This window comes from Amblyraja radiata, chromosome 13 (genome assembly GCF_010909765.2).
Source record: "Amblyraja radiata isolate CabotCenter1 chromosome 13, sAmbRad1.1.pri, whole genome shotgun sequence".
In the NCBI taxonomy this organism is placed as follows: Eukaryota; Metazoa; Chordata; class Chondrichthyes; order Rajiformes; family Rajidae; genus Amblyraja; species Amblyraja radiata.
The window spans coordinates 25,729,050-25,801,138 of NC_045968.1; the positions used below are offsets into that span (position 1 = coordinate 25,729,050).

A 72,089-nucleotide genomic window follows, 5' to 3' on the forward strand; every position below is an offset into this window, starting at 1 on the left:
TAATCTTCTTGAATTTTTTGAAGAGGTTACTCGGGAAATTGATGAGCGTAAAGTGGATGTTGTATATATGGACTTCAGTAAGGCCATTGACAAGGTTCCTCATGGAAGGTTGGTTAAGAAGGTTCAATGGTTGGGTATTAATGGTGGAGTATCAAGATGGATTCAACAGTGGCTGAAGGGAGATGCCAAGAGTAATGGTGGATGGTTGTTTGTCAGGTTGGAGGCCAGTGACTAGTGGGGTGCCACAGGGATCTGTGTTGGGTCCACTGTTGTTTGTCATGTACATCAATGATCTGGATGATGGTGTGGTAAATTGGATGAGTAAGTATGCAGATGATACTAAGATAGGTGAGGTTGTGGATAATGAAGTAGATTTTCAAAGTCTACAGAGAGATTTATGCCAGTTGGAAGAGTGGGCTGAAAGATGGCAGATGGAGTTTAATGCTGATAAATGTGAGGTGCTACATCTTGGCAGGACAAATCAAAACAGGACGTACATGGTAAATGGTAGGGAATTGAAGAATGCAGGTGAACAGAGGGATCTGGGAATAACTGCACAGTTCCCTGAAAGTGGAATCTCATGTAGATAGGGTGGTAAAGAAAGCTTTTGGTGTGCTGGCCTTTATAAATCAGAGCATTGAGTATAGAAGTTGGGATGTAATGTTAAAATTGTACAAGGCATTGGTGAGGCCAATTCTGGAGTATGGTGTACAATTTTGGTCGCCTAATTATAGGAAGGATGTCAACAAAATAGAGAGAGTACAGAGGAGATTTACTAGAATGTTGCCTGGGTTTCAGCAACTACGTTACAGAGAAAGGTTGAACAAGTTAGGGCTTTATTCTTTGGAGCGCAGAAGGTTAAGGGGGGACTTGATAGAGGTCTTTAAAATGATGAGAGGGATAGACAGAGTTGACGTGGATAAGCTTTTCCCACTGAGAGTAGGGAAGATTCAAACAAGGGGACATGACTTGAGAATTAAGGGACTGAAGTTTAGGGGTAACATGAGGGGAAACTTCTTTACTCAGAGAGTGGTGGCTGTGTGGAATGAGCTTCCAGGAAAGGTGGTGGAGGCAGGTTCGTTTTTATCATTTAAAAATAAATTGGATAGTTATATGGACGGGAAAGGAATGGAGGGTTATGGTCTGAGCGCAGGTATATGGGACTAGGGGAGAATACGTGTTCGGCACGGACTAGAAGTGTCAAGATGGCCTGTTTCCGTGCTGTAATTGTTATATGGTTATATGGTTATATGATCAGATTAGCCAAATCCTAACCTGATTTGGCATGCTCCACGTTTCTGTAATCTTGAGAAATATCAGAAATATACCCCTCTTGTTCTTGGCCAGACTACTCATCCTCTGTGAGATGTCACTAATTCTACTTGGAACCACCGTTCCTCTATTGATCATACGGACAGAAATGTTTTGGCTTCTCTAGCCGCGGAAGATGCTAGTTATTCATACATTTCGCTGATAACATATAATAGTAAGATTAAACGAGAACTTACCAGTTCGAAGTTTGATCTGTATTTTATGAGGAGTTACGATGAGGGATTACGTGAAGAACCCGTCCAGAACGCATGAGCGACATACTTCAAAGCAGCGGTGTGGAATCACAGAAAGACACAATAATTGAAATAAACATAGTAAAGAAAAGGAGAACTTAAATACCAATTGATCTCTATAATTGAGGGTGGGAGCGGAGGGCACGTAATCCCTCATCGTAACTCCTCATTAAATACAGATCAAACTTCGAACTGGTAAGTTCTCGTTTAATCTTACTATTTTACTTCGGAGTCACGTGAGTGACTATGTGAAGACTTTAAAGCTCTGTGATTTCAAACCGTGTAACAGTTCATACTTCACTCACTGCCGAAGTCAATCGAGGGAGGAAGTATGTTATCGTAATCTACCATGAATCTGTTTGTAAAAACAATAATGGTGTTTATTAAACAATAACAAAAACAAATTGCTCCCCCGGGCTTAAATTATATATTTGCAGATTCTAATATTTTTTCTGCAAATGATGCAGGTTCTGCCAACAGCTTATTATAAAAAGTTTGAAATGTTTTTTCCCCAGACCACCCCGCTGTAGCCAGGATGTGGTCCATAGGCACGTCCATCCTCTTAGCCACCGACGTGGATGCTGCCCTGGTGGAGTGAGATTTATACACGTTAGTATTTACACCAGCGGCTTTCAGCACCTGCTTGAGCCATCTTGAAATAGTTTGGCTCGTCACCCGACCATGAGGTTTCTTGTGGCTGACCCATAAGGCTTTTTCTCTCCCTCGGGGAATTCTTGTTGTGTCAATATAGTTCAATAAGTGGGTCATGACACATAACCGTGGTTTAGGTGGGTAAGCCCGGAATTCCATGACTGGGCTTGATGTTCCTGGCTTGCTCTGTTTGACCAGTCCCTGGATGGTAAATGAGACACAGTCTGGTGTTACAACCATGTTGTCCAATCGTAATAGATGAAGGGACTGGACTCTTTGTGCTGAGACAAGTGCCATCAGCATGACCCGTCTTCAGGGTTAATAGTTCCAAGGTGAGGGACCTGGCTGGTGACCATCCCCTAAGGTATGTCAGGACCACACTGACATCCCAGATTTGGGTGTACCTAGTTCTGGGGGGATTAGAGTTAAATATGCCTCTCATGAGCTGGATCACCGGTGGTACCCCATGGCCTGTTGTCCTGGTGCCTGAATTAAATAGGCTGACAGAGCACTTCTGGCTGTATTAATGGCGCTGTAGCTGAGTCCTTCATTGTGGTGAAGGCCTGCCAGGAACTCCAGTATATTGGTTACAGTTGTAGTTGAGTATGTGGTTCCCGTGTTCGAACAGTATCTTTCCCACTTCTTGATGATTGACAAGTATTGTTTCCTTGTGGATATGCGGTGGGATGCTGTCATCGTGTTGATAGTGTTTTCTGACAATCCCAGGCCGAGCAGAGGTCTTCTCAAAATCTGCAACCCAGTAGTTTAATTTTATCGTGGCATGGGTGGCTTATGCCTGATACTGGGTGAGTTAACAAGTCTGGGCTACTGGGAAAAGTCATTGGGGTCTCGACGACCATGTCGAGGACCACTGGGAACCATTGCTGTGTAGGCCAGTCAGGTACTATCGAAATACTTGAAGCAGAGTCCATCTGTATTTTGCGTAGTACCCGACTGATGAGGCAGAAGGAAGGAAAAGCATAAAAGAAGAATTTTCCCCAGTCCAGCGCGAACGCATCTATCGCTGCTGCCTCAGGGTCTGGTTCCCAAGCGACATACATTGGAACCTGGTGATTTAGTCTGGATGCAAATAGATCGATATCTGGCATGCCATATTGCTTTGTAATTTTAGCAAATGCTTTGGGATTTAACATCCATTCGGTGTTATCATTGAATTTGTGTGACCTGGTGTCTGCCACTGTATTTAGCTTACCTGGTAGGTAATTTACTGATAGCCAAATATGTCTGTCGACACACCATTGCCAGATTGTGTTGACCAAATTGTCACATGATATCGATTTTATACCGCCCATATGGTTAATATAGGCCACCACCGTGGTATTATCTATTTGTAAACGAACATGCAAGTGATGCATATTTGTTGAATATGCTTTTAAGCCATAAAATGCACCCAACATTTCCAGATAATTTATGCCCAGTGTTTGTAGTAAAGATGACTAGATTAGTCCATCTACCACCTGTGCTGGATATAGTATTAGTTGCTCCCCAGCCTTGAGCACTGGCATCTGTTTGAACAATTAGCGTGATGATGATGATAGGGTTGGAACTATGCCAAATGTTCCCTACCCACCACTGTAACGCTTCAGTGGGTAATTTCATGACTCGATCAAAGTGACCTGCATGTCGTTTTAACGCCTGCACTTTTGCTCTTTGTAAGTTTTGATCGTGCAGAGGTCCAAATTGTGTAGCTGGAAATGCTGCTACCATTTTTCCAATTACTCTTGCCACTTGTCGAATGGTTGGTCGATCGTTGACCATTAAATTGTTACATGTTTGTGCCAATTCTGCTGCTTTGTCTTTTGGCAAGGTTACAGACATGTGGACTGAGTTAATTGTGAATCCCAGATAGTCCATGGTTGTGGATGGCATCAACTTAGATTTATCTGGATGTAAGACAAATCCCAAGGTTTCAAACAATTGTTTGGTAGCTGACACAGCTGATATAGCCAATTCCATGGTTTTGCCTACTATTAAGATATCATCAAGACATGCCATGACACTATGTTTCTGTTTTCTTAATATTGCCAAGGCTGGTTTTAATATCTTGGTGAATAATCTTGGGGCTGATGTTAATCCTACAGGCAACGCTTTAAACTGCCATTGTTGTCACATCCAGGTAAATTTCAGGTATCTGCGATGATCCTTTTGAATGGGTACTGAATAGTAAGCATCTTTAAGGTCGATGCTTGCCATGAAGTATCCTTTGGAAATCAGTTGTTTGGCAGTTACAAACGTTTCCATTTTGAAATGTATATACTTAACAAACATATTTAGTGAAGTTAAGTCAATGATGATGCGACGTCCACCATCTTTTTTATTTTTAGTGAATATATTTGAGACAAATTCCAAGGGTTCATGTTTGTTTTTTTCAATGATACCCTTTGTGAGTAGCTTCACCAGTTCTGCTTGGCCCTCTAGTTTTTCTTTAACTGAGAAGGAAAAGACCCTTTGGGGTGTATGCTGAACTGGTGGCATGTTTTCTTGAACAAATTCTATTTTGTATCCATGAATGCTGTTGAGTATATATTTATCATTCGTGATAGACCTCCATGCTTCCACAAACAGGGGTAATCTCCCCCTTGTTGGTATAGATCCCCCACTTTCTATATGCTGGTAGGAACCAGACCCACCTACCTCCATGGTTATGGGTGTTTCTTCTGTTTCTTCGTTGGACGATGTGTTGTCTGATGTGCTGCTGGTTGGGGGTGGCACATTTTCCATGGGGCCTGGCCTAAAAAAGGCTTTCGGGGGTAATGTGCGGACCCGGAGCTTTCACCAGTCCCATGAGGCTGACGTTGACTGGCGGACGCGGTGGGGTACTGCTGCTTGGATTTTGTGGGTCTGCTTGTCCCGGGGCCTGCCCTCATGAGGCCAAATGTTTTGGACTCTTCTTCCAGGTCTTTCACTTTTTTAGAGAGGTCCTTACCGAAGAGCAGGATTTGTGGCTCTGAGGCCGGTGTTTTGCACAACCCTGCGAATTTCGGGTTGAGGGCAGGTCTTATTATCTCCTTATGGAGGTTGTTGATCTCGAATTGGGTGTTACACAGCAGTTCTAATGTATCCTGCTGGTTTGTGGTCATTTCCACCCCATCCACGGAACGAGCATAGGAAGTGATGGCTGACGTCAGGAACCTGAGAATCCGCTGTAATTTTAGTTCTTGGTTTCGGATGTTTTGCCCAACGTGCCCCCAGATTTGGCTGTTGACGGCCGGCACATTGAGCGAGGTGCATTTTTCTTGGGCCGAATACAGCTCTAGTGCCTCATTGACTACCTGCTCTTGTAGGGGTTTGAAGGACAGGTAGTCTATACTGGCCGCCAGTTTTGGCTCTAATGGCCGTCCTGCTCGTAGCGGTTGACCACACCCAGCAGCTCTTCCTGGTCCTGTACCCCAAGCGTACTCCCGACATCTTCGGCCAGTGATCCCTCTTCTTGACCAGCCCAGCCCTGGTCGCCAACGCTGCCCTCGGCTGAGGGGGAAGCGATGGCCAGTGCCTTGTGAGGCACTGTGGCGGGAGTGCCTGACTCCCTTGGCAAGATTGCTCCAGCTCCCGAAGCAAGTCTCGCTGGAGCATTTGCTCCATGAGTCGCTCCATGCGACTCATGCGGCTGTCACTGCCGCGTTCGGGCGGTGAGACATCCCCGTCCGAGGAGTCGGATACCACCGGCCGGTTTGTCTTCCGCGGTGATTTACTTCCAGCCCGCTGCTCAGGCTGCGCTAGCGGGACTGGGCTCGGCTCGGTGTCAGGAATAGCGGACCGCAGGGTGTGCGGTCCTGCCGCCTCTTGCCCCCCACTGATGGAATGCTCCTCTGTTGGAGTCGAACGGGGGGCGGTCTTCTTTGCTTGCCTTGTTTTGCTCATGTTTCCAGTTGTCTCGACCTGGTGAGACAAAACAAAGCAACGACCTCAGAATAAACTTACCTGACGGTCCGTCTTTTTTCATCTGTAGCGGGAGTGCCCTGTACTCCCATTCGTCGCTGTTGCACTGCGTGAACGCTCATGTCGCGCATGCGTGCTAGACGGGTTCTTCACGTAGTCACTCACGTGACTCCGAAGTAAAATCAGAACCTTATGACTAGAGCTGAAAACACAGTATCCACTTGATGTGGGAATACGAGTTCCCTGTCAACTCTTGACTATTAGAGTCACCACGAATCCTCAGTGTTTTTCCTCATAATTGAATTTAAGATAATGCAAGCCTGACCCAAGAATTGCTTCACTGTCCTCTGACTGAAACCACCTGTCTGAGTCGCTAGTGTGCGCAACACAATCTCTTCGACCAGCCACTCAATCAGGAATACTGGTATTGAGAGCCTAATATAAGTGTAACTATCTGTAGGTAAAAACACTTTGCTTGACAATATTAAATTATTACATTGACAGAACTGAGCCATATGATTGGCAAATAATGCGTTCCTATAGTCCCACATAGGAGATTATTGGGCAAAATTATGGCACATGCTGTTGGGGGTAGAGTGCTGACATAGATAGAGAAGTGGTTGGCTGACATGAAACAAAGAGTAGGGATTAACAGGTCCCTTTCAGAATGGCAGGCAGTGACTAGTGGGGAACCGCAAGACTCGGTGCTGGGACCGCAGCTATTTACAATGTACATCAATGATTTGGATGAAGGGATTCAAAGTAACATTAGCAAATTTGCAGATGACACAAAGCTGGGTGGCAGTGTGATCTGTGAGGAGGATGCTATGAGAATGCAGGGTGACTTGGGCAGGTTGGGGGAGTGGACAGATGCATGGCAGATGAAGTTTAATGCGGATAAATGTGAGGTTATCCACTTTGGTAGCAAAAACAGGAAGGCAGATTACTAAACAATGGAGTCAAGTTGGGGAAAAAGGGAAGTACAACGGGATCTGGGGGTCCTTGTACATCAGTCTATGAAAGTAAGCATGCAGGTACAGCAGGCAGTGAAGAAAGCGAATGGCATGTTGGCCTTTTTATCAAGAGGAATCGAATATATGAGCAAAGAGGTCCTTCTGCAGTTGTACAGAGCCCTAGTGAGACCATACCTGGAGTATTGTGTGCAGCTTTGGTTCCTTAATTTGAGGAAGGACATTCTTGCGTAGGTGCAGCGTAGGTTTACAAGGTTAATGCCCGGGTTGTCATATGCTGAGAGAATGGAGAGGCTGGGCTTGTACACTCTGGTGTTTAGAAGGATGAGAGAGGATCTCATTGAAACATATAAGATTGTTAAGGGTTTGTACACACTAGAGGCAGGAAACCTGTTCCTGATATTGTGGGAGTCCAGAACCAGGGGCCACAGTTTAAGAGTAAGGAGGAAGCCATTTAGAATGGAGATAAGGAAACACTTTTACTCACAGAGCCTGGTGAGTCTGTGGAATTCTCCGCCTCAGAGGGCGGTGGAGGCGGGTTCTCTGGATACTCCAGCATTTTGTGTCTATCTTCGGTTTAAATCAACATCTGCATTTCCTTCCAACACTATAATTTTAATAACCAGTTTGTCTTCTGTCATTTATATATCTTGCACACCTGCAGCCTTCCCCCTTTTGATTTGTTTTGACCCCCTTGTGTCATTTGCAGTCCACACTCGACACTCGTGCTGTTACATAGAAACATAGAAAATACTCCAGATGAGGTCTCACCAGGGCCATGTACAACTGCAGTAGGACCTCTTTGCTCCTAAACTCAAATCCTCTCACAATAAAGGCCAATATTTCATTAATTATCTTCACTGCCTGTTGTACCTGCATGCTTACTTTCAGTGACTGGTGTACAAGCACACCCAGGTTTGCGTTGCTTCTCCTTTTCCGAATCTGACATAATTCATATAATAATCTGCCACCTGTTCAAGTTCAAGTTTGCATTTATTGTCACTTAACCAACTAAGATACAGTGAAATTTGTGTTACCATACAGCCCTACTAAGTGAAAAGAACACAATACACACAGAAAATAAAATTTAACATAAACATCCACCACAGTTGAATCAACATTCCTCACTGTGATGGAAGGCAATAAAGTCCAGTCATCTTCCTCTTTGTTCACCGTGGTCAGGGCCTTGAACCGTCCGCTATTGCCATTGTCGACAGTCCAGGTCCTCTCGTCAGGATGATCGAAACTCCGGCATCGGGACGGATTGGAACACTCCATGGCATGGAGCTCCCGAGTCGGCCACTTCTTACCGGAGACTGCGGACTTACTTTGAGTGACTGATGTGCAAGCACACCCAGGTTTCGTTGCACCTTCCCTTCTCCTAATGTGACAGCATTAAGATAATAATCTGCCTTATTGTTCTTGCCACCAGTGGATAACCTCACATTTATCCACATTGTACTGCATCTGCCATGCATCTGCCCACTCACCCAATGTTCCCGTCGGTACCCGGACGGGGTGCCGACAGACAAGAAGCCGAAGCAAAGAAGTCGATGCAAAAGAACGGAATGGAAACGAGACCGAAACGCCAATAAACCGAAAGAGTCCGGACGAAACGCCTACTAACGGAAATGAAGGGACGCCTAAATGCAAACTAACCGAAAGGGCGGGACGCCTAAAAGCCAAGGAACCGAAAAGCTGCATCGCCTAAAAGCAAACTTACCGAATGGCCGCTCTGTCGAAACGCCACCTACCCGAAAGGACCGACTGCCGCTCAACAGAAAAGTTCAATAACGGACATGACGTTCCCGGGGGCGGGACTTGTCAGTGATTGGTCCAGACCCCCGCGTCCATCACATCACTGTGAAGGCATGAACATTGTCCCAAACCTCCGCTCCACCGGACCCTCAGCCCATGGAGGGTGGCCGTGGGAGAGGGTGGCCGTGGGAAAGTGGGGGCTGTCCACCTTCGGCCACTTTCAACCTTGTGCTTGGGTTCAGGTTGCCCAGTCACCTATGGCTTGTGTGGGAAAATGAATCCCATGCTCCTGTCTCCCCCTTCTCTCTCCCCTCTTCTCTCTCTCTCCCTTCTGTCTCTCCCTTCTCTCTCCCTTCTCTCTCCCTTCTCTCTCCTCTTCTCTCACCTCTTCTCTCTCTCTCTCCCTTCTCTCACTCTCTCCCTCCTTTCTTAAAAAGTGCAGTTACATTGGCTACCCTCCAGTCCACAGGAACAGATCCAGAGTTGAGAGAACATTGGAAAATGATCACCAATGCTTCCACGTTTTCAAGGGACACGTCTTTGAGTACTCAGGGATGCCGACCATCAACCCCTGGTGATTTATCTGTCTTCAGTACCAACAGTTTACTTAACACCATTTCCTGACTAATGTGGATTCCCTTCGGTTCCTCCTACTAGATCCTCGGTACCCTCGTATTTCTGGGAGATTATTTGTGTCTTCCTTAGTGAAGACAGAACCAAAGTACTCATTTAACTGTTCTGCATTATCCTTGTTTCCCATTATAAATTCATAAGTCTCTGATTGTAAGGGTCCTACATTTGTCTTCACTAATCTTTGTTTTTACATATCTAAAGAAGATTTTAGAGTCCGTTTTTAGACACCCCGCAAGCTTTCTTTCATGCTCTTCCCCTGCCCTCTTAATTAATCCCTTTGTCCTCTTCTGTTGAGTTTTAAATTTCTCCCAGTCCTCTGGTTTGCTGCTTCCTCTGGCCAATTTATATGCCTTTTCCCTTGGATTTAACACTATCTTTGATTTCCCTCATTAGCCACGGTTGGGCCGCCTTCCCCGTTTTATTTTTTAGGGATGAACAAATTTTGAAGTTTAAATCTTTGCCATTCCATCTCCACCGTCAACCCTTTAAGTATAATTTGCCAGTCTATCCTAACCAATTCCTGTCTCATCCCTTCATAGCCACCTTTATTTAAGTTCAGGACCCTAGTCTCTGAATTAACCATCTCACTTTCCATCCTAGTGCAGAATTCCACCATATTATGGTCACTCTTGCCCAATGGGCTTTTCACAACAAGAACACTAACTAATCTTTCTTCATTACACAATACAATATTATAAGCTACTCATCTTTTTTTTAATTATTAAAATTGCCTACATTGCTGCATAATGGCAGGACAGTCATGAGAGAATGGAGCAGCTGGGCTTGTACACTCTGGAGTTTAGAAGGATGAGAGAGCATCTCATTGAAACATATAAGATTTTTAAGGGCTTGGACACGCTAGAGGCAGGAAACATGTTCCCAATGTTGGGGGAGTCCAGAACCAGGGGCCACAGTTTAAGAATAAGGAGTAAGCCATTTAGAACGGAGACGAGGAAATACTTTTTCTCACAGAGAGTGGTGAGTCTGTGGAATTCTCTGCCTCAGAGGGCAGTGGAGGCAGGTTCTCTGGATGCTTTCAAGACAGGGCTAGATAGGGCTCTTAAAAATAGCGGAGTCAGGGGATATGGGGAGAAGGCAGAATTGGGGATGATCAGCCATGATCACATTGAATGCCGGTGCTGGCTCGAAGGGCCGAATGGCCTACTCCTGCACCTATTGTGTATTGTCTATTGTCTAATTCATATCTCATTGACAGAAAATTCTCTCTCACTGTCACACTGATGGACAGTCATAAATGATGAAATCTCCCTTTTGGGCACTCCCATCATTCATAAATAAAATAAAGCAAACATAAACTCAAGATACCAGTTGCCAAATTAAACAACCGAGGACAGTCTCACGAAACATCTTCATTGACACTGCCAGTTTAAAACAGGTAAGTGGCAAAGCTCGTAAACATATTTACTTTGGAATTATACTGTATTTGGTTCTTCACTTGGAAAAAAGTGTTTTATTTCCCATGTTTTTGGGTTCTGTTGATATCTTCAAATGGAAAGTGATCTGTGGAAAAATATAAAAATGGAATGTCTAGAAATCCTCCAGATGCCAAACATTTAACTTCCCATTCCCATACTGAGCTTTCTGTCCTGGGCCCCCTCCACTGTCAGTGTGAGGTCACACACAAATTTGAGGAACAGCATCTCTGATTTCTCTGGGCAGCTTACAACCCAGCGGTATGAATATCAATGTTTTTTCTAATTTTAAGTGATCCTTGAATTTCCTCTCTCTCCATCCCTCTCCCACCCTAGTTGTCCTGCTAGTTTCACTGTTCGTATCCCTCTGTTATCTCCTCTTCCACAGCCAACACTGGACCATTGTGGTCTCCAATGTAACTGGGTTTTCTGTGCCGGCTCTGATTTATTCTGAACCTTTATATACCTCGTTTCCCTCTCCCCTGACTCTCAGTCTGAAGAAGGGTCTTGACCCGAAATATCACCTATTTCTTTTCTCGGAGTTGCTGCCTGACCCGCTGAGTTACTCCAGCATTTTGTGTCTCTCTTCAGCTCTCAACATGCCTTGGTAGTTTATGAATGTCTTATCCTGTATTCTTGATTTCACCAACTACCCGAGCTAATCAATCAACAAAATTTGTATCTGTGCTATCATATTCATTGAAGATAGACATAAAATGCTGGAGTAACTCAGTGCGACATGCAGCATCTCTGGAGGGAAGGAATGGGTGACATTTTGGCTCGAGACTCTGTTTCAGAGTCTGAAGAATGGTTCGTCTGAGGAAGGGTTTGGAGAAGCATCTCGACCCGAAACCTCACCCATTCCTTCTCTACAGAGATGCTGCCTATCCCGTTGCATTTTGTGTCTATCTTCGGTTTAAACCAACACCTGCATTTCCTTCCAACACTATAATTTTAATAACCAGTTTGTCTTCTGTCATTTATATATCTTGCACGCCTGCAGCCTTCCCCCTTTTGATTTGTTTTGACCCCCTTGTGTCATTTGCAGTACGCACTCGACACTCGTGCTGTTACATAGAAACATAGAAAATAGGTGCAGGAGGATAGAAAATAGGTGCCGCCAAAGTGGATAACCTCACATTTATCTATATTATACTGCATCTGCCCACTCACTCAACCTGTCCAGGTCACCCTGCAACCTCCTAACATCCTCTTCACAGTTCACACTGCCACCCAGCTTTGTGTCATCCGCAAACTTGCTAGTGTTGCTCCTAATTCCCTCTTCCAAATCATTAATATATATGGTAAACAGTTGCGGCCCCAACACCGAGCCTTGCGGCACTCCACTCGCCACTGCCTGCCATTCTGAAAAGGACCCGTTCACTCCTACTCTTTGCTTCCGGTCCGCCAACCAATTTTCTATCCATGCCAACAACCTACCCCCAATACCATGTGCTCTAATTTTAGTCACCAGTCTCCCGTGCGGGACCTTATCAAAGGCTTTCTGAAAGTCTAGATACACTACATCCACTGGCTACCCTTCATCCATTTTACTTGTCACATCCTCAAAAAATTCCAGAAGATTAGTCAAGCATGATTTCCCTTTCATAAATAAATACGTTGACTTGGACTCCAGTGTTATTCAAATTGTCCGCAAGAAAAGTATGATTACATCGAAGCAATTAGTCCAAAGGAACACTAAGTGTATTGTGAAGAAGGGTCCCCACCCGAAATGCCACTTAGCAATATTCTCCAGAAATGCTGCCTATCCTGCTGAGTGACTCCAACATTCTGCCTATCTGCCATTTAAGTCAATTTGGAACTACAGCAACACATTAGGCATCCAATATTATATCACTGTTTGTGTATAATATTCTGCATGAATTATTTCCTTTAAAAGTGACTTTTGCCTAATCGCGTTATAAATATGATTTCAATGGTTCAACATCTTTTGTTTTTGCTCAATAGACATTTATGGTAGCTGACTGGTTTTACTACCAAATATGAACTTGAATGTAACAAATACTGTTCTGCTGAAGCCAGGTTAAAAATGAGGCTTTTTAGATCTTTTGTTTTTCATCAGAATGATTATGGATATGAATGCTTTAATGACCTTGATGTCAAGCACAATTTTAACATTGGGTGTTGAAGAGAAATGACACTTCATTGGTTCCATGGGATCAGTACTAGGTTCCATGACAAAGGAGTGATAGAATGTTCTGTTTCATTTTCTCGTTCTCTTATAATTCCAAACCAAAGCTTTGGAGCTTGGAAGAATATGTGAGGCAGGACTAATGTAAATAAAGGCACGTCTTGGTGATTTAAAACTTCAGAAAGATTGCTCTGAGAATGTAGATTTGCAAAGCAAGTTTCTTTTATACGCAATGTGCTGCCAGGGAGGTGATAGAAGCATTCACGACAGCAACATTTCAAAGGCTTTTATATAGAAGAAAGAAGAGGCAGGGAATAGAGGGGTTTGGACCATGTGTAGGCAGATGGAATTATTTAGATTGGCTTCATGGTACAGGTATTGGAGGCTGAAGAACCTATTCCTGTGTTAATCTATGACTGTTAATTAGTTTTATCTGTCGTGATTAACCTGTTAATTTGTTAATTCATTTTCACACATTTCAACCCACATATCTACTGTCTCCTTCTCCCCTGACTCTCAGTCTGAAACAGGGTCTCGACCCAAAACGTTACCCATTCCTTCTCACCAGAGATGCTGCCTGTCCTGCTGAGTTACTCCAGCATTTTGTGCCTGTCTTCGGTGTAAACCAGCACCTGCAGTTCCTTCCTACATGTTAATTTGTTAATGGGTTCAACCAAATTGATATTGCTTTTAAAATTCATTGTAGTTTAGCATTAATTACAGCAGTAAAAGATAGTTGAAGATTTACAAAACAGTCTGGCCCCAGAAGTCAATAATTTCTTGCACCTCCGAGCAATCAAGCGCAGTATTTATGTTTTAAGTCCAGGGGGGGGGGGGATAATGACAGAGTCTCCTCATGGCGATCCCTGGAAGCGATGATGCGATGCACTCTGTGACGACAGAAGCAAACAAACACCCAGCTACATCGTCTGACACACGAGTGAACGACGATCAGTGGAAGGACGTGTCAACCACTGCTGTAGAAATGTCCTTGGGGACTTCCTCTTCTGAGCTCTTTGGTTAAAGGTTTTCAATGAAAATGTTGTCATGTTCATGTTGTAGGAGAGACTAGGAAGATATGAGAAAAGAGAAATGGCGTTTATCTAGGTTCTCTTGTAAGGAAGTGTTTCCGGACAAGGATTATGTTTTGAATAAAAATACCCACAGTCAAGACACCCTTACAAGGCGGGACTTGTATGCACTATAATAGAAAGTGCAAGATTCTTGATTGAAGTGCAATATCCTCCAGGGTCATAAGATGTTTGAGGGGTAATCCTCTGTACTTTACAATCTTCCACTGAAAAGTCAACCCTAATTTCAGTTCCTATTTCTTCCAAGTCTCCACGCTAACAATATGATTAACAATATGTTTCTTATAGAAACATATAAAATACTTAAAAGTTTGGACAGGCTAGATATAGAAAAAATGTTCCCGATGGTGGGTGATCGGTGGTGGGGAAGATGCTGGAGTCAATTATAAAAGATGAGATAGCCGAACATTTGGATAGCAGTAACAGGATCGGTCCGAGTCAGCATGGATTTACGAAGGGGAAATCATGCTTGACTAATCTTCTGGAATTTTTTGAAGATGTAACTAGGATAATGGACAAGTGAGAGCCAGTGGATGTAGTGTACCTGGACTTTCAGAAATCATTTGATAAGGTCCCTCATAGGAGATTAGTGGGCAAAATTAGGGCACATGGTATTGGGGGTTGAGTGCTGACTTGGATAGAGAAGTGGTTGGCAGACAGGAAACAAAGAGTAGGGATTAACAGGTCCCTTTCAGAATGGAAGGCAGTGACTAGTGGGGTACCGCAAGGCTCGGTGCTGGGACCGCCGCTATTTACAATATACATCAATGATTTGGATGATGGGATTGAAAGTAACATTAGCAAATTTGCAGATGACACAAAGCTGGGTGGCAGTGTGAACTGTGAGGAGTCTATGAGAATGCAGAGTGACTTGGACAGTTAGGGGAGTGGGCAGATGCATGGCAGATTAAGTTTAATGCAGATAAATGTTAGGTTACTTTGGTAACAAAAACAGGAAGGCAGATTACTATCTAAATGGCATCAAGTTGGGAAAAGGGGAAGTACAATGGGATATGGTGGTCCTTGTACATCAGTCTATGAAAGTAAGCATGCAGGTAAAGCAGGCAGTGAAGAAAGCGAATGCCTTTATAACAAGAGGAATCGAATATAGGAGCAAAGAGGTCCTTCTGCAGTTGTACAAAACCCTAGTGAGACCACACCTGGTGTATTGTGTGCAGTTTTGGTGCCCTAATTTGAGGAAGGACATACTTGCTATTGAGGGAGTGCAGCGTAGGTTGACAAGGTTAATTCCCGGGATGGCGGGACTGTCATGTGCTGAGAGAATGGAGCAGCTGGGCTTGTACACTCTGGAGTTTAGAAGGATGAGAGGGCATCTCATTGAAACATATAAGATTGTTAAGGACTTGGACACACTAGAGGCAGGAAACATGTTCCCGATGTTGGGGGAGTCCAGAACCAGGGGCCACAGTTTAAGAATAAGTAGTAAGCCATTTAGAACGGAGACGAAGAAACACTTTTTCTCACAGAGAGTGGTGAGTCTCTTCCTCAGAGGGCGGTGGAAGCAGGTTCTCTGGATGCTTTCAAGAGAGAGCTAGATAGGGCTCTTAAAAATAGCAGAGTCAGGGGATATGGGGAGAAGGCAGGAACGGGGTACTGATTGGGGATGATCAGCCATGGTCACATTGAATGGCTCGAAGGGCCAAATGGCTTACTCCTGCACCAATTGTCTATTGTCTATTGTCTATTGATGTTGGGGGAGTCCAGAACCATGGGTCACAGTTTAAGAATAAGGAGTAGGCCATTTAGGACTGAGATGAGGAAAAAGTTCTTCACCCAGAGACTTGTGAATCTGTGGAATTCTCTGCCACAGAAGGCGGTGCAGAACAATTCACTGAATGTTTTCAAGAGAGAGTTAGATTTAGCTCTCAGGGCCAAAGGAATCAAGGGATGTGGGGAATAAGCAGGAACGGGGTACTGATTTTAGATGATCAGCCATGATCTTATTCAATAATACCGCTGCCCAAGAGCAAAATGATGTGCCTCAATGACTACCGACCAGTGGCACTAATGTCTGTGGTGATGAAGTGCTTTGAGAGGCTGATCATGGTGCAAATCAACTCATACCTCGACAAAAACCTGGACCCACTGCAGTTCGCTTACTGCCACAACAGATCAATGGTGGATGCGATCTCACTGGCTCTCCACTCCGCTCTGGACCACTTGGACAAAAAAAACCTCATATGTCAGGCTGTTATTCATTGACTACAACTCAGCATTTAATACGATCATCCCCTCCAAGCTGGTTACCAAGCTCTCAGAACTGTGTCTTTGCGCATCCCTCTGCAATTGGATCCTCGACTTTCTCATTCACAGACCACAGTCTGTCTGTATTGGTGGAAATGTGTCAACCTTGATAACAATCAGCAGGGGAGCACATCAAGGCTGCGTGCTCAGCACCCTGGTGTACTCACTCTATATTCATGACTGCTTTGCCGGACATAGTGTGAACTCCATCTTCAAGTTTGCTGATGACACCACTGTTGTGGGACGTATCACTGATGGGGATGAGTCAGAGTATAGAAGTGAGATCGACCGATTGACCAAATGGTGCCAACACAATAACCTGGCTCTCAACACCAGCAAAACCAAGGAACTGATTGTGGACTTTAGAAGGGCTAGGATGGGGACCCACAGTCCTGTTTATATCAACGGGTCGATGGTTGAAAAGGTCAAGAACTTTAAATTCCTGGGCGTGCATATTTCCGAAGATCTCTCCTGGTCCCGGAACACTGATGCAATTTGAGGAAAGCACATCAGCGCCTCTACTTCCTGAGAAGATTACAGAGAGTCGGTATGTCAAGGAGGACTCTCTCGAACTTCTACAGGTGCACAGTGGAGAGCATGCTGACCGGTTGCATCGTGGCTTGGTTCGGCAACTTGTGCATCAAGGAGCGGAAAAGGCTGCAAAAAGTTGTGAACTCTGCCCAGTCCATCATCGGCTCCGACTTCCCTACCATCGAGGGGATCTATCGCAGTCGCTGCTTAAAAAGGCTGCCAACATCATCAAGGGCCCACATCATCCTGGTCACACACTCATCTCTCCGCTGCATTCGGGTAGAAGGTACAGGAGCCTGAAATCTGCAACATCCAGGTTCAGGAACAACTTTTCCCCCCACAGTCAGACTATTAAACATAACTTCAAACAAACTCTGAACTATAACAGCTTATGGCACTTTATCTATTTATTTATGTGTGTATATATATATTCTATGGTATATGGACACTCTGATGTTCTGTATTTATGCCTACAATATTCTGTTGTGCTGAAGCAAGCAAGAATTTCATTGTCCTATCTGGGACACATGACAATAAACTCTCATGACTTGACTCTTGACTTGACTTGAATGGTGGTGCTGGCTCGAAGGGCCGAATGCCCTACTCCTGCACCTATTTTTCTATGTTTCTATTGCAATTAATTCCACGGACACCTTTTTTGTGCAATTCTAATTCACTTTACCACAGTTGAAGCAGAGGATTTTGGAACAATGATGGGTAATGTTACCCTCCCACGTTTACCCCCCCCCCCCCCCCCCAACACACACCACAACTGTCTTCCTGATGTGCCTCTGCACCACAACACATCTCCAATCCCTCTGTTTCTCTCTACACTAGCCTTTATTTCCCAATCCTGTGTTTTTCATCAGATGGGAAACATTCTAGCCATTCCTGGATCCTGCTGTGATTGTTGACCTTTTTCTCTTTCAGATATCTATGCCGCTGAACAGTGTGCCATATGTTATTTACCACCATTGGAATACATGACATCTTGCTTCTGGCTCCTGAAGACAGGACAGGTGATCGTGCGACTGAGGAGCTGGTGCAGGGGGGAGAGATTCAGATTTTTGGACCATTGGCAAATCCAGTGAGTTCATGGATATTCTTCCTGCACAGTTCCCATTATGAATGTGAAGCTGGAGTGCCTCTCCCAACCTGATGTGCCTGTTCAAATGTTTTTTATATGTTCTAATTGAATTTGCCTTAACTATTTCACCTGGAAGACGTTCAGGGAACTATGTGTTGGTTTTCCTAGACTCCCTCTGCTTGACAACACAACAAAAATACCTTATCATTCACTATGAAGTTCCTGGCCAGGTTTGACTTCCCAAAATGCAACCACCTCATAGGTTCACAGCCATGGGCCCAGTCCTGATCCATGAGGCACACACTCGTCACAGACCTCCGCCCTTCTGATCCTCGTCCACACCTGGACCCTGGGATTATGTTTGTGGAAACAAATCACAATGTGGAGCTGAAGCCATTGGTGATGTGCTCAGTGGAGTCTGCTGCTCGTCAAAACCCAGATAAAACAATCTATTTCTTCATGAAGGGGTTCAGTGGCAACTTGAGCCAATATCCAGAGCCTAAGTACAGACTCATCCCGTTGCTCTCCTCAATGAAGAATGTTGTTCTTCTACCTTTAAACGCTACCGAACTGTTTGATGATACTTCATTGAAATTCTGGTATCAAAAGGTAACCAATAAGAAGAAAGTGTGATGTGTTAAATTATGGGTCGTCAAACCAGAGTAGGACTTTCTCAGTGGATTTTATGGCCCTAGGGAAGGCTGTAGAATAGAGGGAGCTAGGAGTACAAGTACATAATTCACTAAAAATAACATCATAGGTGGACAGGGTGGTGAAGAAATCTTTGACATAAAGATAGAAACAAAATGCTGGAGTAACTCAGCGGGTCAGGCAGCATCTCTGGAGAAACGGAATAAGTGACATTTCGGGTCGAGACACTTCTTCAGACTGAGAGTCGGGGAGAGAATAACTCGGAGTATGAAAAGGTTCAAAACAAATTTGAGGCGGCACCAATGACCAAGCAAAAGTGGAGTCCCCAATTATCAATTTTTGGCTGTGGAGAGGTGAAAACGATGAGACATGCTGGCCTACATCAGTGAAAACATTAGGTATAAGATGTTGATGATGTTGCAGTTGCACAAGAAGTTGGTGAGGCCCAATCTGGAGTTTTGTGTTTGTTTTGATCACCCAGGAAAGATTCCATTAAGTTTGAACCTTCTGAACCTTCTGAATTTCGTAGTCGGCTGGGCAGTATTCTGCATATCGCCAACTTGGACAATTTAACATTTTTATCAAGCCAATTAACCTACAAACCTGTACGTCTTTGGAGTGTGGGAGGAAACTGAAGATCTCTGAGAAAACCCATGCAGATCACTGGGAGAACTTACAAACTCCATACAGACAGCACTCATAGTCAGGATCGAACCCGGGTCTCTGGCGCTGCATTTTCCTGTAAGGCAGCAACTCTACCGCTGTGTCACCATGACTGATTGAGTGAAGAAACGCTTTACCATGATATTAACCAGGATACAAGGACTAAATTATTGGAAGAGGTTGGACAGGGTAGGAATTTGTTCTTGAAGCTAAGGAGACTGAGGGGTGATCTTATAGACGTGTCTAATGTTGTTAGGGACATGGATCAGGTGAATGCACACAATAGGATCATGAGGCCTGATTTTCCACACAGTGAATGGTCTGTCTATGGAATGAGCTGGAGGAAGTGCTTGAGGCAGCTTCTAACAGCACTTAAAAGACATTTGGACATGTACATAACCGGAAGAGTGTGCATTGACTATTTTCTTCCTGGGAGTAAGTTGAATCAGTCTATCTGAAATTTGCGTCTGGACATTCGGGATAAAATTGAGGAGGAACTTCTCTCAGTCAGAGGGTGGTGTGGTGAATCGTTGGGATTTTCTGCCAAATAAGTCAGTGAGTGTTTACTGGTTAGGCATGTATAAAACATGAATTGATACAGTGGATTTTTTTATGTTTGCTGCCGCAATATTCAATGTTTAAAATAGATATTAATGACCACTATGTTGTCTGGATTGGATTATTTCAGTCAAAATAACAAACTGCAAAGGGTGCAACAAAGATTTTTAAGGATGTTATCAGTTCTAGAAGTTTTGAGTTATAAGGAGAGGTTGGATAGGCTGTCAACAGGGATCGAGCTCCCACGTCGGCACGGTCTAAACTCCTGCAACGGGACGGTCGAAACTCCTGCGGTTTGGAGTTTCCGAAATTGGTCCCTAACGAGGGACCACGAGTTTCACGATGTTAAAGTCCGCAGATCCCACAGGTTGGAACACCAAATGCCGACCCCCGGCAAAGAGAACGCCCGCTACAAGATGTTAGAGTCCGCAAACTCTTCTGCTTTGTAGCTCCAGAACTCCCAAACAAGAGGCCGCCAACTCCACGATGTTCGGCCGCAGTGTGGACGGAGATACGACATGGAAACATTTTATATAACATGCTCCCTTTCGCTCCCACCTAATTTCTTCCATTATCACACCCCATATCTCTCTAAACCTTTCCTGTTCATGTGCCTGAAAAATGTCTTTGAGTTTGAAGAAGGGTCTCGTCCCGAAACGTCACCCAGGGATGCTGCCTGTCCCGCTGAGTTACTCCAGCATTTTGTGCTTGACTTTGAAATGCTGTTATTGTAGCTTCATCAACTAGTTCTTTTGGCAGCTTGTTCCGTGTAGCCACCGTCCACTGTTTGAAAAAATTGAGTCCCGGGTTCCTATTAAACCTTCTGCCATAACTTAGGCCTCTTTTCATAAATTTTCAGACTATGTTCATTCACCCTATCTATTCCACTGATTTTACATACCTCTATGAGATTATCCCCCAGTCTCCTGGTGTCCAAGGAATAAAGTCCAAACCTGCCCAACTAATTCAACAACATCATTCCCTATCGCTGGGTGACCAGAACAGAACACTATACACTAAGAGGGGTGCCACCAATGTCTTGTACAATTGTACATAACATCCCAATTTCTATATTCAATTGTGTCACGAGGAAGAGACAAAAAGACTGCAGAAAGAACGACTGCATGTTCAGAAAGAATGGAAATTAAGGTAATGAATTTAACTTTTTTTTGTCCATTATCCCACAGGTAAACCCAAAAAAGGAGAAGTTTTGGACCCATGTGTTTGCTGATGGCTGCAGATTAGCACTGCTGTGGAAATATGGGGGCATCTACTTGGATACTGATATTATATCAATGAAGCCAATGCCGTTTACTAACTTTACATGCCCTGAGCATGCTGGAGCTGTCAGTAATGGGGCTATAGGTTTCTCACATAGGCATCATCCTGTTTTATGGAATTGCATGGAAGATTTTGTGGCCAATTACATTGGACATATTTGGGGTCATCACGGCCCTAGACTGCTTACCCGTGTGCTGAAGAGATGGTGTCAGACGAATAATCTAGCTCCCTTCATTGGCAAAGAATGCAACGGCATCTCTTTATGGATCCGAGATCGGTTCTACCCAATCCCATATCCAGCTTGGAAGAAGTACTGTACTCCTTGGAAAAAGAAGGATATAGAACGGACCTTCTCAGCAACGTATGGAGCACATGTCTGGAATTTTATGAATTCCAACATTAAAAAGAAAATAATTGTTGGAAGTGGATCATTAATTGAACAGAGGGAGGGGGAGAGAGAGGGTGGGGGAGGGAGGGAGAGGGGTGGGGGAGGGAGGAAGAGAAGTGGAAGAGTGGGGAGGGAGGGGGAGAGGGGTAGGGGGGCGTGGAAAGGGACAGAGGGGTAGGGGGAAGGGGTGGGGGGAGAGAGGGGAAGGATGGGGAAGGGAGGGGGAGAGAGAGGGGTGGGGGAGGGAGAGGGAGAGGGATGGGGTAAGGGGGAGAGAAGTGGAAGAGTGGAGAGGGAGTGGTAGGGGGAGTGATGGAAGAGGGACAGAGGGGTAGGGGAAGGGGCGGAGGTGAGGAGGGAGATGGGGTAGGGGAGGGAGGGGGAATAGTGTGGAGGGAGGGGATGAGGGGTTGGGGGAGAGAGGGGAAATAGTGGGGAGGGAGAGTGGAAGGGGGGGGGGTAGGTGCAGTCCATCTGTTCCCCATTCCCTATCACCCCCAATCCTCTTTCTCTATTCCCACACACGTGATGACGCACTTCGACAGGCTGCAGGGGGGTGGGGGGGGGGGGGGGGGGGGGGGGGGGGGATGGGGCTGGGGCTGGGGCTGGTGCAGGTGCAAAGGCATATGTAAATGGATCCATTCCGATTGGACATCTGTGAGCATTGGGCAATGTGACATCACACGATGGAACGTTCACCAACATTTTATGGGTGAGAGCTGTTTTTTTTTAACATTTTGAAATTTGGGGGGGAGAAGGATTCTATTAAAAATGTGTACATAAACACGACAACATTTAATCAGGAGTGGATATGAGGATGTAAAAGTGAAATCTCGACTGAAATGGAAAAAATCTCAGCGTTCCTGCATGTGGTATTGGCGTAGGAACAAATCAAAGGCTGGCACCCACAAACACAGCCAGGCAGAAACACACACACACACCCACACAGCCACACACACACACACACACCTAGCCACAGGGTTTTAATATATAGATAGATAGATAAGTGTGTTTTAGTGTGGGGGGGGGGGGGGGGGGGGGGGGGGGGGGGTGGGAATTGGGGAAACTGTTTTTTAGTTGCTTACCTCGGTGGAAAGCGACTTTTCTCCTAGTTGCATTTCGCCCTTTCCTTAGTGGTCTAACAACTTGGATTGGTGCAGCCTTTTCCAGAGTCATGGAGCCAGGCCATTCCTTGCCGGGGGTCACTAGAAGAAGTGCTCCGATCGCTGGCCCACGGAGTACGACATCCTGAATCCTGAATTCTGTGGAATTTCTAGCTGCGGGTGCGGCGTGGACTTTCCATCGCGGAGAGGGTGAGGCAGAAGAAGTGCTCCGACTACCGGCCTGTGGCCTATAACATCCTGAAGCCGCGGTCTGCGGAGCTTCTAGCCGCGGGCGTAGTGTGTGCTTTAAGAGCTCCGACCTTCGGCCTGCGGTCTATAACATCGTGAAGCCCCGGTCTCTGGTAGGAAGTGGCCGATTTGGGACCTCCAAGCCGTCAAAAACATTGGAGTTTTGAGCATCCCGACGACTGTACATCGGGTCATCAATAGGGGCGACTGCGGAGGGTTCATGGCCCTGACCACGGATGAACAAAGGAGGAGGACTGACAAAGATATTGCCTTCCACCACAGTGAAGAATGTTGATTCCACTGTGGTGGATGTTCATGTTATATTCTATTGTGTATGGTTCTTTATTGTTTGTATGGCCGCATGGTAAATCAAATTCCACTGTACCTCAATTGGTGCATGTGGCAATAAATGTGAACTTGAACTTGAACTTGACATTGTACAATGGATGAAAAAATTAACGATGGATTTTCCCAAGTTATAGTATAAATTGTATATATAATCTCCTTTGAGCACAATTGCAATTCACGATGCATTCATTGTTACACTTAGCTTTCTGGCAACTGTTCTTTTATTCTGCATCCAAATCCAGTTCACGTGCCATTTAAATTGGAATCAAACACCAATTTCTGCCAAAATAAATGACACAAAGTGCTGTAGTAACTCTGCAGGTCAGGCAGCATCCCAGTAGAGCATGGGAAAGGTGACGGAGTAAGACAAAGGAGTTGCAGAATTGCGAATTGTGAAGCCAGAGGAAGGAATGTTGGTGGAAGTTATGACGGAGGTAGAAATTGGTCCAAGTCCAGGGGCACAGTTGAGGAGGGGGAACGGGGGTAAGAGGAAAACGGGGTCTATTTCTGACCATCAGTGTGATGTATCTCTGCAACGAGGGACATTGGCAGTGTATTTGCAGCAGCTGTCCCACAGTCAACCCACCATAGACCAGTGAAGTACCAGCATCTTACAGGTCTTTCTGGTGAAATTGTATTTACAGAGGAGCCATTTGGAAACATCTGCGATTTTTCTAAATACTGTATAGATCTATCAAAATGTTAATTATTTTTGTATTTGGAAGAATAATAATTCTGCTTGTGATAAAACAGTACATAATGACATTATTTTATAATTCAGGGTATGACATTGTAAAAAAAATAAAGAATACAAAGCAAGTGAAATTGTTTCCAGGCAAAAGAAAAATTGATGTTAAGGGAATGGCTGATAAAACAGGGATGGCCTTTAATTTTCAATGTGGTAAATGATTGAAAGGGGTCAGGAAGATAAAGCCCTATATACATCAATCTGTACTCTACGGAAACATGTCTTTTTGCCCCAATTTGTCCGTGCCAACTTGGTTAGCATTCTGCGAGCAGTCAGTATTATGGTCGAGGAGGCGCTGAAAGTCCTAATACATATGAAGGTAGACATATCTCCCGGGCCTTATCATATATATCGGAGGACACTGTGAGAAGCTAAAGCTATTTATTATTAAATATGTGTCAGGTGCCAGAAGACTGGAGGGTGGTAAATGTTGAATCTCTATTTCTGCAATGTTACAGGGAAGAACAGGAACTAGAGGCCGGGGAGTCTAACAGCTGTGGTTTGAATGGTACTAGAGTGTATTGTGAGTGATAAGATATACATGCATTTGTATTGACAGAGGATGATTAGGGATAGTCAGCATTGTTTTGTATGTGGGAGATCATGTCTCATGGATCTGATTGATTTTTTTAAGATGTGATCATAAAGGTTAACAAAGGCAGAGTTGTGGATGATGCAAATATGGATTTCAGCAAGGTACTTAACAAGGTACCGTGTGGTAGGCTGCTCTGGAAGGTTAGATTGCATGGGATCCAAGGAGAATCAGCCAACAGGATAGAAAATTGGCTTCATGAAAGGAGGCAGAGTGTGATGATGGAAGGAGTGATGGTGCAGAGCTCCTTGAAAATGGCATCACAAGTCGAGAAGATGGTCAAGTAGGCCTTCAGCACATTGGCCTTCATCAGTCAGGGTATGGTGTATGGAAGTTGAGAGGTCATGTCACAGTTGTATAAGATATTGGTGAGACCACATTTAGAGTATTGTATTCAGTTTTTGTCACTCTTTTACAGAATAGATGTTGTCAAGCTACTGTGAAAAGGGTGCAGAGAAATGTATGAGAATGTTGCCAGGACTCAAGGGCCTGAGCTGTAGGGAGAGGTTGACCAGGCTAGAACTTTATTCCTTTGAGTGCAGGAGGATGAGGGGTGATCCTATTGGGGTGTATAAGATCATGAGAGGAATAGATAGCGTAAATGCAGTCTTTTACCCAGAGTAGGGGAATCAAGAATCAGAGGACATGGGTTAAATGCGAGGGAGAAAAGTTTTAACTGAGGGGCAACTATTTTTATAAAAGGGTGGTAGGTATATGGAACGAACAACCAGAGTAGGTTGTTGAGGCAGGTACTATCACAACATTTAAAACACATTTAGACAGGTACATGGTCATGATGAATTTAGAGTGATATGGCCAAACAGAGGAAGGTGGTACCAGTGTAGGTGGGACATATTGGTCAGCGTGGGAAGTTGGGCTGAAGGATCTGTTTCTATGTTGTATGACTATGACTCTACCTCTTTGAGTTTGTGATGTCTTTGATTATTCAAAATTGAAAAAAGAACCATAGATGCCAGAAATCCAAAATATAATCAGAAAATGCTGGAGTTGCTCAGCAAGTCATACAACTCTTTTTTTTAGTTGTAGAGATGACCACAAGGAAACAGACCCTTCAGCCCATCAAGTCCACATCAACCATCATCACACATTCACTAGTTGAATGTGATTCCACTTCCCACTTTTCTACACGCTAGGGGCAATGTGGTATCTAACCTATCAGATTAGCCTACCATATATGGGACCTTGCAAAGGCCATGTAGACAACCTTTAATGTCCTGAACTCATAAATCCTCTTGGTGCAATAAAACTCTATAAGATTTGTGACACACTATTTCCCACACACTAAACTATGCTGACTATCTCTAATTAGTCCCTACCTAAACAAATGCTGGTCAGAAATTCCTCCAACAATTTTCCCAACACTCATGTCAGGTTTATTGACCCTGAAGTTTCTAGACTTCCCTTTGCTGCCTTCCTAATGGTGCAACAGTAGCCACCCTCCAGTCTCCAGAACTTCACCTGATATAAATCTTTATGCAAGGGTTTCTGCAATTTATTCCCTAGCTTCTTATGATTGAAAGATGCACTAGGTCAAGCCCTGGGATTTATCCACCTAAGTCTATGTTAAACATATAAAAATTCCCTTTTTTAATAATTCAATGGCTTAAGGCTTCGCAACTTAAGTACCTCAGTTTGTTAGCTTGCTTGATCTCCTCCTCAGTAAAAACTGATGGAAAAATAATCATTTAATATCTCCCCCGTCACTTGTGACTCTACATAAAGATGAGCATGCTGATTGTAAAGGGGATCTATTCTCTCCCTAACCATCCTTTTACTCTTCGTATACCTGCAGAATTTGGGGATTGTTTTTTACCTTGCCTTTGAGATTCATTTCATGTCCTCTAGACAAATATAATTGTGCATTTCAGAGGCTTTTAGAATATCCTGGCACATGGATATGCAGGGATATGAATCATGTGCTATATCATTGGCTATATTTAAGAGGGAGTTAGATGTGGCCCTTGTGGCTAAGGGGATCAGAGGGTATGGAGAGAAGGCAGGTATGGGATACTGAGTTGGATGATCAGCCATGATCATATTGAATGGCGGTGCAGGCTCGAAGGGCCGAATGGCCTACTCCTGCACCTAATTTCTATGTTTCTATGTTTCTATGTGCAGGTGAAGAAGTTTGTGAGAATGTCTAATAACTCAGAATCCATACATGAGTATAAGTTGTTTATTTAAGAAAGCACACAGAGCTCAAATACATAGGTGTTATACGCTCAAGCTCAACTAACTAGAGGCTGGACTAGTAGGCTAGATAATATGAGACACTCAACCAGATAGCTGTTTGAGTGTACAGTGGTATGCAGTAAAATATGACATGGATCAGGTCAACTAGTACAGACTGATCTACAAAGATTAGTTTAATTTGGGATCCTGTTTGGCACAGACATTGTGTTCCCCAGGGGCCCATTCCTCCGCTGCACAGTTCGATATATTGAATAACAGACTTCCTAGGTTCCATTTTAACAAATTCCATGCTTTCTAAGTCCTTCGCGCTATGGGAGACGCAGTCAATATTAGTTGAAATCTGCCACAAATACTATTTTAATATACTTGCATACCTTTTATTATAGTTATCTGCAATCTCCCAGTAAATCTGCTCCTATGATTCCTGCTGACTAGTGTGGGGCTCATAATGCAGTCCCACCAAAGTGATTATTCCCTTCTAGATTCTTTCTACCTGTATTGTCTTACTGGACAATCTCCCGAATATTCCCTCTAAGCTCTGTAATTAGGTCCTCCCACATCAGAAAGGATTCACTTCTCACTCCTCTTCCTCCTCTCTTACGTACATCTCTAACACATCCAAAGCATTGGTAACCTAGACCATTCAGCTGCCAGTCTTCCCTTTCCTCAGTTATGTTTCTGTTATGGCTATTACTGTATATCTAATTTCCCCAAACCAATTCATGCCCTGAGATTGTCTGCCATATCTGTTAAGCCTCTTGCATCGAAATAAATGCAATTTAAACCTTTGGTCTTTCTTATCTCTTTGCCATGCTCCTGCCTATCACATTTGCTAATCTTTATTTCTTTGACTACAGTATTTGCCCCAAATTTTTTATCTGCCTTCATTCTGCTCCAGGCACCTCCCAATCTAGTTTAAACATTTCCGAGTACTTCCCTCACCGATGACAGTTTATGTTCAACTTGTCATCATTTTACATGTCATTCCTACGTCAGATAAGATCCCAATGATCCAAAAATCAGAATCTGTGTCCCATGCACCAGTTCCCCAGGAGTGCATTCATCTGGTCCATCCTCTATTCCTGCCCTCACTAGCATGTGACAATAGACAATATGCTTCAAAACTCCAGAGTGTACAAACCCAACTGCTCCATTCTCTCAGCATATGACAGTCCCGCCATCCTGGGAATTAACCTTGTAAACCTACGCTGCACTCCCTCAATAGCAAGAATGCCCTTCCTCAAATTAGGGGACCAAAACTGCACACAATACTCCAGGTGTGGTCTCACTAGGGCTCTGTACAACTGCAGAAGGACCTCTTTGCTCCTATATTCGATTCCTCTTGTTATAAAGGCAAACATGCCATTCGCTTTCTTCACTGCCTGCTGTACCTGCATGCTTACTTTCATAGACTGATGAACAAGGACCCCCAGATCCCGCTATACTTCCCCTTTTCCCAACTTGATGCCATTTAGATAGTAATCTGCCTTCCTGTTTTTGCTACCAAAGTGAATAACCTCACATTTATCCGCATTAAACTTCGTCTGCCATGCATCTGTCCACTCCCCCAACCTGTCCAAGTCACCCTGCATTCTCATAGCATCCTTCTCACAGTTTACATTGCCACCCAGCTTTGTGTCATGTGGCACTGGGAGTAATCTAATTAGCTTAATTAATTAGTGTGCAACTTTTTGCACTGTCGAGTTATGATTTCCTTATCAATAATGTTTTATCTAAATCTGTGCCAAATTTCAAGTAGATACCAGACATGGGTCACGAAAGTTAAAATCTAGAACCCTTTTGGCATCTCGGCCCATGGCCTACCTGATCTATTAAACTTATTAATAACATTTTTTTTCCATTCTTTCCCATGATGGTCACATTGTCTATCTGTTTTCCGTCAAACCGCTCTTTGCGTCATACCCATAAATGATAATTTAAGTTTAAAACAGGTGAGTGACAAAGATCTTACACATATTTAATGTGGAATTATATTGTAGTTCTAATGCTGGAAAAATGTGTTTTATTTTGCTTGTTCTCAGTTTCTGTTGATATCTTCAACTGGAGAGTGATCTGTGGAAAAATAAATGAATGGCATGTCTAGAAATCCTCACTCTTATTTCTCCAACCTCCCTTTCATAATTTACAATGTTAAGGAATTTAGGAACACTGAAATAACAATTTTACATGCTGAAAGCCAGTCATAGTAAAATAAAAAAGAAATATATCACCTCATGTAGTAAAACTGGTAGGATATTATGGTTCTATTTAATAGTAATTTTTGGGCCTGTCCCACTTAGGCGACTTTTTAGGCGACTGCAGGAAACTATGCAGTCATCACATGGTTGCCACATGTTCGCGGGTAGTTGCTGGGGAATCGCCTTCATGGATGCGAGGAGTTCCTGCCTTCTGGGAACTAGTCGGAACCTCATTATTTTCGCTGCAAATTTTTCAACATGTTGAAAAATTAGCGGCACCTAGAATGAAGCAGCCATGGAGAGTAGCGAGAATTTTCATGCCATAGGTGGATCGCCAGGAGGTCCTAATGGGTCGCCAGGTGGTCGAAGGTTCTCGTAGGTTGGAGCCGGTGCTGACCGGTGAATTTTATTGGCTCATTGGGAAAAAAAGGTAAGCAGTAGTTTTCAGAACCAAGGATAACCAACTGGTAATGTTAAATGTCCGCCGAGCTTCACAGCCGTGAATCTCTGGCTTCTTAAAAGTTGTTTAAACTCCTTCTCCCCCCTCTCCCCTCTTTTAAAGGACTTACCGTACGCTGTGCTTTAGCCATCTGTAGATTAGTGACTCATGTTATGAGACATGCATTTGTAGTTACGCCCACTAGCTTGTTAGCGTCGCGATCTGCTGCATTCCGTTAGTCTTAAAGTGAACTCTCAAGTGAGTTATATATATAACCAGACATGGTGTGAGGCCACTGTTATTACAAGGACAACAAATCAACATGGTGTCAGTGTTTATGAACTCACCCTTCAATTGAATATATTGTTTTTATCTTGGTTTATTTTTTTTACTGCGGTTATGGCTACTGCTCTCAGGAAGCCGGTGGTCTTGGTGTTTGATTCAGACCTTGTAGAGCGATGGCGTGTATTCGAGGAAGTTTTCTAAATATACTTTGATGCAGCGTATCCAGCTGCTACTCCTGCTCTCCGTGCATCAATCCTCCTTAACTTGGCAGGCACTGAAGCTGCTCGACATGCCAGAACATTTCACTATGCACCGGCTGGAGTTGATGCTAATGGTGTATAGATTCTAGCAGTCTGTCCGTGATCCTGAAGGCTTCCCACGTAAATTCTGACAGCTATGTGAGTTACAAATTGATGTGAGCATTGAACGACATAATTTTTTCTCAATGTGTCAAAAACAAAGAGAACCATTCGAGCTATTTCGTGCACTGAAGCATGTCGCTAGTCCAGTCTATTTCCGGTGGCGCTGGATACATCGCGGGGCGGGCGATGCCTTACTGGGGATCGCTGTTTCGAGCCCCGGAGTGCTGGGCCTGCTGCACCGACATCGCGGAGCTGTGGTTCGCGGAGCTCCAAACGCGGATGCTGATCAACATCGCGGAGTCCTGCGACTCCGCCCAGCTCGGCCTGTGGACTTCGGGAGCCGCGGACTCCGGTGGGAGGTGGCTGATCTGGAGGTCCGGGCCGCTGAGGATGTTCTCCGTCGGCGTTCGGCGTCGGTGTTCCATCATCCCGCCGTGTGGGCCTGAGCATCGGGCTGCCCGTGGTGGCGACTGCGGGTGCTCGGGAGGCTGGGAAGTTCGGCGGGGAGGCTGGCTGGACTATGGTACCTTCCTTAACTTTGGTGCCATTGTGTTGTGTTGTGGTTATATTGTGTAGTGGACTTTTGTGTTTGTGCTTTTTTTTATTTTAACATGTTTTATTTATTTATTATTTATTTTTATGATACTTGACTGTAAGGAAAATTCATTTAGTTGTCTCTAATATGAGATAATGACAATAAATTGAATACAATACAATACAATACAATAAAATAGTCGATGCGATTTTAGAGAAATTGAACATAGTTTGATAAGAGACCGCTTAAAACATGGCATATTGAATGATAAAATACGCGATTAATTGTTACGAGAAGTTAGCCTGACCTTAGAAGCTGTTGAAAACCGCTGTCGTATAGCTGAGTTAACCAATGCCCACATTAAAACGCTAACATCTTCTGTTGCTCGTGAAGTCAATGCAGCCAGCGTGTCTAATCAAATTACTACTCGCCCATTCCAGGGGCCAGTTAGCAGCCCAAGATGGATTGCTAATTGCTTTAATTGTGGCAGTGCATGACCGGTGCCCTGCATATGGAAAACTCTGAAGGTTTTGCAATAAAATAAATCATTTTGCGAAATGCTGCAGATCACGAAACAACAGATTTTAAACAAGACAGTCTGTCAACTCGTTAAACCAGGATGAATATCCTAGCTCCGAGTTTGCACAAACAGATGGCGACAGCACAGAGATTAATGTGCATGCTTTGTCTGGCTCAGCATCCAAACTGGATCCCAAGGTCGGTTTGCTCATTAACGGCAAAACATTTTACCTTAAGGTCGATAGCGGCACTCGGTGCAACGCAATTTCGCTGGCTGTCTTCCAACAGCTGCAAAACACAGAAACTCTAACGGCCAAGTAAAGTTACGTTGCCTTCTCAACGCGCGTGACCACATCCTGGATTTCTACGTGGTACACGAGAAGGTACGATCCATACTGGATGCCAATGCATGCCATGACATGGGTTTGATTTCCTTCAGCCCTTCAGTCTGTCCACTGACTATAGGCTGTGATTTTACACATCACATTTTAACACAGTACAAGGATTTGTTTAACGATGAGCTGGGCAGGTTGCCTGTGAGATACATGATTACCATTGACCCTGAGGCAATCCCAGTTGTTCGTCCAGCTCACAGGATTCCCCGTGCTATGCGGGATCATGTACAAAGTGAACTTAACAGAATGGTGGCTCTTGGTGTGATTACTCCTGTGATGAACCCTCAGACTGGGTCTCCTCAATGGTTGTCGCTACTAAGAAGAATAAAGATGAGATACGGATTTGCATTAACCCCAAGGACTTAAATACAGCAATTAAGAGATCACATTATCCAATGCGTTTGGTGGAGGAGATTGGGGCGCAGATGGCCGAAGCAACTGTATTCACAGTGCTAGATGCCAAGAGTTCATTCTGGCAGATTCCACTGAAACATAAATCCTCCAAGCTGACAACTTTCAGTACTCAGTTCGGACGTTATACATTTTTGAGAATGCCCTTTGGTATAAGTTCTGCCAGTGAAGTATTTCAACAATCCATGGAACAATTGTTTGCCGGATACCCATGCTCCATCGCAGTGGACAATATCTTTATTGCTGGAAAAACGATCGAGGAACACAATGCCAATTTGATAAAAAGTAATGAAGCATGCCGAGGCCATCCATCTCAAACTCAATCCCAAAAAATGCAGATTCAGAGTGAATGAGGTAAAATACCTAGGCCATATATTTACCAAGGACGGCCTGAAAACGGATCCAGCGAAAACCAGTGCTATTAATGAACTTCCAGCACCCACAGATGTGCCCAGCTTGCAGAGATTCCTTGGCATGGCGAACTATTTGAGCAAATTAATTCCAGATTTCAGCGAAATATCAGCCCCATTGCACCATCTCACACACAAGGACTCTGCTTGGACCTGGCATGAGCAACAATGGACGGCGTTTGACACTCTTAAACGACAGATGTCAGACACCCCTACTCTAGCGTACTTTGATCCTAGACTGCCTTTTACACTTACATGTGATGCTGCACAACATGGCCTGGGCGCTGCATGCCTTCAGAATGATGGCCATGGCAATAAACCTGTTACCTATGCCTCGCGCACCATGTCTGACACAGAACAACGATACGCCCAAATCGAAAAAGAGTTGTTAGCTGTTGTGTTTGCCTGCAAAAAGTTAAACGATTTAATCTTTGGTCGCACTATTACAATTGAAACCAATCACCAACCTCTTATCAGCATTTTCAATAAACCTGTTAATAACTCTCCAGCACTCTTACTACGGATGTTACTAAAACTTCAAATATATGACATCGTCCTGACCCACAAACGTGGAAAGGATATGCACCTGGCAGAAACTCTTTCACGTGCACCTCGGAAGACCTGCGAGAATCTACCCTCGCAGGATGATGACTTTATTGTGATGACTGCATCCCTCATCCCTTCTTCTTGGATGGAGGACCTGGTTGCCCACACTGTCACCAACAAGAACCTATGGTCGCTATCTTCTGTCATTAAGCGTGGCTGGCCAGATAAGCTCTACAACGTTCCATTGCCAGTCCGACCTTTCTTCCCTGCTTGGGACGATTTAGTGCTATAAGACGGCATTGTTTTAAAAGGTCACAAGGCCGTAGTTCCTGTTTCGCTGCATCACGGCTATTTTGACGCTGTGCATGCAGGACACCCTGGTGCTGAAGCCACTGTTTCGCTCTCACAGGGCTAAATCTGACGTATTCTTGGATTTGCTCAACTTACGCAACAATTCCCGTGATCCTGCCTTGGGTTCGCCTGCTCAACGATTATTGTCAAGGCAGACCCATACCCTGTTGCCCGTAGCAGAGCAAACGTTAATCCCACATGTCTTTCCACCTGAGGAGGTTCAAACCAGGTTGCAACAGAAGCGTGATGTTCAAAAGAAATGGTTTAACAAGACGAGTAGGCCTCTGCCGCCATGAACAAAGGACAGGTGGTTCGCTTACAGACTGACAGAGGCCATGACCGTATTGGGGTGATTTCTGCTCCCGTCTCGGAGCCACACTCGTACATTGTTAGAGCCGACGGCGGCACCTACCGACGCAACAGATAACATCTTCTGCCTGTGAAGGAGCCAATCCCTCCTCCTTATTATCCGGATCATACAAGTTCATTTTAATCTGCATCTAGTGACCCTCGCATGCTCTTGCCAGCATAACAATCCATGCCTGTGACATTTCCTCTGTCTGTTCCATCTTCGCCTGCGTCACAGTTTCCTGCTCCGACTCCAGAGGCGTTGGTCCACTCCCCCAAGGTGGTGAATTTGCCTGCTCTTTCCCTGGAGAAAAAGAATGGAGATGGCCTCTATCGTACATGTGCCGGTCGAGTTTTCAGGCCGGTCGTGAAGTATCCGGACTATGTTTGATTTTTCCACCAGTCTGCCATCGGTTGTGATATTTGCTTTGCTTAGTTATGGGTATACATCGTTATTGATTCTTTAAGAGGGGGGATGTAGATTAGTGGCTCATGTTATGAGTCATGCATTTGTAGTTACGCCCACTAGCTTGCTGGCGTCGCGGTCTGCTGCATTCCGTTAGTCTTAAAGTGAACTCTCATGTGAGAACTTGTATTGCTTGTACCTAATAAACTCTATATAACCTGACATGGTATGAGGCCACTGTTATTATAAGGACTACAAATCAACATTAATTACAGCGCCAACCTTCCTGTTCATCGCGGTGTGCATCTGTATCACCTTGGCTTTGCACTGTGTGAATTTTTTAGACAGTGCTGCACCCTCTTGCCCTGTCCCCCGCCTGCATAATGGGCTGATGAAGGAAGCGATGTGTTTGTGTGTGTGAGTGTGTGTTCCACTCTGACAGTCGCTGTTCCAGTTGCCGGTTTTTCAGGTGACTGCCGGCAACTTGACAGTCACCGGCAGACGCTGAAAAATCACCTAAGTGGGACAGGCCCATAAGGGTGCAGTTTTCACCAACATCAGATTCTTAGCTGGTCTGCTGAAGATTTCCCACAGTTGTTCGAGCATCCTATTTTACCACTGTGTGTCTAAGCCAGAATACACTTGAATTGTCCCATCTTCAATGCACAACAACATGGTGAGATTATATACCGATTCTACTTGAACTGCTCAGATGCCAATTGGTTTGCTGTATATCAGTACGATCAATTGCTTCATTTTGAAAATAATTTATCCATAAAATACAAGTAATTTCTGCTCTTACTTACAGTTCTTTGCAAGAGGCTTTAAGCCAATAATCTAATGCTAGTTAGATTTCTCTTTTGCTTGCTTTTTTGCGATAGGATTTGTGATGGGTTCCCTGATTACTTTTCCTGGTTTGTTCTACTTTATCTTAGTTTACCATTTATCATATAAGACAGGGCATGTTCCATGCATACTTACATGCTGTATGATATAATGTCCATTGGTCGAGGGAAATGGTGGCTGACCACATGTCTACCGCTGCTAGCTCAGCATTCTGAGCACTCGTTTTAGTTGGCACCAAAGTTGTAACTGTGCTATCATTTTTGTTAGTAATTTGTCTAATGTCATTTCTTTAGCCTCCCTTCCTACCCCCAATTGTTTTGGCACAAATGATCCCTTGTGTCATAGAGCCTTCACAAATAACCGAAAGCATTAAGGGCCTGTCCCACTTTGGCGACCTAATCGAGTTTTCCCTCGACTCATACTCACAGCATGGTCGACATGAGGTTATAGGAGGTCATCGTAACTCTCCTTCATACTCGAGAGTAGTGTCAGCTAGGTCGCGGCGTTTTTTCAATATGTTAAAAAATCGCAAAAAAAGGTCACCATGGAAAAAATCGATACTTTTTTTACTCGTAGGTTTAGTCATAGCAGGTCGTAGTAGGTCGTCATGTTATTCGCAGGTAATCGAGGGTGGTCGAAGGTAATCGAAGGTAGTTGAAGGTAGTCGTAGATAGTCTTCATCATTGTCGAAGGGAGGTCGAAGGAAATCGAAGGAGGTCGTCTTCTCTCTCCACTATTCGATGTCCAATTTTCCCGAAGTTAGTCGTAGCTAGTCGAAGCTAGTCTTCAACATAGTCGAAGAAGGTCAAAGGAAGTCTTCTACATGGTTGAAGGAGGTCTTCAACATTTTTTCAAACTATCCTAAACTCTTCTAAACTCGCCAATTAGGTTGCCCAAGTGGGACAGGCCCTTTAGAGGTCATAATTTCCATAGTGGAAACATCCAACACATAATTTCAAGAAAGGAAAAGATGGATGTGTGGCTTCCACACAACTCACACAATTACATAAATTTATGAAATTGAAGAAAACTTTTGGAATTGTTTTGATGTTGAACCTGGCAGATAAAGATGACCCAGTACATGTATATTTGGCATTTACACAATAGACAATAGACAATAAACAATAGGTGCAGGAGACGGCCATTCGGCCCTCAAGCCAACACGGCCAATCACTGTGATCATGGCTGATCATCCACAATCAGTATCCTGTTCCTGCCTTCTCCCCAAATCCCTTGACTCTGCTATCTTTAAGAGCTCTATCTAACTCTCTCTTGAAAGCATCCAGAGAATCGGCCTCCATTGCCTTCGGAGGCAGAACATTCCATAGATTCACAACTCTCTGGGTGAAAAAGATTTTCCTCATCACCGTTCTAAATGGCCTACCCCTTATTCTTAAACTGTGGCCCCTAGTACTGTACGCCCCCAACATCGGGAACATATTTCCTGCCTCCAGTGAGTCCAATCCCTTAATAATCTTATATGTTTCAATACGAAACCCTCTCATCCTTCTAAATTCCAGTGTATACAAGCCCAATCGCTACATTCTTTCAACATATGACAGTCCAGCCATCCCAGGAATTAACCTCATGAACCAATGCTGCACTCCCTCAATAGCAAGAATGTCCTTCCTCAAATTTGGAGACCAAAACTGCACACAATACTCCAGGGCCCTGTACAACTGCAGAAGGACCTCTTTGCTCCTATATGCAACTCCTCTTGTTATGAAGGCCAACATGCCATTAGCAATATTCACTGCCTGCTATATCTGTATGATTACTTTCAGTGACTGATGTACAAGGACAAATCTAATTGTTCATCCGCCTTTCCTAACTTGACACCATTTAGATAATAATCTGCCTTCCTGTTCTTGCCACCAAGATGGATAACCTCACATTTATCCACATTAAACTGCATCTGCCATGTACCTGCTCACACACCCAACCTGTCCAAGTCACCCTGCATTCTCATAGCATTATAGAAAATAGAAAATAGGTGCAGGAGGAGGCCATTTCATCCATTGAGCCTGCACCAGCATTCATTGTGATCATGGCTGATCATCCACAATCAGTAACCCGTGCCTGCCTTCTCCCCATATCCCATGATTCTGCTCGCCCATAGAGCTCTATCTAACTCTCTTTTAAATTCATCCTGTGAATTGTCCTCTACTGCCTTCTGTGGCAGAGAATTCCACAAATTCTCAACTCTCTGAGTTAAAACGTTTTTCTCTCATCTTACTTTTAAATGGCCTCCCCTTTATTCTTAGACTGTGGTGCCTGGTTCTGGACTCCTCCAACATTGGGAACATTTTTCCTGCATCTAGCTTGTCCAGTCCTTTTATAATTTTATACTTTTATCCTCATCACAGTTCACACTGCCACCCAGTTTTGTGTCATGTGCAAATTTGCTAATGTTACTTTTAATCCCTTCATCTAAATCGTTATGCACCAAGCCTTGAGATATCCCACTAGTCGCTTGCCATTCAGGAAGGGACCCATTAATTCCTATACTTTGTTTCCTGTCTGCCAACCAATTTCTCTCCATGTCAGTACCCTACCCCCAATACCATGTGTTCTAATTTTGTCCACTAATCTCCTCTATGGGAATTTATCAAAGGCTTCCTGAAAGTCCAGGTACACTTTCCTAGTTACATCCTCAAAAAATTCCAGAAGATTAGTCAAGCATGATTTCCCCTTCGTAAATGCATGCTGACTCGGACCGATCCTGTTACTGCTATCCAAATGTGCTGCTATTTCATCTTTTATAATTGACTCCAGCATCTTCCCCAGGCTAACTGGCCTATATTTCCCTTTCCTCTCTCCCTCCTTTCTTAAAAACTAGGATAACATTAGCTATCCTACAATCCACAGGAACTGATCCTGAGTCCATAGAACATTGGAAAATGATCACCAATGCGTCCACATTTTCCAGAGCTACCTCCTTAAGTACCCTGGGATACAGACCATCAGGCCCTGGGGATTTATCATCCATCAGTCCCATCAGTCTATCCAACACCATTTCCTGCCTAATGTGTATTTTCTTCAGTTCCTCCATCACCCTAGGTCCTCTCGTCACTGGTACATCTGGGAGATTGTTTGTGTCTTCCTTAGTGAAGACAGATCCAAAGTACCTGTTCAACTTGTCTGCCATTTATTTGTTCCCCATAATAAATTTTCCTGTTTCTGTCTTCAAGGGAACCCCATTTGTCTTAACTAATTTTTTCCTCTTCACATACCTAAAGAAGCTTTTACTATCCTCTTTTATGGTTGGTTAGCTTATCTTTTAATCTTTTCTCCCCTATTGCCTTTTTAATTATCTTCTGTTGCTCTTTAAAAGTTTCCCAATCCTCTGGCCTCACACCCATCTTTGCTATGTTATTCCTCTTCTCTTTTATTTTTATAATGTCCTTGACTTCCCTTGTCAGCCACAGTCACCTCTTACTCCCTTTAGAATCTTTCTTCCTCTTTGGAATGAATTGATCCTGCACCTTTTGTATTATTCCCAGAAATCCAGTACCTACCATTGTTGTTCCACTGCCATCCCTGCTCGGGTCTTTTTCCAGTCAACTTTGGCCAGCTCCTCCCTCATTCCTCCATAGTCCCTTTGCTCAACTGTAATACTGACACTTCCGATTTTCCCTTCTCCCTCTGAAATTGTAGATTCAAACTTATCATATTCTCCCATAGCCCACTGCCACCGCTTCTGATTGTAATTTGGTTTAAACCTGTCCTTGAGTTAATGGGTCATTTTCAGATTGGCAGGCAATGACTAGTGGGGTGCCAGTTATTTACAATATACATTAACAATTTAGACGAGGGAATTAAATGTGACATGTCCACGTTTGCGGATGACACAGTGCTGGGAGGTAGTGTGAACTGCAAGCAGGATGCTATGAGGCTGTAGGGTGACTTGGATGGGTTAGGTGATTGGGTGGATGCATGGCAGATGCAGTATAGTGTGGATAAATGTGAGGTTATCCACTGTGGTAGCAAGAACAGGACGGCAGATTATTTTCTGACTGGTGTCTGATTAGGAACAGGGGAGGTGCCACAAGACCTGGGAGTGCTTGTACATCAGTCACTGAAAGTAAGAATGCAGGTAGAGCAGGCAGTGAAGAAAGCTCCTGGCATGTTGGGCTTCATTGCGGGACAATTTGAATTTAGGAGCAAAGAGGTCCTACTGCAGGTCTACAGGGCCCTGGGAAGATCGCACCAGGAGTATTGTTTGCAATTTTGATCTTCTAATTTGAGGAACGACATTATTGCCATTGAGGGAGTGCAGCGTAGGTTCACCAGGTTAATTCCCGTGAGATGGCGGGACTGACATATGATGAAAGAATGGGTTGACTGGGCTTGTATTCACTGGAATTTAGAAGGATGAGAGGCTATCTTAGAGAAAGGTATGAAATTCGTAAAGGATTGGACAGGCTAGATGCAGGGGAAATGATCCCGAATTTGGGCGAGTCCAAAACAAGGGGAGCGGGGGATGTTTGGGAGGGGCTGTGTGGGGGGAGGGGGAGTCTGAGGGGATTGGGAGCATCATCCTGCTCCCGATGAAAACTCAGGCATTCCAGCCTGTGGGGCAGACAAGAGTATTTGCATTCCCTGTCGCAATTTTGAGAAAGACTGAGCAACAGACCTGAGGCCACCAATGCCACCATGTGGTCAATACTGTACTGCGAGGAAACAAGAGAGAAACACCAGCACCTCTACCTGAGGCTAAGACTGAGTGGCTTGGGGCAAGTCTAAAATGCCAGACTATCTGCCTGCCCATAGACAGTGAGGGATTGTGCTTACACACACAGATGTAACAAATAGCCACCAGGATAATCCAGAGACCACCTGCATCGCCTCTTCTAGCCCAACGCTGAGCTGCCAGGAAGAATCCTGTACCGTCCGCACATCCTCTCGAAACAAGGGTGAACTGAACGAAGAAGCCTGAGGTCGACACGCCTCCTCCCCTGTAGACCAGGACTAAGTTGCCAGGACAAGCCCGATATTGTCACTGCACATGCGCTCTGACAACGAGGGACAGAGCCCCCATGTGGCCCAGGCCTTTTTACCATTGTAAATAAAATAAACCATGTGAACTCACCCAACTGCGATTGTCGGTGTGGTCACTGCCGAAGCCGATGTCATCCCCTGACACCCTACTGGTGGAGAATGTGGGCAAGACCACACTGGCTACTTGAAAGCTTCCATAAGAAATGGAAATGGAAGAAGAAATTCAAATGAAGGAAAACTGGTCATTAAATCATCTTGAGAATGAATGATGCCACCGTCTCTGCTGCTGAGCAAGCGTAACTGCCATGGGTGCATGGGTGGCAGGTTTTATGGGGCGAATGCAGGAGAATGGGGTTGAGAGGGAAGGATGGATCAGCCACATTGAATGGTGTAGACTTGAAGGGCCGAATGGCCTTAATCTGCTTCTAAAACTTCGCAGTATCTTCAGAGGTCTCCAAGTATTTTTCTTGCTTTCAGAGATATTTAATGAACTAACTAACTAGACAATTGCTGCTGAAAATGTGAACAGAAAATGGTGAGAGCCAGACTAAAGAAGAATTCTCTAAAGTCCTCCGGCAGCTCTTTACAAGCGCCCACTTTGTGTGAAAAAGTTACCTCTCAGGTTCCCATTAAACCTTTCTCCCATCACCTTAAACCTATGTCCTCTGGTTCACAATTTCCCTACTCTACGCAAGACTCTGTACATCTATTCAAACTATTCCTCTCATGATTTTGTGCACACAAAATGTTCACCTCTCCTTCCTCATTGACTGAATGTAGACACCTAATCTATTAAAATTATTTCCTGCATTTGACAATTCCTTCCATTTTAATATATTCTTTGTCATGTTACTATATGTTTTCTATCAAACCGCACTTTGTTTCACACCCATAAATTATCAAATCTCTCTTTGGCCACACCCATTATAAATAAATTATGTTATGCAAACATAAACTCAAGATATCAAATGACAAATTAAACAACCGAAGACAGTCTCATGAAACATCTTCACTGACACTGCCAGTTTAAAACAGGTGAGTGACAAAGCTCTTAAACATATTTAGTTTGGAATTATACTGTACTTTGGTTCTTATCTTGGAAAAAAGTGTTTCATTTCCCATGTTTTCGGGTTCTGTTGATATCTTCAAATGGAAAGTGAATTGTGGAAAAATATAACAATGGAATTTCTAGAATTCCTCCAGTTGCCAATCATTTAACTCCCCATTCCCATACTGAGCTTTCTGTCTTGGGCAGAATTTTTTTTTTTTCTAATTTCAAGTGATCCTTAAATTCCCTCTCTCTCCGTCCCTCTCCCACCCTAGTTGTCCTGCTAGTTTCACTGTTCATATCCCTTTGTTATCTCCTCTTCCACAGCCAACACTGGACCAATGCAGTCTCCACTGTAACTGGGTTACAAGTGCCGGCTCTGATTTATTCTGCACCTTTACATACCTCGTTTCCCTCTCCCCTGACTCTCAGTCTGAAGAAGGGTCTCGACCTGAAATAGCGCCTATTTCTTTTCTCGGAGTTGCTGCCTGACCCACTGAGTTACTCCAGCATTTTGTGTCTCTCTTCTGCTCACAACATGCCTTGGTAGTTTATGAATGTCCTATCCTGTATTCTTGATTTCACTAACCAACCGAGATAATCAATCAACAAAATTTGTATCTGTGCTATCATTTTAATTAAAGATGGACATAAAATGCTGGAGTAATGCGGCTTTTTCACGGGGCGACCTGACGCAAGATGTAACCAGAATGAAGTGGTCGTGGTCTAGCACGATATCACACGATATAACGGGGGGGTAGATAAAGAGTTCCCACGGTACTCGGCATTTCTGTTATTTGTGCGAGTGACTTGTCCGTCTCCCGAGCTTTCCCGTTAAATCTTCAATGAACATTGTGAAGTGTTGTTAAATCATTACGTGGCACAAATGATGTCACTTTTTTTTCACACACTATAAATATCCTCCCTTGGTTGAATTGGCTCATTTGGAGACATGTTTTACTGTGTATGTGGGAGACACAGATGGACTGAGCACAGTACCTCGGTCTTACTGTGTGTGGGAGAGGGGGAGAAAGAGACGTACACTCACAGAGGCAGAGTCTCTCGGCCTGTGTAAGAGGGAGGGAGGGAGAGAGAGGCACACACAAGGTGGATGTGAAATCTCACCTGCCTGTTTCAGTGACAGACACCCGCCGCCAGTAAATGAAGACACCCCCATCTGTCTCCCCCTCCTCTCCCTCGACTCCCCCACCTTTCCCTCCCAACTCCAGTCCCGTCTCGACCCCTGGGAAACTGAATAGAGCAACAATCAACTGCTGCCTGTGCGCTGATATGACAATAAAGGCTACTTTACTTTACTTTACTGAGTTAAAGAGTTCCCACGGTAGACTGTAAAACTGGGACCCTGGTTTTGGACTCCCCCAACATCGGGAACATTCTTCCTGCATCTAGCCTGTCCAATCCCGTAGATACTGATTAGACCGGTATCTATTTATTTACTTTATTAATGATTTCAATTAAATATTGGGAACATCAGGCTGCAAACATTATTTCTTGAGTGTTAGTGCTGGACTTTGACTCGACCTTCCTAGTTAGCCGGCGCCTGAGACTGAGCCAAGCAATGTCCAGACCTGACTTCAACACAAAGTGATGGAGGAACTCAAAGGGTCAGGCTCGTCCAACGCTCTGTGTTTTGCTCGTGATTCCTGCATCTGCAGTTCCTCGTGTCTACAGACCAGAGTTGCCACTTGACTCCGAGATGACCATCACAGAGCATACGGAAGATAGACACGAAATGCTGGAGTAACACAGCGGGACGGGCAACATCTCTGGAGAGAAGGAATGTGTGACGTTTCGGTTCGAGACCCTTCTTCAGAGTCTCGTCCCAAAACGTCACCCATTCCTTTTATCCAGATGCTGCCCGTCCAGTATTTTATGTCTGTCTCCAGTATTACTGTGTCTATCATCGGCGCAAACCAACATCTACAGTTCTTTCCGACACATTAGAGGATACCGTCTCGCCATCACCCGCTTCATTTCCATAACGTTGCCACCTCTCTTTACTTTGCTTACTGAAGCCTGATCCTTGTCACACCCAATGCTCTATCGCCCAGCCTCTCATCTTTCAATCGGGTTCGGCCAGGAAGGAACTGCAGATGCTGGATTAAAACGAAGATAGACACAACATGTAGCTCAGCGGGACAGGCAGCATATCAGAAGGGTCTCGACCCGAAATGTCACCCATTCCTTCTCCCCAGAGATGCTGCCTGTTGCGCTGAGTTCCTCCATTTTGTGGCTACCTTGGGTTTATCTAGGATCTCCCCGTTGATGTCCTAACTCGCTTTGGTTTGTTATTATTGTCTCATATCGAGAACCAGCAGATCCAGGTTTAGGTTCGGGGGGAATGATTTAATGAGAACCTAAAGGGTAACTATTTTACACAAAGGGTGGTGGGTGTATGGAATGAGCTATCCGTTAAGGTAGTTGAGGCAGGTATTGTCGCAATGTTTAAGACGCATTAGACTGAAGCATGGATAGGATAGGTTTAGATGGTTATGGGCCAAACGCGGGCAAGTAGGACTAGTGTAGATGGGACATATTGGTCGGTGTGGGCAAGTTGGGTCGAAGGGCCTGTTTCTACGCTGTATGATTCTATGCAGGGACTAAACTTTTGTTTGCGTGCTATACAATCATATCAGATAATGCTATACATGAATATAACCAAGCCACGTACAGTCTGAAGAAGGGCCTCGACCCGAAACGTCACCCGTTCCTTCTCTTTAGAGATGCTGCCTGTCCCGCTGAGTTACTCCAGCATTTTGAACCGTCGAGTTACTCCAGCATTCTCTTTAAACCGGCATCTGCTGTTCCTTCCGACACATGCACAAGAACACCAGGTATAGCGAAGAGGAAAATACCAGAGTTCAGAATATATGTTTTCAGGACAGTTCCAGGGGGGAAAAGTCCAATGTCCGCATTGAGGTAGGTTGGTAGGTCGGGTCAGTGCCCAAACGAATGGAAGGAAGAACCGTTCTGAAGCCGGATAATAATAGGTGGTCGGCGCGGACTCGGTGGGCCGAAGGGCCTGTTTCCGCGCTATATCTCTAAAATCTGAAGTTAGGTAATGTCTAAAGGAACTGCAGATGCTGGTTAATACGCACAAAAGGACACAAAATGTTGGTGTAACTCAGCAGGTAAGTCAGATCTGGGAAGAAAAACATAAAAAGCTGGAGTAAGTCAGCGGGTCAGGCAGCATCTCTGGAGAAAAAGAATAGGTGGCGATTCGAATCGGAACCCTTCTTCAGACATCCTAATCGGAATTGAGTCTGAAGATGTGTCTCGTCCCGAAACATCAGCTATTTTTCTCCAGAGATGCTGCTTGACTCGCTGAGTTACTCCAGCTTTTTGTGTCTGTCTTCGGTTTAAACCAGCATGTGCAGTTCACTCCTTACACGGGTCTCTGGAGAACATTGATTGGTAGAGTTCCGGACCCTGCTTCGGAAAGGCATCGATCGCTAGTCGGTGAGGACTCCGAGCTGTATCTCTCAAAGAAGTACATGTGAAAAATTTCTCACGGACCATAAAAATGCGGGACCTTTCAGTAAAGTCCCTTTTAAAGTCCCTTTTAAAGATTATAGTTATTTTCTTGAATCTCATTAACATAACTCATGAATAAGTTGATGTCCATATGCGGATGCAAATCTTTATTTTTTAAATTCAATCCCACAGAAGACAATTTTTACTCACCTTCTGTCCCCTCTGTCCAGCTTCCGGGTTCACCGTTCGCAGGAGTTCCCACGGTAACCGCAAGAGTTATTACGGATATCGCACGGATATGGCACTGGCCACTACGTTCATATAATGTTGCAATGCTCAACCACAAGTGTACAAGTCACTCTTGGAGAAATTCAAACTTGCTTGAATTTTCTCCCGAGTCACCAAGTTACACGATTACCTGCCGTTAGCGCCACGGTGGTCCACGGTGGTCCACGAATGCCGTACTGTTATCGCACGAGGTTCCCACGATGTTAAACTCTGGTTAACTCTTGCGTCAAGTCGTCCCGTGAAAAAGCCGCTTAGCTCAGTGGGACATGCAGCATCTCTGGAGGGAAGGAATGGGTGTCATTTTGGCTCGAGACCATTTTTGAGAGTCTGAAGAATGGTTCGTCTGAGGAAGGGTTTGAAGAAGCATCTCGACCCGAAACCTCACCCATTCCTTCTCTACATAGATGCTGCCTGTCCCATTGCATTACTCCAGCATTTTGAGTCTATCTTCGGTTTAAACCAATGTCTGCAGTTCCTTCCTACACTATAATTTTAATAACCAGTTTGTCTTCTGTCATTTATATATTTTGCACGCCTGCAGCCTTCCACCTTTTGTTTTGTTTTGACCCCCTTGTATCATTTGCAGTTCACACTCGACACTCGTGCTGTTCTCCAGTGTGATTAAAATTTTCTGCAAGAAAAGTATGATTGTAGGGGGCGCTCCTCTGTGTGCAGCCATGTCAGCAGCGCATCAGTTTTTCCAGCTTTTTAAATTTTTTTTAGTATGTTTTAAAGTCTGTATTTAATGTTTCTTTGTGTGTTTTGTGTGGGGGGTGGTGTGGGGGAAACCGCTTCGGTCGCCTCCTCCATGGAGAGGCGACTTTTTCCAGGTCGCCTCCCCCGTGGCCTAACATCAAGGATCGACGCGGCCTTTCCCGGAGACGTGCCCGGGGCTTCAGCGGCGGGCGCAGCGTGGACTCTCGGCGTGGAGCGGGTGAGCCCTCGCTGGGGCTCGCTGGAGGGGAGCGCTCCATTTCGCTGGCCCGGGGCAGCCGGCAGCCTGAAGCCGCGGCCTGCAGAGCTCCAGCTGGTGCGGCGTCTACAGCCCGGCATCCCTCGTGGGGGACCCGGGGGAAGAAGAAGCCATCACTGCCGGCCCGCGGCCAACTTCTACCGCGGGTGCGGCATGGACTTACCATCACCCCTGGAGGGGAGCTTCGACCGCCGGCCCTGCAGTCTACGGTGCTTCTGGCTGCGGCGGGGACTTTAAATCTCGACCGCCGGCCTGCGGCCTACAACAATCTAAAGCCGCGGTCTCCGGTGAGGAAGAGCCGATCCTGGACTGACTTGGCTCTGGTCCTGTACACGGGGGGGAAATGGAGGAGGACTGGCCAAATTTTTGAGCCTTCCACCACAGTGATGAATGCTGTGGTGGATGTTTGTGTTACAGTTTTATTGTGTGTTCTTTATTATTGTACTGCTGCTGACAACCCAAATTTCCACCAACCCTGGTTGTGTGGCAATAAATTATATCTATCTATTGCATCAAAACAATTTATCCAAAGGAACACGAAGTGTAGTCTGAAGAAAGGTCCCTACACGATATGTCACATAGCAATGTACTCCAGAGATGCTGCCAATGTACTCCAGCATTCTACCTATCTGATATTTAAGTCAAACTAGAATTTCAACTAAACATTAGGCATCCAATATTATATCACCATCTGAGTAGAATATTCTGCATGAATTGTTTCCTTTTATAGTAACTTTTGCCTACTCGCATTATAAATAAGATTTCAATGGTTCGACATCTTTCGTTTGTGCTCTATGGGAATACATGGTCACTGACAGGTTTTACTACCAAATATGAACTTGAATGTAACAAATACTGTTCTGCTGAAGCCAAGTTAAAACATGGGGCTTTTTAGATCTTTTTCTTTCCACCAGGATGATTATGGATATGAATGCTTTAATGACCTAGATATCAAGCATAATTTTAAGATCTTAAAAGTTGTTTGAGGAGTCATCATCTATACTTTTCAATCTTCCACTGAAAATTCAACCCTAATTTCAGTTCCTATTTCTTCCAAGTGACCACGCTAACACTGTGATTAACAATATGTTTCTTATAGAAACATATTAAAATTCTTAAAGGATTGGGCAGGCTGGATACAGGAAAGATGTTCCTGATGTTGGGGGAGTCCAGAACCATGGGTCACAGTTCAAGAATAAGGGGTAGGCCATTTAGGACTAAGATGAGAAAAAAGTTCTTCACCCAGAGAGTTGTGAATTTGTGGAATTCTCTGCCACAGAAGGCAGTGGAGAACAATTCATTGAATGTTTTCAAGAGAGAATTAGATTTAGCTCTCAGGGTTAAAGGAATCAATGGATGTGGGGAATGAACAGGAACTGATTTTAGATGATCAGCTATGATCATATTGAATGGTGGTGCTGGCTCGAAGGGCCAAATGCCCTACTCCTGCACCTATTTTTCTATGTTTCTGTTGTAGATCAATCAGTATTGCTGATTTGATCCATGCCTGGTTTTGCTATTGCTGACCCAATCCATGATCCATGCTGGTTTTCCACTATGCCATCAGGCGGTATGCGATTAGCTTCAGGGGGGGGGATTCCGATTTTTGGATCATTGGCAAATCCAGTGAGGTCATGGATATTCTTCCTGCACAGTTTCCATTATGAATGTGAAGCTTGAGTGCTTCTCCCAACCTGATGTGCCTGTTCAATTGTCTTTTATATGTTCTAATTAAATTTGCCTTAACTATTTCACCTGGAAGACTTTCAGGGAACTATGTGTTGGTATTCCTAGACTCCCTCTGCTTGACAACACAACTAAAATACATTATCATTCACTGTGAAGTTCCTGGCCAGGTTTGACTTCCCAAAATGCAACCACCTCATAGGTTCACAGCAATGGATCCAGTCCTGATCCATGAGGCACACACTCGTCACAGGCCTCCACCCTTCAGCAACAAGGTTAATGTTCTGGAAGAATTATATCTCACAAACCTGTCTGACAAGGAAGTTGAGAAATCTGATGAAATGTTATTAACTGAAAATGTTGCAGCCTGTCCTATTAAAATTACTTCCAGCATTGTTTTTCATTTAAGGTAGACACGAAATGCTGGAGTAACTCAGCAGGACAGGCAATATCTCTGGACAGAAGGAATGGGTGACGTTTCAGGTCGAGACCCTTCTTCAGACAAGGAACTGTATTGTTTCAATGCCAGCTGCCAAAAAAAAAACCTCATCTCTCCCTCCATCCAAAAATCGAATGCCTTTATCACTGATCTTTCATCCTCAGGCAATCCTACCTCCACGCCTCCACCCTCAATGTGCACAGCTCATGTCTACCACCTCCCCAAGATTCACAGGCAGGACTTTCTACCACAGCATTTCTGATGCTGGGGTGAGCTAAGTCAAACAAAGAGAGGGTGAGGCAGAAGGTATTAAATTCTGGATGGTCGATCGGGTGCTGTTAATCCCCAACAGGGTTCCCAACACTGCTATCTGCGGTTATTGTCAGTAATGAATCTCTCCCGATATGGCCATCAGGACCTATTTTAGTATTGATTCCAAAAAATTCAAGCTCTTCCACGCTCAGGGAATAATACTTTTTGATTTATTAATTCACAGGATCCATTGGAGAAACACCTCATTGCCACACCATGATTCCCATTCATCAGATATTTAGCCTTGTCGTCATTTTTGGAGCTAGTGTTCTGCTATATGTATGTTGGCATTTGAAAACACGACAAAATGTTCAAAAGAACATGGTAAGAATGTCACACGTGGAAGATGAAGCTCCCATGGACGATCCTCGTCCACTCCTGAATCCTGGGATTATGTTTGTGGAAACAACAGACAAGGTGGAGCTGACGCCATTGGTGATGTGCTCAGTGGAGTCTACTGCTCGTCAAAACCCAGATAAACCAATCTATTTCTTCATGAAGGGGTTCAGTGGCAACTTGAGCCAATATCCAGAGCCTAAGTACAGACTCATCCAGTTGCTCTCCTCAATGAAGAATGTTGTTCTTCTACCTTTAAACGCTACCGAACTGTTTGATGATACTTCGTTGAAATTCTGGCATCGAAAGGTAACCAATAAGAAGAAAGTGTGATGTGCTACAATTTGGGTCATTTTAGGACTTTCTCAGTGAATTTTAGGGCCCTGGGGAAGGCTGTGGAATAGAGGGTGATAGGAGTACAAGTACATAATTCACTGAAAGTAACATTATAATTGGACAGGGTGGTGAAGAAAGTTTTAGACATAAAGATATACACAAAATGCTGGAGTAACTCAGCGGGGCAGGCAACATCGCTGGAGAAAGAGAATAAGTGACATTTCAGGTCGAGACACTTCTTCAGACTGAGCGTTGGGGAGAGATTAACTAGGGGTATGAAAAGGTTTAAAACAAATCTGAGGCGGTACCAATGACGAAGCAAAAGTGGAGTCCCCAATGATCAATTCTTGGCTGTGGGGAGGTGATAACAATGAGACATGCTGGCCTACATTAGTGAAAACATTAGGTATAGGATGTTGATGATGTTGCCGTTGCACAAGAAGTTGGCGAGGCCCTGGAGTTTTGTGTTTGTTTTGATCACCCAGGAAAGATTCCATTAAGTTTGATTGAGTGAAGAAAAGCTTTACCATGATAGTAACCAGGAAACAAGGACTAAATTATAGGAAGATGTTGGACAGAGTAGGAATTTGTTCTCGAAACTAAAGAGACTGAGGGGTGATCTTATAGACGTGTTTAATGTTGTTAGGGACATGGATCAGGTAAATGCACACAATAGGATCATGAGGTCTGATTTTCCGCACAGTGAATGGTCTGTCTATGGAATGAGCTGGAGGAAGTGCTTGAGGCAACTTCTGACAGCACTTAAAATACATTTGGACATGTACATAATAGGAAGAGTGTGCATGTCTTCCTGGGAGTAAGTTGACCCAGTCTCACTGAAATGTGCGTCTAAGTCTGGTCTCCCTGAATGAGGAAGAATGAACACACTAAATGGAGTGCAGTAAAGTTGCAACAGATTGATTCCTTGCATGGCAAGTTTGTTGGATAACATAGATTGAACATCTTGGGCCAGTATTCACATGAGATTAGAAAGCTATCTCCCTAAAATGTCCAATATTCTTAAGGTGCTTGACAGGGTAAATACTGAGATGATGTTTCCCTTGACTATGTGTCTATATAAAGGGGATGACAAGCTCCAAATAGGACTGGACATTCAGGATAAAATTGAGGATGAACTTCCCTCAGTCAGAGGGTTGTGTGGTGAATCTTTGGGATTTTCTGCCAAATAAGTCAGTGAATGTTTACTGGTTGGGCATCTATAAAACATGAATTGATACAGTAGATTTTTAAATGTTTGCTGCCGCAATATTCGATGTTTAAAATAGATATTAATGACCATTATGTTGTCTGGATTGGATTATTTCAGTCAAAATAACAAACTGCAAAGGGTGCAAAGAAGATGTTTAAGGAAATTATCAGTTCTAGAGGTTTTGAGTTATATGGAGAGGTTGGATAGGCTGTCGAGAGCGATTGAGCTCCTACGTCGGGGCGGTCTAAGCTCCCGCATCGGGACGGTCGAAACTCCTGCGGCTTGGAGTTTCCAAAATCGGACCCTGATTAGGGTTTCACGATGTTAAAGTCCGCAGCTACCACAGGTTGGGAAACCGAAGGCCGACCCCTGGCAAAGGGATCGCCCGCTACAAGATGTTAGAGTTCACAAGCTACGCTGTTTTGTAGCTCCAGAACTCCCAAACAAGAGGCAGCCAACTCCACGATGTTCGGCCGCAATGCGGACGGAAATACGACATGGAGACATTTTATATAACATGCTCCCTTTAGCTCCCACATAATTTCTTCCATTATCACACCCCGTATCTCTCTAAACCTTTCCTGTTCATGTGCCTGAACAATGTATTTGAGTTTGAAGAAGGGTCTCGACCTGAAACGTCACCCATTCCTTCTCTCCAGACATGTTGGCTGTCCCGCTGAGGTACTCCAGCATTTTGCGTCTGACTTTGAAATGCTGTTATTGAAGCTGCCTCAACTAGTTCCTTTGGCAGGTACACAAAATTGCTGGGGAAACTCAGCGGGTGCAGCAGCATCTATGGAGCGAAGGAAATAGGCGACGTTTCGGGCCGAAACCCTTCTTCAGACTGATGGGGGGTGGGGGGGGGGAAAGAAAGAAGGAAATGGGGAGGAGGAGGAGGAGCCCGAGGGCGGGCGGATGAGAGGGTGGGAGGAGACAGCTAGAGGGTTAAGGAAGGGGAGGAGACAGCAAGGGCTAGCCAAATTGGGAGAATTCAATGTTAATGCCATAAGGACGCAAGGTCCCCAGACGGAATATGAGGTGCTGTTCCTCCAATTTCCGCTGTTGCTCACTCTGGCAATGGAGGAGACCCAGGACAGAGAGGTCGGATTGGGAATGGGAGGGGGAGTTGAAGTGCTGAGCCACCGGGAGGTCAGGTAGGTTATTGCGGACTGAGCGGAGGTGTTCGGCGAAACGATCGCCCAACCTACGCTTGGTCTCACCGATGTAAATCAGCTGACATCTAGAGCAGCGGATGCAGTAGATGAGGTTGGAGGAGATACAGGTGAACCTTTGTCGCACCTGGAACGTAGTTCCTTTGGCAGCTCGTTCCATGTAGCCACCACCCAGTTAGAAAAAATTGAGTCTCTGGTTCCTATTAAATCTCCTGCCATAACTTATGCCTCTTTTCATACATTTTCTGACTATGTTCATTCACTCTATCTATTCCACTGATTTTACATACCTCTATGAGATTATCCCCCAGTCTCCTGTTGTCCAAGGAATAAAGTCCTAACCTGCCCAACTAGTTCAACAACATCATTCCCTATCCCTGGGTGATCAGAACAGAACACAATACACTAAGAGGGGTGCCACCAATGTCATGTACAATTGTACATAACATCCCAACTTCTATATTCAATTCTTTCACTGATTAAGGATTGTGTCACGAGGAAGAGACAAAAAGACTGCAGAAAGAAAGACTGCATGTTTAGAAAGAAAGGAAATTAAGATAATGAATTGAACTTTTTTTGTCCATTATCCCACAGGTAAATCCAGAAAAGGAGAAGTTTTGGACCCATGTGTTTGCTGATGGCTGCAGATTAGCACTGCTGTGGAAATATGGGGGCATCTACCTGGATAGTGATATTATATCAATGAGGCCAATGCCGTTTGCTAACTTTACATGCCCTCAGCATTTAAAAACTGTCAGTAATGGGGCTATAGGTTTCTCACATAGGCACCATCCTGTTTTATGGAATTTCATGGAAGATTTTGTGGCCAATTACATTGGACATATTTGGGGTCATCAAGGCCCTGGACTGATTACCCGTGTGCTGAAGAGATGGTGTCAGACGGATAATCTAGCTCCCTTCATTGGCAAAGAATGCAACGGCATCTCTATATGGATCACAAATCGGTTCTACCCAATCACATTTCCAGATTGGAAGAAGTACTACTCTTCTTGGAAAAAGAAGGATATAGAGCGGACCTTCTCAGCAACGTATGGAGCACATGTCTGGAATTATATGAATAGAAAAAATAAAAAGGAAATCATTGCTGGAAGTGGATCTTTAATTGAACATTTTTTCCAGTTGTATTGTCCAACTGCATACAGAGATGTCATTCAATTGAATCATAGTTCATGGTGATTTATGTCCTGATGTCCTTGTTTTTAGTATGTCTAAAAGTGTGTAGTGACCATTTGGCTTGTTTTGCGTGTCATTAATGATGGCATGTGTCTTTAAATTTTAGACAGTCTGTTATATTGTGGGTGGGATTTATGACATATTTTAGGGCATGTTTGGGGCTATGTATCTTGCACAAAAGCTTAGTTTTTAGTTTAGTTTGGAACCAGCATGGAGAAGGTTTACCCTTCAACCATGCGAAGTGTAATGGAGACACGAGGATTTTTCTAACGTTTAATGTGATAAGCTGGAGTTCGATGAAGATTATAGTAACAGGTCGGAAGAAGTTTGGATGTATCTTAATGTTTTTCATCAACAATAAAGAATTTACTAATCAAAAGACTGTGTTTTGGAAGACTTATCTGTGAAGAAGATCTGAAGGTCTCTGATGGTGAGCTTGCATGCGGACAAAGACATTTACCTTAACCATGCTGTCCATTTACCGGCTAGAGGGAGTAATCTCTTATAACCATATAACCATATAACAATTACAGCACGGAAACAGGGCATCTCGGCCCTACAAGTCCGTGCCGAACAATTATTTTCCCCTAGTCCCATCTACCTGCACTCAGACCATAACCCTCCATTCCTTTCCCATCCATATACCTATCCAATTTATATTTAAATGATAAAATCGAACCTGCCTCCACCACTAGAGTGTTGCTGAAACCCAGGCAACATTCTAGTAAATCTCCTCTGTACTCTCTCTATTTTGTTGACATCCTTCCTATAATTGGGCAACCAAAATTGTACACCATACTCCAGAATTGGTCTCACCAATGCCTTGTACAATTTTAACATTACATCCCAACTTCTATACTCAATGCTCTGATTTATAAAGGCTAGCATACCAAAAGCTTTCTTTACCGCCCTATCTACATGAGATTCCACCTTCAGGGAACTATGCACAGTTATTCCTAGATCCCTCTGTTCAACTGCATTCCTCAATTCGCTACCATTTACCATGAACGTTCTATTTTGATTTGTCCTGCCAAGATGTAGCACCTCACACTTAGCATTAAACTACATCTGCCATCTTTCAGCCCACTCTTTCAAATGGCCAAAATCTCTCTGTAGACTTTGAAAATCTACTTCATTATCCACAACACCACCTATCTTAGTATCATCTGCATACTTACTAATCCAATTTACCACACTTTCATCCAGATCATTGATGTACATGACAAACAACAGTGGACCCAACATAGATCCCTGAGGCACCCCACTAGTCACCTGCCTCCAACCTGACAAACAGCCATTCACCATTGCTCTCTGGCATCTCCCATTCAGCCACTGTTGAATCCATCTTGCTACTCCTGCATTTATACCCAACAATTGAACCTTCTTAACCAACCTTCCATGAGGAACCGTCAAAGGCCTTATTAAAGTCCATATAGACATCCACTGCTTTACCCTCATCAATTTCCCTAGTTACCTCTTCAAAAAATTCAAGAAAATTAGTCAAACATGACCTTCCAGGCACAAATCCATGTTGACTGTTCCTAATCAGACCCTGTTTATCCAGATGCTTATATATATTATCTCTAAGTATATTTTCCAATAATTTGCCCACCACTGAAGTCAAACTAACAGGTCTATAATTGCTAGGTTTACTCATAGAACCCTTTTTAAACAATGGAACAACATGCGCAGTACGCCAGTCCTCGGGCACTATTCCCGTTTCTAATGACATTTGAAATATTTCTGTCATAGCCCCTGCTATTTTTACACTAACTTCCCTCAATGTCCTAGGGAATATCCTGTCAGGACCTGGAGACTTATCCACTTTATATTTTTCAAAAGTGTCAGTACTTCTTTTTCTTTGAATCTCATAGTATCCATAGCTACTCTACTTGTTTCCCTTACCTCACATAATTCAATATCCTTCTCATTGGTGAATACCGAAGAAAAGAAATTGTTCAATATCTCCCCCATCTCTTTTGGCTCTGCAGATAGCTGTCCACTCTGTCTCTCTAATGGTCCAATTTTATCTCTCGTTATCCTTTTGCTATTAATATAGCTGTAGAAACCCTTTGGACTTACTTTCACCTTACTTGCCAAAGCTACCTCATATCTTCTTTTAGCTTTTCTAATTTATTTCTTAAGATTCTTTTTACATTCTTTATCAAGTCAAGTCAAGTCAAGTCAAGTTTTTTCGTCACATACACATACGAGATGCACTGAGCGATGTCGACTGGAATATGTTTGAAGCAAGTTCCAGTGACGTCAGTGAATTCGCGGAAGCACGGACTTCATCGCAACAGTAACCGACAACATCGTCCCCACGGTAAGGGTAAGCACATTTCCAAACCAAAAACCCTGGGTAGACAGGTCCGTTCGTGTGGCCTTGAATGGTCGCACCACTGCCTACAACTAGGGCCTGGCATCAGGAAACATGGACGTCTACAAGGCAGAGTCCTACCGACTGCGAAGGGCGGTGAAGAACGCAAAAAGGAGGTACAAGGACAAGATGGAGTCACAGATGGAGCAGCAGGACACCAGACGCCTGTGGCAGGGGCTACGGACTGTAACCAACTACCGGAGCACCCCACCCTCATCCGCAAGTGCCGGCACCTCCCTAGCTGATGACCTGAACTCCTTTTACGCTCGTTTCGAGATGGGCAACACCACCCCAGGTCTGCCGACTATCGACAATACCACCAGCAGGCTGGCTACCGAGCTGAAGGGAGGAATGTGCACACATTCTCGCTGTCCGAGCACGACATGAGGAGGGCTCTGACATGGGTGAACACGAGGAAAGCTGCAGGCCCTGATGGCATCTCGGGGCGAGTACTCGTCCTGTGCTACGCAGCTAGCTCCAGTGCTCACTACATTATTCAACCTCTCCCTGGACAAGTCCGTGGTCCCTGCCTGCTTCAAAAAATCCATCATTGTACCGGTACCAAAAAATGCTCCCCAGCCTGTCTGAATGACTACCGTCCGGTGGCCCTTACCTCGGTAGTCATGAAATGCTTTGAGAGGCCGGTGAAGAAACACATCTGCGCCTTCCTCCCTCGGAACATGGACCCGTTGCAGTTCACATACCGTCCGAACAGATCCACGGACGATGCAGTCTCCCAGGTTTTGCACACCGCTCTCTCTCATCTTGACAGCCAGAAGGGGGGCTACTTGAGGATGCTGTTCATAGACTTCAGTTCAGCCTTCAACACGATAGTCCCCACCAGACTGGCTGGGAAGCTACTGGAATTGGGGCTCAACACCTCCCTGTGTGCCTGGGTCCTGCACTTTCTCACCGCCAGGCCCCAGGTAGTCAAGATGGGAGGAAATACATCGAAGTCCCTCGCCCTGAGTACAGGATCGCCCCAGGGTTGCGTCCTCAGCCCCCTATTGTACTCCCTGTACACACATGACTGTGTGGCTAGGTTCAGCTCCAACTCAATAATTAAGTTTGCTGATGACACTGTGGTGGTGGGCCTGATCTCAGACAACGATGAGAAGGCCTACTGGGAGGAGGTGGCTGATCTGGCACTCTGGTATCAGGACAACAGCCTCCTCTTGAACATCAAAACAATGAAGGAGCTGATCATGGACTTTAGGAGGGCACATCATCCGAGGACGTACACACCATTGAGGATAAATGGGGATCCTGTGGATAGGGTGAGCTGTTTTAAATACCTGGGAGTCCACATCTCTGAGGATATGACATGGACAGCACACGCCTCAGCACTCATGAGTAAGGCAAGGCAGCGCCTTTACCACCTCAGGCAATTGAGGAAATTCAGAGTGTCTCCGAGGATCCTCCAGTGCTTCTACGCAGCGGCTGTGGAAAGCATCTTGTCCGGAAATATTACCATCTGGTTTGGGAATTGCTCTGCCCAGGACAAGAAGGCTCTGCAGAGAGTAGTGCGTTCGGCCGAACGCACTATGGGAACTTCACTCTGCCCCTGCAGGAACTATACATCAGGAGGTGCAACTCCAGGGCCAATAAAATCATGGGAGACCCCTTCCACCCCTGCAACAGACTGTTCCAGCTGCTACGGTCAGGCAAACGCCTCCGTTGCCATGCTGTGAGAACGGAGAGGTTGAGAAGGAGTTTCTTCCCAGAGGCCATTCGGACTGTAAACTCCTATCTCACCAGGGACTAACTTTACTGAACGTTTTTCCTTCCAATATTTAATATGTAAAAGAATATGTGTGTGTTTATGATTGTGTTTATAGTTTGTTTGGTTGTTTGTTTGTCTTTTTGCACAAAGTTCGCGAGCATTGACACTTTTCATTTCATTTATACTCCTCAAGCACCTCATTCACTCCATGCTGCCTATAATTATTGTAGATCTCTCTCTTTTTCCGAACCGTGTCCAATTTCCCTTGAAAACCAGGACTCTTTCCAATTTTTACTATTTCCTTTCAACCGAACAGGGACATAAAGATTCTGTACTCTTAAAATTTCCCCTTTAAATGTCCTCCATTTCTCTTCTACATCCTTCCCATAAAACAAAATGTCCCAATTCACTCCTTTTAAATCATTTCGCATCTCATCAAAGTTAGCCTTTCTCCAATCAAAAATCTCAACCCTAGGTCCAGTTCTGACCCTCTCCATAATTATATTGAAACTAATGGTATTGTGATCACTGGACCCGAAGTGCTTCCCAACGCATACCTCCGCCACCTGACCTGTCTCATTTCCTAACAGGAGGTCCAGCACTGCCCATTCTCTAGTAGGTACCTCTATGTATTGCTGCAAAAAACTATCCTGCACACATTTTACAAACTCCAAACCATCCAGCCCATTTACAGAATGTGTTTCCAGTCTATGTGTGGAAAATTGAAATCTCCCACAATCACTACCTTGTGCTTACTACTAATATCTGCTATCTCCTTACATATTTGCTCTTCCAATTCTCGCTCCCCATTTGGCAGTCTATAGTACACCCCTATATGTGTTGCTACACCTTTCCCACTTCTCAGTTCCACCCAAATAGCCTCCCTAGACGAGCCCTCCAATCTATCCTGCCAAAGCACTGCTGTAATATCTTCCCTGACAAGCAATGCAACACCTCCACCTCTTGCACCTCCAATTCTATCACACCTGAAGCAACGGAATCCTGGAATATTTAGTTTCCAATCACAGCCCTCCTGCAACCATGTTTCACTGATCGCCACAACATCATACTTCCAGGTGTCAATCCAGGCTCTCTCATCCACCTTTCTTACAATGCTCCTAGCATTAAAATATGCACATTTAAGAAACCCACCGCCTCTTATTCTCTGTTTATTTTCTTTTTCTTCTTTCTCCCCTAGATTTTGGGTCCGAGTGCTTCCCTTCTCTGACTCCTGCCTCACACTCTGTCTACTAGCTTTCTCTATTTGAGTCCCTCCCCCCAACCATTCTAGTTTAAAGTCTCCCCAGTAGCCTTTGCAAATCTCCCCGCCAGGATATTGGTCCCCCTCGGGTTCAAGTGCAACCCGTCCTTTCTGTACAGGTCACACCTTCCCCAAAAGAAGTCCCAATGATCCAGAAACTTGAATCCCTGCCCACTGCACCAGTCCTTCAGCCACGCATTTATCCTCCACCTCGCTCCATTCCTACTCTCACTGTCGCGTGACACAGGCAGTAATCCTGAGATTGTTACTTTTTTGGTCCTTTTCCTTAACTCTCCTCCCAAATCCCTAAATTCTCCCTTCAGGACCTCTTCTCTTTTTTTACCTATGTCATTGGTACCTATATGTACCACGACCTCAGGGTCCTCTCCCTCTGATTTCAGGATATCTTGGACGCGTTGAGACACATCCGAGACCCTGGCACCAGGGAGGCAGACTACCATCTGGGTCTCCCGACTGCGTCCACAGAATCGCCTATCCGACCCCCTAACTATAGACTCCCCAATTACTATTGCCCTCCTCTTTTTTTCCCTACCTTTCTGAGCAACAGGGCCGGTCTCTGTGCCGGAGGCCCGGCCGCTGTCACTATCCCCGGGCAGGCTGTCCCCCCCAACCGTACTCAAACAGGAGTACTTATTTTCAAGGTGTACAGACACTGGGGTACTCACTCGTCCCTGCCTCTGCCCCTTGCCCTTCCTAAGCGTGACCCACATGTCTGACTCCAGTGGTTTTGGAGTGACCACCTCCCTATAACTCCTCTCTATGACCTCCTCACTCTCCCTGACCAGACAGAGGTCATCGAGCTGCTGCTCCAGGATCCTAATACGGTCCCTTAGGAGCCCCATCTCGATGCACCTGGCGCAGATGTGGACGTCTGGAGGGCTATCCGACTCCATGACCTCCCACATCTGACATCCAGAACAGTAAACTGCCCTGGCCCTCATTCTCCCGCCTTACCCTGGATACAATACAAGTACAATACAATACAAACTGCTGGAAGAAATCAGCAGGGATCTGACTCACAATCAGCTGCTCCCTCTTGTCCTTTAAACTGTACCTTTACTAAAAAAAAGCATTGTACCCTTAGCTCACCGTACCTTTACTAAAAAAAAGCACTGTACCTTTCGCTCACTGTACCTTTACTAAAAAAAAAAGCACTGTACCCTTAGCTCACTGTACCTTTACTAAAGCACTGTACCTTTAACCAGAAAGCAGAAATGCTAACCTCAGCTTGCACCCAATCAGCTGCTTCCTCTAGTCTGCATCCACCAATCAGCGGCTTCCACCAGAACCCTTCCTATGAAGTGTGGAACGTTACAGATTTCGGTAAGCCCCGCGCTCGATTTAAAAACTCACCGCCCGGAAACTCCTCCACTTGCTCCAACGGCTCCCGGGCCTTTGTGGAGTAAAGCCCCGCGCTCGATTTAAAAACTCACTGCCCGGAAACTCCTCCAGTTGCTCCAACGGCTCCCGGGCCTCTGTGGAGTAAAGCCCGCGCTCGATTTAAAAACTCACTTGCCCGGAAACTCCTCCTCTTGCTTCAACGGCTCCCAGGCCCCTCTCCAACGGCTCCCGGGCCTCTTGAACGATATAAAAATCTGCCGCTACATTAAGTCGAAGGAGACCTCCATCACAGGGGTGAATACCAGTCCCAGAGATTGGGACAGAAGTTTGGCGAAGATCTCGGAGAGGTTTTGGCCAGAATCCGATTCCAGCCGAGGAACTGAAGAAAATAGATCTCGGCCAGAGAAGACCTTGAGGTCTATCGACAGCATTGAGTCTGATCTGAAGACAATATCACAGGAATTGTGAGTAAAAAATCGATTATTATTCTTTGAATTTGAAGCTGCAAAGCTATATATTAAACGGCTTCTTGAAGAAAAGCCAGATGGTGTTTTTTCCAATCTGTCTGGAGAAATGAGACCAATCTGTCTGGAGAAATGAGACCAACAATGAGACCAAGATTGTTTTGAATCTTTTGATAAACACGCATTCCTTTCAAATTATCGTCATCTTTCAGCCCATTGATGTTGGACAGATGTTCTCTACAATATCATTTTTTTATGGTTCTGATGAAAATGTTGACAAAACAAAGTTAGAGCTACTAGCAGAAGACTCTTCGTTTATTTTAAAGACTTGGTGATCTGCCAAGACCTCTTTAAAATGATGTATCCAAAAGATAAAGAAAGAGTTATGCCTGAGGAACCACAAGGTGGTGATGAAAGACCAATTAGATAAACTCACTGACAAAGGCCAAGTTCTAGCTCTGAAAGAAACTAAGAAAGAGGAAAACTCGATGTGGGAGTAAACTAACGACTCAATCAATAGCTACAGAAAACTCATGTATTGAGAAGAAACAGATAATTCACAAGCTGCCTATTTGAAGGAAACTGAGAAGGAAATAAACAAATTATGGAAACAGGTTACCAGATTATTTGAGAAACAGAAGAAAGTAATGGAATCAGAACAGAATGTGATCAAGGTGAAATCTAATATGAGCCAACTATTGAACCTCTGCCAGGAGGTTGGAAAGAAACAAGATGTACTGCTGTGTTCACAGCCGTCTCGGGAAGAACGCTTAAGACACACCCAATGGGAAGAAGACAGGTTGGAGATATTCAATGGTTTCATGTAGGAGGCAGAGGAGTGTTTATCTGAAATTATACCACAACTTACAAGCTTAGTAGCTGGAAGTGCAAAGCAACAAGGTGCCAGAATGGAAGATGAAATGACACCACGAGATAATATCTCCAATGTATCTCCACGAGGATCAAGACATAAATCTGGTTCTTCAGCCAGTTCGGTATCAAGGGCTTCTGCTCGATTGGGAGTTGAAGCTGATCTAGCTGCTCTCTCAATAGAAGCGGATGCCATGAAGATGAAACATGAAATTGAGTGGAGGAAAGAAGAGATAAGAAGACAAAAAGAAGAGATGAGATGAAAAGAAGAAGAGATGAGACAGGAAGAAGAAGAGCTGAGGCGACGAAAGGAACAACTGGAACTCGATACAAAGATGGTGGTGGCCAAACCTAATAAGGAGATACTGGAAAGTGAGGGGTCAAGATGCAGTTCTAGAACATCGACAGTGATGAACTCCGATTTGGGAAGAAATATTGCTCAAAGTGAATTAGCAGTTGGATCAATTCCACAATCGAGGTCCACCGGATTTAATGGCTTTGAAAACCCATTGGAACAGAGGAAGATGGGTGAAACTTCATCTCAGCAAATGGGTGCTAGATCGAAACAAGTTACTAATGGAGCGTCTGGGGATGCTCGAGACAAACCAATAGCGGAACACGCTTGTCCGAGACCTGGTGCACAGACTCGAGCAAGCCAATTTGAATCACAAAGGCCTGTTTATCAACAGGTGGAGCCAAGCCAAGGTTATCAGGATGGGTTATTGCATTGGTGAAAAGTCAAACAGAATTAATCGCTCGACAAAATACCTCTCTCATTCTACCACCAGCAGGAATTTCTACGTATGGTGGAGAACCTTTGCAGTATGAAGCTTTCATAAGGGCATTAGAAGAAGTATTAGAAACAAAAGTTACGGATGAAAAGGAGCGCTTATGATTTCTGGTGAAGTACACATGTGGAAGTGTTAAGGTGCTTGTAGAAAGTTGTCAAAAGGAGCCAGGCAGCCATGGCTGTAAAAAGACGAGAAGATTACTTAAAGAACGTTTTGGTAATGAACAGAGGATTGCTAACGCATACATGGAGAAGGCCCAGGCTTGGAAAGAAATCAAGCCGGAAGATGGGGAGGCATTGAGTGATTATGCAATATTTTTGAGAGATTGTTGCAGCTGGCTGAGAAATCTCGGCCACATGAAGGAAATTAATCTCTCCAAGTAATGCTTGAATCATCATGAGCAAGTTGCCCAGAAGACTGAGAGAAAGGTGGAGATATGAAGCAGGCGTAATAATGGATAAGATGAACCAAGTAGCCAGGCTACCAGACCTGGTGGATTTCTTGTACAGGGAAGTACGGTACATGTTAGAGCCACACTATGGGACTATTGAAGATTACAAACTGATTGCAACTAACAAAGGTTCTACCTTTACCAAAATTGAAGAAATATCAGAACCTATCAGAACCAAGGGGTCACAGTTTAAGGATAAGGGGGAAATCTTTTAGGACCGAGATGAGGAAAACATTTTTCACACAGAGAGTGGTGAATCTCTGGAATTCTCTGCCACAGAAGGTAGTTGAGGCCAGTTCATTGGCTATATTTAAGAGGGAGTTAGATGTGGCCCTTGTGGCTAAAGGGATCAGGGGGTATGGAGATAAGGCAGGTACAGGATACTGAGTTGGATGATCAGCCATGATCATATTGAATGGTGGTGCAGGCTCGAAGGACCGAATGTCCTACTCCTGCACCTATTTTCTATGTTTCTATGTTTCTATGAGAAGCAGTTTTGCTATCACAACCAGACCTGTGGTAAAGACAGATAGAATGAAAGGAAATGTATCTCCTAGCAAGCAAATAATATTTTGTTTGTTATGTGATGAAGTTGGACACCATCTTATGGTGTCATAGATTCAAGATGAAAGAATATGAAGATAAGATGGATTTCTTGAAAGAGAAGGGAATCTGTTTTGGATGTTTGAAAAAAGGATATATGGTGAGAGACTGTAAGAGTCCTATGATTTGTTATAAGTGCAGGCAATATCATCCTGAAGCACTTCACCCTGAAGAAGAACTACAAGAGCATTGGGAAGAAGAGGAAGAACTACAACAAACAGATGATGAGCTATCAGAACAAATAGAAGACGATGAACCGGAGCAAACAGAAAAGAAGGAGAAACGAACTACTAGTGATGCTATCAACTCGCTTCAAGTAAAACCCCTGTCCCACGGTACGAGTTCATTCTTAGAGCTCCCCCGAGTTTGCCCTGATTCGAACTCGGAGATTTACGGTAATGGCCACTCGTCAGTACTCGGGGCTCTCGTGGACATTTTTACCTGCCGTTAGCAAGTCTTCCCGAGTACCTGCCGTTAGCATTACGAGCCGCTAAGAGACGTCACCGAGCTCCGACGTACCCGCTACATTCATTCTCCGTGCTTACCCCGAGTTTGATTTTTTTTAAACTCGGGAGAGCTCTTGGAATGAACTCGTACCGTGGGACAGGGCTATAACTGCTCATATTGGGGCCGGGGTTGAAGCTTATAACTTTTCTATCTTACCAGTACAGGGTAAGGAACAGCATGACGAATACAGTATTGCAAACATATGCGTTTCTGGATCACGGATGTTCGACTACCTTTTGCACAGAAAACCTGACGAGAAGGCTGAACATCACAGGAGAAGAGTCTAAGATTCGATTACGTACCATGACTAAAGATTAAGAGAGCAGGAGTCATTTCATTACGAGTATGGAGATATCCAGTTTGGGCAAAGATAATTTTATACCAATATCTGAAGGGTTTACACATGGAACCATGCCTGTTGGTCGTCAAAATATACCAAGACATAAAGACTTGAAACAATGACCTTACCTGAAGGATGTCAAGATATCTGAAATAAATTCTAGTGTTGATCTACTTATCGGAACAGATGTTTTGAAGGCATTGGAACCTATACAGATTGTTTGGAGCAAAGGTGATGAATCGTATGATGAATCTGGACTTACCTTTCAAACAAGAAAGTGTTAATCTGCCGAATAATCGTTGTATGGCAGAGCAACGTACCCAGACTTTGAAACGCAAGTTTGGCAAAAATACTAAATGGTATTAAGTAAGAATCTCTTTGAAGAATAATAACAACATGGTTGATTGCTTAAGATCCATGTCCACTGAGCAGGAAGCAATTCTACCAGTAGAACATCTGACTTCCCTTTGCGATAAGGGAGGATTCGCACTTTCCAAGTGGATCAGCGACAATTGTGAAGGCATTCCACTAGATGATAGAGCCAAAGAAACCAGAGAGTTGGATTTGGACAGAGACAATCTGCCATTGGAAAGAGCATTGGGAGTTACTAATGTTGTACAACTGAAATATGTTACCGCAAAAGAAAATCCTGCGAATGAAATTTCCAGAGAACTGACAGTGAACCGCTTCTTAAGCGACAAGAGATGGATCAATGAACTAAAATCTCTCTGTAAGCCAGACTGAGAATGGCCAAAGCACGAGCTGGAATTTGAAATCTCTGCTAATGATCCGGAAACTAAATCAAATCTAACGGTGAACTTTATTGCTAAATATCCTGTTATTCTTTTGAAGGATTTTCACACTTCAACACTGCTGTTACAACACATCCATGAGTTGATCAGACATGGAGGAAGATGTTTCATGCTATCAAAGCTTTGGACTGTTATGTTTTGGACACTATATTGGGTATCATGCCTGATTATAAGGATTTGGTGCACACAGTACGACTTTGAACTAAAACCAGTGTTTTAATAAGATTAATAATCTAGTTATGCTTGCTTCTAGAAGGCGAAAGTGAAGATGGGAGAGTCGATGAAGAATTCTGATTGCGGATATATAGTGCATGCTATTTTTTCCTCTTTAGTATAGTGGTTAGTATCCCCACCTGTCACGCCAGACCGGGGTTCAATTTCCCGACGAGGAGCCATGGGGTTCAATTCCCTGATTTTTGCTTTTAATATATGTTAAGCCTTAATGGCTACTTTTTTTAATGTTTATTAGTAATTGCCTCGTTATATACTTTGAACAATTAGGGGCCAGTATGCCGTGGCCATTTGGCTTGTTTTGCGTGTCATTAATGATGGCATGTGTCTTTAAATTTTAGACTGCCCGTTATATTGTCGGTGGGATATTTGACGTGTTTTAGGGCATGTTTGGGGCTATGTATCTTGCGCAGAAGCTTAGTTTTTAGTTTAGTTTGGAACCAGCATGAAGAAGGTTTACCCTTCGACCATGCGAAGTGTAACGAAGACACGAGGAGTTTTCTAACGTTTAATGCGATAAGCTGGAGTTCGATGAAGATTATAGTAAAAAGTCGGAAGAAGATTGGATGTATCTTAATGTTTTTCATCAACAATAAAGAATTTACTAATCAAAAGACTGTTTTGGAAGACTTATCTGTGAAGAAGCTCTGAAGGTCTCTGATGGTGAGCTCGCATACATACGGAGACATTCCCCTTAACCATGCTGTCCATTTAGCGGCTAGAAGGAGTAATCTCTTGAATGATATAAAAATCTGCCACTACAAAGTGTGTTTTAGTGTGTATAAGTATGTATTAGTGTGGAGGGGTGAAGGCGGAAATTGGGGGAAACTGTTTTTTAGTCACTTACCTTGGTGGAATGCGATTTTTCTCATAGTTGCATTTCGCCCTCCCTCACGACAGCTTGTTGGAGCCGAGACTGCCCCGCTGGTGGCCAACTTCCCCCTGCCCTCCGTCGCCGCTCCCAGCCGGCCGGGAGGAGCTGTGCATGGATCCCGCCACCGGAGTCGTTTCTGACTGCCTGGCCGCGGAGAGACTGCGGGGGGAGTACCTCACTCTGACTGTGATAGAGAGAGACAGAGGCGCGCGCACACACACACACAGTGTGGAGTTCCTCTGACTGCCTGACTGTCTGTGTGTGGATGTGGGGGGTGGGACAGGGAGAGAGAGAGAGAGACACACACACACACACACAGGCAGCGTGGAGTACCTTTAACTATGTGTGTGGGAGAGAGAGCCAGAGGCAGACACACACACACAATGGGCAGTGTGTACCTCAGTCTGTGTGTGTAGGGGAGAGAGAGAGACACACAGAGACAGTGTGGACCTCTGACTGTGTAGGAAGGGGAGAAGGGGAGAGAGACAGAGAGAGAGAGAGAGGCACAGAGGCAGTGTGGTGTACTTCGGCGTGTCTGTGGGGGTGAGAGAAAGAGCGCACAGGACCTCGGTCTATCTGTGTGTGTGGGAGGGAAGAGAGACTAGGCAGAATACATCGGCCTTATTGTGTGTGGGGGGAGAAAGAGAGAGGTGGGGGGGAGAAAGAGAGAGGTGGGGGGAGAAAGAGAGAAATGGGGGGAGACGTATATACACGCACAAAGCAGTGTTTTACTGTATGTGGGAGACACAGATGGACTGAGCACAGTACCTCGGTCTTACTGTGTGTGGGAGAGGGGGAGAAAGAGACGTACACTCACATAGGCAGAATCTCTCAGCCTGTGTGAGAGGGAGGAAGGGAGAGAGAGAGACACATACACAAGGTGGATGTGAAATCTCACCTGCCTGTTTCAGTGACAGGCACCCACCGCCAGTGAATGAAGACACCCCCATCTGTCTCCCCCTCCTCTCCCTCCATTCTCCACCCTCTCTCCTCCACCCCACCACCCTCCTCCTCCCCACCTTTCCCTCCCAACTCCAGTCCCGTCCCGACCCCCTAGGAAACTGAAGGGAGCGACAATCAACTGCCATGGATACAAATAATGTCATACACAAGAAAGGGCAGATGCTGGTTGACAAAAAGTGAACACACGGTGCTGGAGTTACACAAAGATGCAGCAGAAATTTGGAAATGTCATCCCGTCACCCATTCCTTCTCTCCAGAGATGCTGCCTGTCCCGCTGAGTTAAAGAGTGCCCACGGTAGACTCACAAGTCACTAAGGTAAATGCACGGGCCACTACATTCTTACAATGTGTTTAAATGTTTCCATTTTTAACTTCAGCAGTACATTTTACTCGTGGAAAACTTTAAACATGTTTTTTCAAGAGTTAACAAGTTTCACGGGTACCTGCCGTTAGCGCCACGAGTCGCTAAGTTGCGTCCATGAGTTCTGACGTTCCCGCTACGTTAATTGTACGTGATTACCACGAGTTAAATTTGTTTTAAACTCGGGGTACCTCGTGGGTCGACTCGCACAGTGAGACAGGGCTTTAAGAATGTCACAAGTGGATAATGAAGCTTCCACGGAGGATACTCGTCCACTCCTGAATCCTGGGATTATTTTTGTGTAAACATCGGACAATGTGGAGCTGAAGCCATTCGAGGTGTGCTCAGTGGAGTCTACTGCTTGTCAAAACCCAGATAAAACAATCTATTTCTTCATGAAGGGGTTCAGTGGCTATTTGAGCCAGTATCCAGAGCCTAAGTACAGACTCAACCCGTTGCTCTCCTCAGCGAAGAATGTTGTCCTTCTGTTAATCCTGGCTAAATTGGAGCAGCTAGGACTTCAAAATGGGGTTAAGTTTCAGGGTTGCTGGGAGATTTGCTCAAATTGGAATTGCTCTCTGCAGAGCTGGGACAAGCTGCGGAGAGGTGCCAGGGTGTCTGGAGTTTAGATACAATTTTCAAACAAAGAATGGGAAGATCTGCAAACCCTGTCAATTTGGTGCAAAATGCATAGAATGGATGGATGGCTGCAAACCAGACATACACCTTGTAAATAGTTGTAAATAATGTTGCAGAGTTTGACTTTGCCAAGTGTTGATTGGATGAGGTGTTGAGCCCTGTCTGGGTTTTCTGTAAATTAGGGTAAATGTTTCTAAATTGGCTTCCTAACGATGTCCGTTTTGAATACAATGTATTGAGCTGTTGTATCATTGGGTTAGGGGAATGCCTGTTATGTAAGGGGTTAATCGATATCTGTAATTGGGTTATTGAGAGACCACCCCCATGTGGTTCGGCCCCTCGAGGTCCCAGGACATATAAAAGTCCGCGATCACAAGGTTCAGCGCGATCTTCTGGGAGAACGCTTGGGACTTTGTGATCTTCTGGAGTGTCTCTGTCTGAGCGAGGCCTCAAGGGCTTGAATAGGCAGAAATGGGGATCGAACCCGCAGTGGGATAGGTACAGTAGTTGAACTGTAATGCACTTTTGGTAAAATAAAATTAAGTTGTTTCAAGTGCATGATTCAGTATTTTTACTGAAACTAGACTGGGGGAAAGCTTAGAAATGAGCAATTATCACTTCTACCTTTAAATGCTACTGAACTGTTTGAAGATACTTTGTTTAAATTCTGGTATCAAAAGGTAACCAATAAGAAGAAAGTGTGATGTGTTACATTTTGGGTCGTCAAACCAGAGTAGGACATTCTCAGTGAATTTTAGGGCCCTGGGGAAGGCTGTAGAATAGAGGGAGCTAGGAGCACAAGTAGATAATTCACTGAAAGTAACATCATAGGTGGACAGGGTGGTGAAGAAGGCGTTAGACATAAAGATAGACACAAAATGCTGGAGTAACTCAGCGGGTCAGGCAGCAACTCTGGAGAAAAGGAATAGGTGACATTTTGGGTTGAGACCCTTCTGCAGACTGAGAGTTGGGGAGAGAGTAACTAGAGGTATGAAAATGAGACGGCATCAATTTACAAGCAAAAGTGGAATCCCCAATCATCAATTTTATGCTGTGGGGAGATGATAACGATGAGACATGCTGGCCTACATCAGTGAAATCATTGTACAGAAGTTAGGATGTTGATGATGTTGCAATTGCACAAGAAGTTGGTGAGGCCCCACCTGGAGTTTTGTGTTTTGTTTTGATCACCCAGGAAAGATTCAATTAAGTTTGATTGAGTGTAAAAAAAGTATAGGAAGAGGTTGGACAGGCTAGGTGTTTGTTCTTGAAGCTTAGGAGACTGACGGGTGATCTTATGGACATGTCTAATGTTGTTAGGAACACGAAGCAGGTGAATGCACACAATAGGATCATGAGACCTGATATTCCACACGGTTAACAGTCTGTCTATGGAATGAGCTGGAGGAAGTGCTTGAGGCAGCTACTGTAACAGCACTTAAAAGACAGTTGACTCAGTCTATCTGAAATTTGCGTCCAAGTTTGGTCTCCCTGAATGAGGAAGAATGAACACACTAAATGGAGTGCAGTAAAGTTGCACCAGGTTACTACCTTGCATGGCAGGTGTGTTGTACAACAGAGATTGAGCATCTTGGGCCAGTGCTCACCTGGGATTAGAAAACCCACGTTATCTCCCTGAAATGTCCAATATTCGTAATGTGTTTGACTGGGTAAATACTGACATGATGTTCCCTTGACTATATGTATATATTAAGGGGATGACTATCTCCAAATAGGACTTTGGCCATTCAGGATAAAATTGAGGAGAAACTTTACTCAGTCACAGAGTGGTGTGTTGAATATTTGGGATATTCTGCCAAATAAGTCGGTGAATGTTTAATGGTTAGGCAACTATAAAGCATGAATTGATAGATTTTTAAATATTTGCTGCTGCAATATTTGTTTAAAATAGATATTAATGACCACTATGTTGTCTGGATTGGATTATTTCAGTTAAAATAACAAACTGCCAGGGGTCAAAGAAGATTATTAAGGAAGTTATCAGTTCTAGGGGTTTTGAGTTATAAGGAGAGGCTGGATCGTCTATATATTTCTTCTTTTGAGTATAGGAGGCTGAGGAGTGACTTGAGGTTTATCACATCATAAGAGGCATAGATAAGGTAATGGGCCCGGACAGCAGGGTGGAGGCAGGTACTCTCAAACTGTTTAGGAAGGATCTCGGTAAGCATGTGAATCACCACAGATCCATTGCAGATAAATGGGGGCAGAATCGATGAGTGCAGCCAAAGTATTTACCTTTCAAACCGTATGACTTTATCTGGCATGGACAAAGATGAAGAGAGGATAGAGTTGTTTCTTAAGGAGTGGACCTGGCAGTTTAACATGGGTTGACGGTGAGGACTGAAGGTTTAGAAGGAACTAAAATGAATATAATGTTTCTTTCTCCATTATATCACAGGTAAACCCAAAACAGAAGTTTTGTCTCTAAGGTTAACAAAAATGCTGGAGAAACTCAGCGGGTGAGGCAGCATCAATGGAGCGAAAGAAATAGGCAACGTTTCGGGTCGAAACCGTTCTTCAGAAGTTTTGGCTCCATGTGTTTGGTGATGGCTGTAGATTAGCACTGTTGTGGATGTACAGAGGCGTCTACCTGGACACTAATATTATATCAATGAAGTCTATGCCATTTGGCAACTTTATTTGGCAAGATTTTGTGGCCAACTACAATGCATATATTTGGGGTCAACAAGGTCCTAAACTGATTACCCGTGTGCTGAAGAGATGGTGTCAGATGGATAAAGTCAGTGCCTTCATTGGCAAAGAATGCAACTGCATCTCTTTATGGATCACTGATCGATTCTACCCCGTCCCATGTCCAGCTTGGGAGAAGTACTTTGCTCCCTGGAAAAAGAAGGACGTGGAGCATAAATTCTCAGCTACGTATGGAGCGCATGTCTGGAATTACATGAATTCCAGCAATAAAAAGAAAGCCATTGCTGGAAGTGGATCATTAATTGAACATTTTTTTCCAGTTCCATTGTTCAACTACATACAGGAATTTAATTCAATTGAATAATAGTTCGTCGATTTAGGACTTTGTATTATGCAATGAACAAAATAATTAGATTTTCAGACTTTTTAAAAGTCACAATGTAAATTAAACGTAAAACACATTTGAGGACGCGAAGGGCCGAATGGCATACTCCTGCACCTTTTGTCTAATGACTATTAAAATTTGTGAAACATTCACTGTTATACTTATTTTTTCTGACAATCTCTTCTGATCTTGATATTTCCATGTCCAATTTAAATTAGAATCAAACACCAATTGACACAACATGTATCTTCGTGGCACACTCCATCTCTCTCACTGACACAATCACTCTCTCACTCACTGAAACTATTTTTCTCTGTTACTAGCACACTCCCCCTCTCTCTCTCTGACCACTGACACATTCCATCTCTCTCTCCCATAAACTGCAGGTAGGAGGGAATTTGGTGTTATACCTATACCCTAAATCTGGCGTTATGTGCAGCCCAACTCAGTTAGGAACAGACACATATAAAGCATCTCATAGAACAGTGGTGAGTTTATGAACAAGTCAGTTCATTCAATGCCTTAACAGGATGCACTCTAGAGAACCCAAACTGTTTCAAAGTCATAGCACCCACAGCATTTTTATATTCTCAAGACACTATGGTTAATAATAATAATAAACTTTATTTCGGACTCTAGGTCCAGACAAGGGGCAACATTACATAAAAATACATTGCATATAAAAACATCATAAAATACATATAAAATCTTAGTATATCTATTTATCTATTCTATCTATCTATCTATCTATCTATCTATCTATTATATAAAAGTCTCGCCCCATCCGTCCGGCTGGCGTCCGGATCCCTTCCTGCCTTTCGATTCGTTCCCGCCGTGCGATGTCACAATGCCCGATGCTCGCAGACGTCCAATCGCGATGCCCGACGCTCGCAGACGTCCAATCGGAACGGATCCCTTTACATGTACGGCTTCTGTCCGCATTTCTTCCTTTGATTCCATGCAACTCCGAAACCGGACGCAGAATCGCCGACGTCTTTTCCATTTCGGTAGAGATTTCACTTTTCTTTCTAGGTATCCGCACCTCATTACATTTCGTCGTGTTTAAGTACACGTTTTTAATCAAATCCTCCCCCCCCCCCCCCAAAATTTCAAAACTAAACTGGCTTCTCACCCACAGAAGCTTCACCAGCCCCAGCCCCTGCTGAACGTTCCATCGTGTGATGTCACAATGCCCGATGTTCACATACGTCCAATCGGAATGGATTCATTTACATATGCCTATGCAGGAGCCCCAGCCAATGGTGAACGTTCCATCGTGTGATGTCACAATGCCCAATGCTCAAAGACATCGTTGCCATAGAGAGGGAGCACAGAGAAGGTTCACCAGACTGATTCCTGGGATGTCAGAACTTTCATATGAAGAAAGACTGGATAGACTCACCTTGTACTCGCTAGATTTTACAAGATTAAGGGGGTATCTTGTAGAAACGTATAAAATTCTTAAGGGGTTGAACAGGCTAGATGCAGAAAGATTGTTCCGGATGTTGGGGAAGACCAGAACAAGGGGTCAAAGTTTAAGGATAAGGGGGAAAGCAGAATCGCCGACATCTTTTCTATTTCGGTAGAGATTTCACTTTTCTTTCAAATTATCCGCACCTCATTACATTTCGTCGTGTTTAAGTATACGTTTTTAATCAATTCCTTCTTCCCCCACCCCCCAGTTTTTCAAAAATAAACTGGCTTCTCACCCATACAAGCAGCCATTTCGGTAGACATTTCACTTTCCCTTCCAGCTATCCACTCCTCATTACATTTCGTTATGTTTATGTCCATTTTTTTCATTAAAACCTTCTCCCACCCCCCCCCCCCCCCCCCCCACTCGCTCATTTTGTCGCCTCCTGCTGGCCAGCGACCATAACGGCTGCTGGCGCCCGCAGCACAACCTCAAGCGACGCCATTTAAAAACGGCCTTTCGGGAACGGCCCTACTTCGAGGACCACGTCTCCCGTGGGGGCTGCGGGTAGGCAACGGCTGCGTTGGGGCATTACACTTTTAAGGCTCTGTG

General features: G+C 44.3%; 2 protein-coding genes across 2 annotated transcripts; both read left to right on the forward strand.

Annotated features, from left to right (window-relative positions):
• Positions 1 to 18,328: 18,328 nt before the first annotated feature.
• LOC116980147 (alpha-1,4-N-acetylglucosaminyltransferase-like) lies at positions 18,329 to 31,491 on the forward strand. The gene is made up of 3 exons (XM_033032258.1): positions 18,329 to 18,646; positions 21,097 to 21,652; positions 31,349 to 31,491. The coding sequence occupies exons 1-3, from the start codon at positions 18,329 to 18,331 to the stop codon at positions 31,489 to 31,491; spliced, it is 1,017 nt and encodes a 338-aa protein (XP_032888149.1).
• A 9,310-nt stretch (positions 31,492 to 40,801) lies between these two features.
• On the forward strand, positions 40,802 to 52,675 carry LOC116979739 (alpha-1,4-N-acetylglucosaminyltransferase-like). Its single transcript, XM_033031494.1, has 3 exons — positions 40,802 to 40,919; positions 48,310 to 48,770; positions 51,774 to 52,675. Exons 2-3 carry the CDS (start codon positions 48,342 to 48,344, stop codon positions 52,374 to 52,376), a joined length of 1,032 nt encoding a protein of 343 aa, XP_032887385.1. The 5' UTR covers positions 40,802 to 40,919; positions 48,310 to 48,341; the 3' UTR covers positions 52,377 to 52,675.
• Positions 52,676 to 72,089: the final 19,414 nt, after the last annotated feature.

Coding starts and splice junctions, on each gene's coding strand:
- LOC116980147 (XM_033032258.1), top strand. CDS start 18,329: ATGAGGCACACACTCGTCACAGACCTCCGCCCTTCTGATCCTCGTCCA. Junction 18,647..21,096: donor TGAAATTCTGGTATCAAAAG/GTAACCAATAAG, acceptor ATTATCCCACAG/GTAAACCCAAAAAAGGAGAA. Junction 21,653..31,348: donor GAGGGAGGGGGAGAGAGAGG/GTGGGGGAGGGA, acceptor TGTCTGGCTCAG/CATCCAAACTGGATCCCAAG.
- LOC116979739 (XM_033031494.1), top strand. CDS start 48,342: ATGATTCCCATTCATCAGATATTTAGCCTTGTCGTCATTTTTGGAGCT. Junction 48,771..51,773: donor TGAAATTCTGGCATCGAAAG/GTAACCAATAAG, acceptor ATTATCCCACAG/GTAAATCCAGAAAAGGAGAA.